The sequence below is a fragment of the Pan paniscus genome, chromosome 7 (assembly GCF_029289425.2).
Source record: "Pan paniscus chromosome 7, NHGRI_mPanPan1-v2.0_pri, whole genome shotgun sequence".
Lineage (NCBI taxonomy): Eukaryota > Metazoa > Chordata > Mammalia > Primates > Hominidae > Pan > Pan paniscus.
Window position 1 is genome coordinate 30,760,047 of NC_073256.2, and position 71,553 is coordinate 30,831,599.

General features: G+C 48.8%; 2 protein-coding genes and 3 pseudogenes across 2 annotated transcripts in view; all 5 read left to right on the forward strand.

The window, feature by feature from the left end:
• Positions 1-390: 390 nt before the first annotated feature.
• On the forward strand, positions 391-7,041 carry LOC117978522 (beta-defensin 131A). The gene is made up of 2 exons (XM_055116280.2): positions 391-813; positions 6,743-7,041. The coding sequence occupies exons 1-2, from the start codon at positions 756-758 to the stop codon at positions 6,895-6,897; spliced, it is 213 nt and encodes a 70-aa protein (XP_054972255.1). The 5' UTR covers positions 391-755; the 3' UTR covers positions 6,898-7,041.
• Positions 7,042-13,706: 6,665 nt separating this feature from the next.
• LOC129398589 (putative gustatory receptor clone PTE01) lies at positions 13,707-16,512 on the forward strand (annotated as a pseudogene).
• A 7,067-nt stretch (positions 16,513-23,579) lies between these two features.
• LOC117978180 (olfactory receptor 7E24-like) lies at positions 23,580-26,481 on the forward strand (annotated as a pseudogene).
• A 20,032-nt stretch (positions 26,482-46,513) lies between these two features.
• Positions 46,514-49,340, forward strand: LOC129398575 (putative gustatory receptor clone PTE01; annotated as a pseudogene).
• An 18,085-nt stretch (positions 49,341-67,425) lies between these two features.
• LOC117981327 (beta-defensin 134) overlaps positions 67,426-71,553 on the forward strand; it is a 9,558-nt gene continuing 5,430 nt past the window's right edge. Inside the window, exon 1 of the mRNA XM_034965605.3 lies at positions 67,426-71,355. Coding sequence (XP_034821496.1) covers positions 71,298-71,355 — 58 coding nt within the window. The 5' untranslated portion in view covers positions 67,426-71,297. The remainder of the gene's footprint in view (positions 71,356-71,553) is intronic.

The window sequence follows — 71,553 nt, forward strand, 5'->3', positions numbered from 1 at the left end:
TTCTGGTGTTTATGTTCATTTCCTTAGTGTCTAAGAAGTAATTTGTGCCTCTTTGTCAGAAATATGCTCGTGTTGCATTGCCATTTCTTTGTATATATTATTTTCTTTCCGAAGTGTATTATAGGTTCCCTAAGACCCACTCTTCTTTCTTTAATTTCTCTAAAATTACACATAACTGATGTGCAAACAATTTGTGTTAACTTAGATTTCAGTATAAAAATTAGATTATCTCATTTGATCGATTGGACAGAAAGATAATCAAATAAAAGTTTTTCTGTATCTCACTAGTCTGTTTATAATTTCATATTTAATTCCATAGCTTCAGCATGCTAACACACGGTGCCAAAATAGTAATAAATAGGCATGCTGTTGTATTACGTGCTTCTTCCTATTATCAGAAAAATAAAATGAATGCTTTTCCTCTATAACTGCTTCCTTAACTTTTACAGTTCCTCCAGAATGCATAAGACAATGCTGATATTTCAAGTCTCTCTCCTGCCTTTGCCATGGCTGTGCTTTCTACTACCTTTGCAGACATTCTGTTGACCTTTGATAAATGTACTTTAAATGACTGATAGTCGTGATGATTGCATGCTTTCTCCTGATATAAAATCTCCTTGAAACACAGAAATCTTCTTGCTCCTGAAAGGTTCAATAATCACTCAACAACTCACCTCTTCAGAGGACTGAATGTACACAGAAGTCCTCTTCATCTCAGCTACTGATTCCCTCTAACCTGCTTTACCTATTCAAACATGAGGGTCTTGTCTTTTGTCTTTGGAGTCCTTTCCTTGATGTTCACAGTTCCTCCAGGTAAGACAGAAACTTTTTTATTCCAAAGTTCTAAAAATATAAGTAAAAGAAAATGTAAGGTCTTTCAAGAGTCTGAAAATAAATTAGGCACAGGCAGATTTTACTGTACCATGAAGGCTGCTCAGAGGATTGAAGAGTTGATACTAAAGAAATAAATAAGGTGGTTCACTGCAGTGATTTAACCTATGATAAACTCACTTGAGGCCGGGCACAGTGGCTCATGTCTATAATCCCAGCATTTGGGGAGTTTGAGGTGGGTGAGCTCAGGAGTTCTAGACCAGCCCGGTGGGGGCAACAGGGTGAAACCCCATCTCTACAAAAAAAAAAAAATACAAAAACTTAGTCAGGTATAGTGGCGCATGCCTGTGGTTCTGGCTACTCAGGAAACGTAGGCAGGAGGATCGCTTGAGCCTGAGATGTCAAGGCTGCATTCAGCTTAGGTCATGCCACTGCACACCAGCCTGGGCAACAGAGTGAGACCCTGTTTCAAAAAATAATAATAATAAAAAATAAACTTACTTGAGAGTTGTGTTTGATCAAAAGATGGTGAGAGGATGCACACAGAACACAGGAAATTTAAAGAATTGGAAAAATGAAAAGCGAATGATGACTAGAAGAAGGGCTAGAGGTGACGAGGTGGATACTCCACCATAACCCTTGGTTCACAGGATAAATTCACCACTGATCCAGGCAAGGAGCTAGCTTCTGTGTTCCTTTAAAGTTGAAGAAAACTCATATGATATCATTTAATGTATATGGAAATTACTTTTTGTATGGTGAGAGTTAAGATTCCACCTTAATTTTTAACCACATAACTAGCCAATTATATATAAGCATATTTATTAAATAATCAATATGACTTTCCCAAATTAATTTTAAAATTCATCAATACCCCATAATAAAAACATATTAAACTGTGGTTTATACCCGAGATTTAGATTACTGGTTGACTTATTGATCATTTCTGAAGCACATTTTAATACTTCACGATTCAAGATTCCCTCATTTATATAATACTGCATGATTCAAGATTCCCTTATTTATATAATTATAAATAATTATGCCTTTCCTCCATGAATGTTAGTGGGTTTTTTTATATTTTTATTGATACACAATTTACCTAACATTCATTGCCTTAAAGTGTTCTATTCAGTGGTTATCAGTGTATTCTTAAAATTGTGCACCCCTCACCATTATCTAATTCCAGAATATGTTTATAAGCGCAAGAACAAATCTCTCCTCCTCCCAGTCCCTAGCAACCACTGATCTCATTTTTGTCTCTATGTATATTCCTATTCTGGACATTTACTATGAACAGAATAATAAATATGTGATCCTTCATGTCTGCCTTCTTTCATTTAGCATAATGTTTTCAAGATTAATCCATGTTGTGGCATATATTCGTACTTCATTCCTTCATTCATTGGTCATCAGTATATCCCACTTTAAGAATCCACTGATACTTACTAAATGGAACACTCTAAAGGAATGAATTTTATAGTAAATTCTATCTCAATAAAAATATAAAACACCAACATTCATGGAGGAAAAGTATCATTCTGTATAATTATGTAAATGATGGAATCTTGAAATACATTTTAAAATATGCTCTGAGGTAATATGCGCCTCAGAAAAGATAAATAAGTCAATTGATAATCTAAATCTCAGGTATAAACCACAGTTTAATATGTATTTATTATAAAGTATTGGTGGATTTTAAAATTAATTTGGGAAAGTTAGATTGATTATCGGTGTTGGTAAAAAAAAAATTTCATCGTATGGATTATTTAGCATATGGTTGCTTATAACAGACTCTAATGATCCATTGTGTTTCTTTTATATCAGTTGTAATGTCTCCTGTTTTATTTCTGATTTTATTTATTTGGCATTCTCTCTTTTGTTCTTGGTTAGTCTAGCTAGCAGTTTATAAAGTCTGTTTATCTCTTCCAAAAGTCAATTTTTTGTTTCATTAATTCTTTGCATTTTTTAAATCTCAAATTCACTTAGTTCTGCTCTGATTTTTATTATTTCTTTCCTTCTCCTAAGTTTGGATTTCATTTTATCTTGTTTTTCTTGTTCCTTGAGGTGCATAGTAGCTTGTTCATAATCTTACTATGTTCTTGCAGTAGGCATTTATTGCTATAAAATTCTCTATTAGCACTGTCTTTGTTGTATTCCATAGGTTTTGATATGTTGTGTTTCCATTTGCATTTATTTCAAGAACATTTGTTATTTTCTTCTTAATTTTCTCATTGACTCAATGGTTGTTCAGAAGCATGTTGTTTAATTTCCGTGTTATCTGTATAGTTTCCACAGTTCCTCCTAGTATTCATTTCTAGTTCTATTCTATTTTTGTCTAGAATATACTTGATATAATGTTGATTTTTCAAAATTTGTTGAAACTTGTTTTGTGTCTTAACATGTGGTCTAGCCTGGAGAATGTTCTATGTGATGAGGAGAAGAATGTGTACTCCACTGCTATTGCATGAAATATTCTGTAAATGTCTGTTAAGTCTATTTGGTCTGTGGTACAGATTAAATTCAATGATTATTTGTTAGCTTTCTACCTAGATGATCTGTTCAATGCTGAAAGTGGGGTATTGAAGCCCTCAGTTATCATGATGTTGAGGTGTATCTCTCTCTTTAGTTCTAATGACATTTTTAATATATCTAAGTATTCCACTAGTGGGTACATATATATACATATTTGGAATTTTTTGTATCCTCTTGTTGAATTGGCCCTTTTATCATTATATGATGGCCTTCTTTGTCCCTTTTTATGTTTTTTCACTTAAAGTCAATTTTGTCCAATATAAATATAGATGTATTAGGCCATTCTTGCATTGCTATAGGGTTATCATAAGAAAGTACCACAGAATGGGTGCCTTAAATAACAAAAGTTCATTTTCTCACAGTTCTGGAAGTTATAAATCTGAGATCAAGATGTCAGCACATTTGGTTTCTCCTGAGGCCTATCTTGGCTTGCAGCTGCTTGCCTTCTTGCCATGTCCTCTTATGGCATTTTTTCTGCGCACATGCATTCCTGGTGTCTCTTCCTCTTCTAATAAGGACATCAGCCATATTGCACGAGGGCCATACCCTGAGAGTCTCATTTTAGCTTTATCACTCCTTAAAAAAAAAAAAAAAACTTATCTTCAAATATGATTACATTCTGAGATACTGAAGATTGGGACTTCAACATACAAATTTTATTATTACTTGTTAGCCCATAATGATGAATTCATCAATAGACTGATATGATCAAGGAAAGAATCAGTGAGCTTAAAGAAGTTTAAATAGCAACTTCCAAAACTTAAAAGCAAAGAAAAAAGAATTAAAAAGAACAGAATATTTAATAAGCGTAGGCCAATTACAAAAGGAACAATATATGTGTAATGAAGTATCAGGAGGAGGAGAAAGAAAGGAATAGAAGAAATATTTGAAGAAATTCTGATTGAAATTTTCCCAGAATTGAAAATAAACAAAATGTACATATCTAGGAAGCTGAGAGAATACCATGCAAGATAAATACAAAAAATTTAAACATAGGCATATTATATTGAAACTGCCAAAAATCAAAGACAAAAAAAAATCTTAAAAGAAGCCAGGAGGGGAAAAAATCTTTTTCTATGGACAACCAAGGATAAGATTACATCAGACTTCTCTAAAACCACATAAGCAAAAAGAGAGGAAAGTGAAATATTTAAAATGTTAAAAAAGAGAAAAAAAACACTATCTTAAAACTCTCTACTTAGCAATATTATCTTTTTTTTTTTAGACAGAGTCTCACTTTGTCACCCAGGCTGGAGTGCAGTGACAGTGACCTTGGCTCACTGCAGCCTCTGCCTCCTGGGTCCAAGCAATCTCGTGCCTCAGCCAGCCACCACCACGCCTGGCTAATTTTGTAATTTTAGTAGAGACTGGGTTTCGCTAGGTTGGCCAGGCGGGTTTCGCTAGGTTGGCCAGGCTGGTCTCGAACTCCTGACCTCAGGTGATCCGCCCGCCTTGGCCTCCCAAAGTGCCAGGATTAAAGGTGCAGGCCATCGCACCCAACCTACCCTTTAAATTAAGGTAAAAATCCATAATTTCCTTAGGTAAACAAAAATAGAGTTTGTCACCAGTAGTCCTACCTTACAATAAAAGTAAAAAGAAATTCTTCACTCATACTCAATGGTGAAAAACTAAAACCTTTTCTTCTAAGATCAGGAACAAGGCAAAAGTGCCCCTTCTTGCCACATTTATTTAACATGATACTAAAAGTTCTAGCAAGAACAATTAGGCAAGAAAAGGAAATAAATGGCATCCAAACTGTTGAGGGGTGGGAATGAGTAAAATTATCTATTTCCAAATAACATATTTTTTTGTAAAAAACCCTAAACTTCACTCCCCCAAAATTATTACAACTAATAACAAATTCAGTAAAGTTGCAGGATAGAAAATCAAGATACAAATATCAGTTGTGTTTCTATAGCATTAACAACAAGCAACTGGAAAGCAAGTAAAGAAAATCCCATTCATAATAGCAAGAAAAAAGATAAGATACTTAAGAATAAACTTAACCAAAAAGATGAAAGACTAGTACATTAAAAATTGCAGACATTCATGAAAGAAATTAAAGAAGACACAAATCAGTGGAAAGATATCGTATGTTCATGAATTGGAAGACATAATAATATCAAAATATCCATATTATTCAAAGCAATTTATAGATTATATACAATCCCTATCAAAATCTTAATGGCACTCTTGACAGAAATAGGAAAAAGAATCTTAAAATTCATATAAAACCACAAAGGACCCAGAAGAGTCAAAACAATGAGCAAGAAAAACAAAGCTAGGGGCATCACATTTTCTAATTTCAAAATGTATTATAAAGATAGAGTAATCAAAACTGTGTGCTACTGGCATAAAGACAGACATATAGGCCACTGGAAGAGAATAGAGTGCCCAGAAATCAACCGACACTTTTACAGTCAACTGGCCTTCAACAAACATGCGAAGAATATATAATGGGGAAAAGACGGTTTCTTCAATACATGGTACTGAGAAAACTGAATATTCACATGCAAAAGAATAAAATTGGGCCTGTATCTTATACTACACACAAAAAGCAACTCAAAATGAACTACACATTTTAACATAAATACCTGAGACTGTAAAACTTGTAGAGGAAAACATAAGGAGAAACTTTCATGATGTTGTTCATGGCAATTATTTTAACTTATAAATTGTGACAAAAGGATTTGGGAAGGACTGGTAGGTTTAAAGGGAATATTTATGGGAGATTATGGGTTATAGGCTCCTGTGCATATCTCAGTAACTTCCTCAGTAAAGGAGACATGGCCTTGAGCCCGAATACGCTGGGAAGCTGGAACTAAGACTCAACTCCTTCTGACCCCTTCTCTCAATTAAGGATTCTTTTTTCTCATTTCACCAAGAACAGAGAAGCAACCAAAGATAGCTTTTCCACTTTCCCACCACCATATCTCTTCACATAATTTTATCTTTATCCATAATCTACCTTCTCTTCACTCTCTCATTCAAGGCCAACCCCTCCACTTACACTAGATTCCATCCCCAATGACTTTTTCAAGAATTTAACTCCAGAAGTTAAACATTATTTCCTGCATTATGAATCTCTACACCACCCCCAAGCAGGATAATTCATTTTAGGTAGAAATATGTGGTAATAGTTCTCATTGAAAATTCTGTACATTTCCAGCTACTGCCTCATTTACTACTCTCTTTACAGAAGAAAGCATCGTTTGTCTTGATTCAGCATCTCCACTTTTTCTCTTGCATTCTTTTGCTGTTGTTTTGTTTTTCTGGGAAAGTTCTTTAATGTTTTTAATTTATTATAAAACATTTCAGACTTTAAAAATAAAAAGTAAGTATATTGTGTCATATAATTTGTCTTCTCCTCTTAAAGCCGGAAGCTTCATTTCTAATGATGAATGTCCTTCAGAATATTATCATTGCAGACTGAAGTGCAATGCTGATGAACATGCAATTAGATACTGTACTGACTTCAGCATCTGCTGCAAACTGAAGATCATTGAAATTGACGGACAAAAGAAGTGGTGAAAATGCTAACTCCATCTTCTTCAGACTCCAGGAGCAAACACATGTCTTAAACTCTCTTATCTATGAATAATTAACATGATGGATGAAAATTATTATAATTGCATGTTTAGATGGTCAGGTGAAAATGAATATAAATTTTATAAATGCTTACACTCTATTTTCATTTGTGCATTTTAACATTTACTCCCTTAATTTACATCCACAGCCACATTGTTGTTTCACCCATAGTACTATATCTGATGTGGGGAGTAAGAGCCAGCCCCTTTTGCCCCCTGGCTCTGAGGAACCCCATCGCAGTTGGGTAAGGCACCCACGGCGATGCCGTGAGTAACAGCCAGCCCTTCTTGCGCCCCTGGCTCTTAGGACCCCCATCGCACGGGGGTGAGGCGCCCTCCGCGATGCGGGGAGTAAGAGCCAGTCCCTCTTGCACCCCTGGCTCTTAGGACCCCCATCGCACGGGGGTGAGGCGCCCACCGCGATGCGGGGAGTAAGAGCCAGTCCCTCTTGCCCCCCTGGTTTTTAGGATCCGCGGTGGCCTCACAGCCTGTTTATCATATTGTGAGTAATATCATCTCCGCTCTGGAGATTATGAACTGTTTCACAAACCGGTGTACACCCTGGGTATACAGAGATTGTACAACCCTCTGTATTGGGAGGCATATCATCTTCTTCCTCCCTGAATATTAAGAACAGTATCACAGGGGTGTTTCTACTCCCTGGTATATCGGGTGTCATATCCTCCTCTCCCATGTTGCAATTAGAAACAATATCATTGGGGGTGTGTCCACCTTCTGTGATATTGAAAGTAATATCATACTCTTCCCTCCAGGATCATGGGAACAATATCCTTGGTGGTGTCCATGTTCTGCCACATATGTAGTCCTATCACCCACTCCGCCTTGGAATGTTATTAAGGACCATCTCACACAGGGGTGTACACTTCCTGCGATGTTGGGAGTAATAGCATTGTCTTCTTCCGTGAATATTAGGAGCAAAATCACCAGGTGGATGCACACCCAGTGCTATATTGGGAGAAACATCATACTCCACCCCCTGGAGATTATATTCTGATCAATATCACCGGCTGGGTGTACACCTACTGCGATATTGAACGTAATATCATGCTCTCTCCCTCCCTGGACATTGGGAGCAATATCGCAGGTGGGTGTACACCCACTGAGGTATTAGGGCGTAATATTAGTATGAATTATACCTCATTTATTATTAACATCAATATGAATGACGGATATTAATATTAATATTAAGAAATAATTGCTAATAAAAAGTTTTCAGACTATTAATATTAATATGAATTATTAGAAGTTAATATTTCTGTTTTCTAATGAATAAGATCAATATCAGTTATTAATATCCGGCATCATTAATCATTAATATTAATCATGTATTGTTATGGTTAGTATAACTATTTAACATTAATTATCATTATTATCGGTATTGATTTTAAAAATTATATTATGGGTTATTAATATTGATAATTATTAATAATTGAGATTATTAATTGCGGTAAGTCGCATTGCGCCATTCCACCCCTCCCTCGGCAGCTCGTTTACGACCCAAAAAAGCTACACAAATGCCCCTGAGAGAGCAGCGGTAGACTGGGATAGATGAGGATGGGCACGTGGTGGAGAGGCGTGTTTTTGGGTACCAGCCCTTCACCTGCGTCGACCTTCTCAACTGGAAAAACAATACACTGCCCTATACCGAAAAGCCACAAGCCCTAATAGATTTGCTCCAACCTGTTATCCACACCCACAACCACACCTGGGCTGATTGGCACCAGTTGCTCATGTTCCTCTTTAACAGCGAAGAAAGGCGGAGAGTCCTCCAAGCAGCAACTAAGTGGCTAGAGGAACATGCACCAGCTGATTATCAAAACCCCCAAGAGTATGGAAGGACCCAGTTGCCAGGAACGGACCCCCACTTGGACCCACATGAAAGAGAGGATATGCAAAGGCTAAACCGAGACAGGGAAACTCTCTTGGAAGGATTAATGAGGGGAGCTCAGAAGGCCACAAACGTTAACAAGGTCTCTGAGGTCATTCAGGGAAAAGAAGAAAGTCCAGCACAATCCTATGAGAGAGAATTGTGGGAAGCCTATCGTATGTATACTCCCTTTGATCCCGATAGCCCTGAAAATCAGCGCATGATTCCCATGGCTTTAGTCCATCAAAGCGCAGAAGACATGAGAAGAAAACTGCAGAAGCAGGCTGGGCTTGCAGGGATGAATCCATCCCAATTACTAGAAATAGCTAGCCAGGTGTTTGTAAACAGGGATGCAGTAAGCTGTAAGGAAAACGGCAAAGAGAATGGAGGTCAAGCCCGGCGACACGCCGACCTGTGTGTCAGATGCAGCAATCAGAGGGCTCCCCTCCCAAAGAGGCAAGGGAAGGGGGCCCCTGGGAAAGAAACTCACCTTGGCTGTAAGAGTTTGCAGCGTAACCAGTGTGCTTATTGTAAAGAAATAGGACAGTAGAAGAACAAATACCCTCAGCTCAAAAGAAAACAAGGTGACTCAGAGCAGGAGACCCCAGACAAGGAGGAAGGGGCCCTGCTCAACCTGGCAGAAGGGTTCTTGGACTGAGGGAGACCGGGCTCAAGCCTCCCAAAGAGCCTCTGGTCAGAATGACGGTCGGGGGTGGAGACATTCACTTTCTTGTAGATAGCGGTGCCGAACATTCGCTAGTAACCGCCCCGGTCGCCCCCTTATCCAAAAAGACTATTGACATCATCGGAGCCACGGGGGTTTCAGCAAAGCAAGCTTTCTGCTTGCGTCGGACTTGTACTGTAGGAGGACATAAAGTCATTCATCAGTTTTGGTACATGCCTGACTGTCCCTTGACCTTTTCAGGAAGGGACTTGCTCAGCAAGCTGAAAGCCACTATCTCTTTGACAGAGCACGACTCTTCGCTGCTAAAGTTACCCTGAACGGGAGTCATTATGACCCTTATTGTCCCCCAAGATGAGGAATGGAGACTTTTCTTAACTGAGCCAGGCCAAGAGAGAAGAACAGCTCTGGCTAGCCAGTGGCCAAGAGTACGGGGAGAAGACAACCCTCCAGGACTGGCCAGTTAAGAATGGGGCCCTGCCAGTGAGGCAAAAACAGGAGCTGGTCCCCAGAGAAGCCCTTCAAGGTATCCAGGTCGGTCTCAAGCACGTAAGAACTTTTGGAATGATTGTTCCTTGTCTGTCTCCATGGAACACGCCCCTCCTGCCTGTTCCCAAGCCATGGACCAAGGACTACTGGCTGGTACAGGATTTGCGCTTGCTTCATCAAGCTACACTGATTTTACTTCCAACAGTACCTAAACCGTCCACATTGTTGTGGTTGCCGCCAGCTGAGGACAGCTGGTTCACCTGCTTGGACCTGAAAGACGCTTTCTTTCCTATCAGATTAGCCCCTGAGAGGCAGAAGCTGTTTGCCTTTCAGCGGGCAGATCCGGAGTCAGGTGTCACTACTCAGTACACTTGGACCGGGCTTCCCCAAGGGTTCAAGAACTCCCCCAACATCTTCGGGGAGGCGTGGGATCGAGGCCTCCAGAAGTTTTCCAGCAGAGACCTAGGCTGCGTGCTGCTCCAGTAGGTTGATGACCTTCTACTGGGACACCACACGGCAGTCGGGTGTGCCAAGGGAACAGATGCCCTACACCGGCACCTGGAGGACTGTGGGTAGAAGGTGTCCAAGAAGAAAGCTCAGATCTGCTGACAGCAGGTACGTTACTTGGGATTGACTATCCGCCAGGGGTCAGAACGCAGCCCGGGATCAGCCGGGATCAGAAAGAAAGCAGGTCATTTGCCATCTAGCGGAGCCTAAGATCTGAAGGCAGGTGAGAGAATTCTTAGGAGCTGTGGGGTTTTGTAGACTGTGGATCCCAAACTTTGCAGTATTAGCCAAGCCTTTGTATGCAGTCACAAAGGGGGTGGGGACAGGGAACCTTTGGAATGAGGATCCCAACAACAGCAAGTCTTTCATGAGTTAAAGGAAAAACTTCTGGCAGCCCCAGCCCTGGGGCTACCCGATCTGACAAAGCCTTTTCCATTATATGCATAAGAGAGAAAAGATGGCAGCTGGACTTTGAACCCAAACTGTGGGGCCCCGGCCGAGGCCGGTGGCCTACCTCTCTCAACAACTAGACGGGGTTTCTAAAGGATGACCCCCCTGTTGGAGGGCCTTGGCAGCAACTGCTCTGCTAGTACAAGAAGCAAATAAGCTGACTCTTGGGCAAAGCCTGAACATAAATGCCTCCCGTGCTGTGGTGACTTTAATGAGTACTAAAGGACATCATTGGCTAATGAATGCCAGACTCACCAAGTACCAAACTTTGCTCTGTAAAAATCCCCGTATAACCACTAAAGTTTGTAACACCCTACACCCCACCACATTGCTGCCGGTATCAGAGAGCTCTGTCGAGCCTGATTGTGTAGAAATGTTGTACTCAATTGACTCTAGCAGGCCTGACCTCCGGGACCAGGCTTGGGCATCAGTAGACTGGGAACCATACGTGGATGGGAGCAGCTTCTTCAACCCCCAAGGAGACAGAGGTGCAGGGTATGCAGTGATAACCCTGGAAACTGTTGTTGAAGCCAGATCACTGCCCCAGGCCACATCAGCCCAGAAAGCTGAACTCATTGCTTTCATTGGGGCCTTAGAACTCAATGAGGGTGAGACTGTCAACATTTACACTGATTCTCCGTATGTCTTTTTAACCCTTCAAGTGCATGGAGCGTGATAGAAAGAAAAGGACCTTTTGAACTCTGGGGGAAAAGACAGAAAATATCAACAAGAAATCTTTCAATGATTAGAAGCAGTATGGAAACCCCACAAGGTGGCAGTTATGCATTGCAGAGGACACCAGCGAGCTTCCATCTTGCTGGATTTGGGGAATTCCCGCGCTGACTCAGAGGCTTGAAAAGCAGCATCTGTCCCCGTCTGGGCATCAGTGCACTCTCAAGCACCTGATCTTGGATCTGCTTTTTCTAAAGAAGAAAAGGACTTTCTCCAGGTAGAGGGAAGGACAAGTGATGGAGGAAGGATGGATTCACGTACCAGTTGGGAGAGTAGCTGTGCCATAGCTGCTAGGAGCTGCAGTTATACTGGCTGTGCAAGAAACCACCCATCAAGGTCAGGAGTCACTGGAAAAGTTGTTAGGCCGGTATTGCTACATCTCGCCTTTGTCAGCCCTTGCCAAAACGGTGAGGCAGCAGTGTGTTACTTGCCGACAGCATGATGCGAGGCAAGGTCTAGCCGTTCCGCCCGGCATAGGAGCTTATGGAGCAGCCCCCTTTGAAGGTCTCCAGGTGGACTTCACAGAGATGTCAAAGTGTGGAGGTAACAAGGATGTACTAGTTCCTGGGCGTACCTACTCTGGGTGGGTGGAGGCCTATCCAACACGAACTGAGAAAGCTCATGAAGTAACCCCTGTGCTTCTTCATGATCTGATTCCTAGATTTCGACGGCCTTTAGGGATCGGCTCAGACAACGGGCCTGCGTTTTTGGCTGCCTTGATACAGAAGACGGCAAAGGTATTGGGGATCACACGGAAACTGCATGCTGCCTCCCGGCCTCAGAGTTCCGGAAAGGTGGAGCGGATGAATCGGACTATCAAAAATAGTACTATTGTCTTCCCCGCTGGATATTTAAAACAACACAGCAAGGGGCGTCAAACCAAATGCTAAATTTGAGGGAATGTTATCCTCTCCCCCACTCCCCCAGCCCTGGATATTAGAGACAATAACACAGGGGTGATGTACACCCACTGCTTTATTGGGAGTAATATCATCCTCTCCCTTCTTGGATATTAGGAACAATATCACACTGTGCGTGTAAGCCTGTCACGAAATTCAATGGAATGTCATCCTGCGCCTCCCTGGATATGACGAACAATATCACGGGGGATGTACAACTTCTGAGATATTGGGAGTGATATTATCCTCTCCCCTCTGGAAGTTAGGGACAATATCACAGGGGTAGTGTACACCCTCTGGGATGTTGGGACTAATATCATCCTCCCGCCCACTGGATATTAAAAACCATAGCACAAGGGGCGTGTACACACACTTCGATATCGGTATGAATACCATCCTCTCCCTCTTTGGATATGCGGTGCCATATTTCAGGTGGGGTTTACACCACCTGCAATATTGGAAGTAATATGATTTTCTCCCCCCCTGGATATCAGAAACAACATCACAGGGCGTTGTGAACAACCCCTGAGATATTTGGAGTAATATCATCGTCTCCCCTCACGATTATTAAGAACAATATCGTAGGGGTGGGGGATGTACACCCACTTTCATATTTGATATCATCCTCTTCCCCCCTGGATATTAGGAACAATATCAGGAAGGGTTGTACAGACCCTGCAACCTTTGCTGTCATGGAATTATCTCTCCCCTAGATAATAGGAAAAAATGTCCCTGGGGATGTGAACAGCCCTGGGATATTGAGAGTAGTATCATCCTCTGCCCCGTTGCATATTGGGAACAACATCACGGGTGGGGTGTCCTGCCTCTGTGATATTGGGAGTAAAATTTTCCTCTCTTCCCCTGGACATTAGGAAGGGTATCAGAGGGGGAGGGTGTACATTCCCTGCGATATTCAATGTAATTTTATCCTCTCCCTCCCAGGGTATTCAGAACAATATTACAGGAGGGGTGTACACCCTCTGCGATATTGAGAGTCATATCATCCTCTTTCGCTCTGGATGTTACGAACAATATGATAGGGTTGTGTACACCCCCTGCGATATTGGGAGTAAGATCATCCTCTCCCCCCAGGAAATGACTAACAAGGTCACGGGGGGGTGTACTCCCCCTGCGATATTGGGAGTAATGTCGTCCTCCCCAACCCTGGATGTTAGCAATGAGATCACAGAGGGGCTGTACACACCCTGCGACATTGGAAGTAACATGATCCTCTCCCCACCTGGATACTGGGAAAGATACCACAGCGCGGGTATACGTTTCCTACACTGGTGGGAGTAATATCATTCTTTTCCTTTCTGGATATTAGGAAGAATATCACAGGGGTGCTGTACAATTACTTCCATATTGGGAGTAATATCATCCTCTATTTTCCTGGATATTGGGCACAAAAACACAAAAGGGTGTACAACCCCTGCGATATTGGGAGTAATAGCATACTCTCCTTCCCTGCATGTTAGAAAACAATATCATCAGGGCTGAACACCCCCCGCGATAATGGGAGTCATGGTTACTCTTTCACAGGCCATTTGGAACCATATCACAGGGGGTGTTTACAAACAGGGGTGGTGTACACCCCCTGTGAAATTGGGAGTAACATCATTCTCTCCACCTCCAGATACTAAGAACAATATCCCGGCGGGAGGTGGTACAGCCCCAGTGATATTGCGAATAATGTCATCCTCTCCTTCCCTGGATATTAGGAACAATATCACAGGCGGGTGTACACCTTCTGTGATATTGGAAGCAATATCATCCTCTCACCCGCGGGATATTAGAAAAAAAATCACTCACGGTGTACACCCACTGTGATATGAGGAGTAATATCTTCCTAGGGTATTACGAATAATTTCACAGTCCGTACACACATGGTGTACACTCACTGTGATATTAGGAGTAATATCTACCTGCTAGATAACAAATAACATAGCAGGGTGTACACCCACTTTGATATTAGCTGTAATATTTTTCTAAGTTGTTACAAATAAGATCACATTGTGTACCAACATGGTGTACACTCACTGTGATATCAGGAGTCGTATCTCTGTGATATATTATGAATAATATCACAGGGTGCACACCCACTGTATTATTAGGAGTAAGATCTCTGTAGGATATTACAATTAAGATCACAGGGTGTAGAGCCACCGTGATATTAGGAGCAATATCTTTCTAGGATATTACAAATAATATCACAGGGTGTACGCCCAGTCTACTGTCAGGAGCAATATCACCCTAGGATATCAAAAATCCCATCACAGGGTGTCCAATTTCCGCCTTCCAGGTTCTAAGGGATTCTCCAGCTTCAGCATCCCGAGTAGCTAGGGTTACCCGCCACCACGCCCGGCTATTTTTTTTTTTTTTTTTTTTTCACTGGAGATGGGGTTTCACCACGTTGGCCAGGCTGGTCTGGAACTCCTAACCTCCGGTGATCCATCAGCCTCGGCCACCCAAAGTGCTGGGATTACAGGTGTGAGCCATGGTGCTGGGCCAAGAGTTATAGATTTTATTCATTTGGAAACACAGCTCCCATTTTTGAGTGTGCGTGTCCTTTTATGAAGAAATGATGTCAGAAAACCGAAAGATGATAATAAATATGAAAACTAACAGGCATGTGAAAAGGTCTTCCGATTGAGAATTATAAGGTTCGATTTCGTTTCCAGATAATGGGGTCCTAGCCCTTGTGTCATCCTTTTACATATTCTACATCAATGGAAGTTGTAGCACCGTGTCAGAATAAAGTAGAGTGTATTTCACGGTTTCTTAATTTCTTTCAATTAGACTGAGATCTTTTTCTGAAAGAGAGAAGGACATTGTCATTGCATTGTATTTTTTCTGAAAAGAGTAGGCCATATTTTACTGAGATCACGGATTTGTTATATATGACGTTTTGGTCTTCTAATATTCTCCAGTGGATATTCTCTAAAGTAGTATGTACAGAAAGCCTTGAATAGCAAAAACGTAAATCACGTAATAATTCTGAGATTTTGGAATTGTCACAACTGAGAATCATTGCTGGCGGTGTATGGCCCACAAATGTGAAGATGTTCCTTGTGAATTGCTTGCATCTAGCATTAAGGGCTCGTTTTTATCTTTTATTTTTCCAATCCTCTTTCCTTCTCAAGGTGTCCAAGACACACAGGGCCACGGAATCTCACAGGTGTCTGAGAATTCCTCCTCCTGGGACTCTCAGAGGATCCAGAACTGCAGCCAGTCCTCGCTTTGCTGTCCCTGTCCCTGTCCATGTATCTGGTCACGGTGCTGAGGAACCTGCTAAGCATCCCGACTGTCAGCTCTGACTCCCCCCTCCACACCCCCACGTAACTCTTCCTCTCCAACCTGTGCTGGGCTGACATGGGTTTCACCTCGGCCACGGTTCCCAAGATGATTGTGGACATGCAGTCACATAGCAAAGTCATCTCTCATGCGGGCTGCCTGACATAGATGTATTTCTTGGTCATTTTTGCATGTATAGAAGGCATGCTCCTGACTTTGATGGCCTATGACTGCTTTGTAGCCATCTGTCGCCCTCTGCACTATCCAGTCATCGTGAATCCTCACCTCTGTGTCTTCTTCATTTTGGTGTCCTTTTTCCTTAGCCTGTTGGATTCCCAGCTGCATAGTTGGATTGGGTTACAATTCACCATTATCAAGACTGTGGAAATCTCTCATTTTGTCTGTGACCCCTCTCAACTTCTCAAACTTGCTTGTTCTGACAGCGTCATCAATAGCATTTTCATATATTTCGATAGTACTATGTTTGGTTTTCTTCCCATTTCAGGGATCCTTTTGTCTTACTATAAAATTGTCCCCTCCATTCTAAGGATTTCATCGTCAGATGGGAAGTATAAAGCTTTCTTCACCTGTGGCTCTCACCTAGCAGTTGTTTGCTGATTTTATGGAACAGGCATTGGCGTGTACCTGGCTTCAGCTGTGTCACCACCCCCCAGGAATGGTGTGGTGGCGTCAGTGATGTAGGCTGTGGTCACCCCCATGCTGAACATTTTCATCTACAGCCTGAGAAACAGGGACATACAAACTGCCCTGCGGAGGCTGCGCAGCAGAATAGTGGAATCTCATGATCTGTTCCATCCTTTTTCTTGTGTGGGTGAGAAAGGGCAACCACATTAAATCTCTACATCTGCAAATCCTGCCCCTTAGTCACATTATTTTTGTGGCTTGATGGATTTTATTCCTTTCTGCATTTCCTTTGTGAATATTGCTTTCTTCGTTATGCCTTTAACTGGAATGGGTGAGGATTCTGGGATCCTTGGTTTAGCAGAAACCTCATGACAGAATCCTCTATACCTAGGCGGCCTCTATTACTTTCTGAGCAATAACACTGTCATCCAGGTGGAATCACTACCATCTTTTTATATACACGAAGTCCTCACTTCGTTTTGGAATTCCCTGAAAACTGACTTTATGGAAACAATGTACAGGAGGTCCTCCAACAGCATTGGCTGTTCAAAGTCGTGTAGTTATACAGTGGAAGAAACATAAGTGGTTTCACTATACATAATTTTGCTTCAAGGTGAAGTTTCCAAGAGACTTTCAAAGATGTTAAGTGAGGACATACTGTATATCAAATTCATGTCCTCTTCCACAGTTCATGTGGAATTTCTTTATAAACTGCTTCCAGAGAATCTATTTAGGCAGGTTCTGTGTAGAGATCCATGTCGCCGTTCCTCAATCTTGGCTTTGAGTCAGATCACCTGGGGAGCTTAGAAATGATGAGGCCTGGGTCTCAATACCTGAAATTCTCATTTCCTTGCATCTGTGTGAGTATGTGGATTTTTTTTTTTTTAAAGCACCAGAGGTGGTTCCAATGATGAAGTTTTTAGAGGCATCAAGCTCCAATGAGTAAGAACAGAAATTAATTGTAATATGATTTCTTCAATTATTATCTTCAAATGCATTGTCCATCAACACCATACAAATGTTTATTATGCGGTTTTTTCTTACCATTTCGCATTTTCAATTTATTTATTTTCCTTTTTTTTGAGTCAGAGTTTCACTCTTGTTGCCCAGGCTGAAGTTCAATGGCACGGTCTCGGCTCACTGCAACCTCTGCCTCCCGTATTCAAGAAATTCTCCTGACTCAGCCTTCCAAGGAGCGGGGATTACAGGCATGCGCTACCATGCCTAATTTTTTTTTTTTTTTTGTATTGTTAATAGAGACAGTTTTTCTCCATTTTGGTCAGACTGGTCCAGAACTCCCGACCTCAGATGATCCGCCAGCTTCCGCCTCCCAAAGTGCTGGGATTACAGGCATGAGTGACCGTGCCCAGCCACCACTTAGCATTTACATTTTACAATTGTTGAAGTTATAGATTTATACACACATTTATTGCTGCTTTGTATACACTTGCATATACATAAGATGGGAAATAGAAAAGAATAAAATGGGCACAGTATCCCTGAAGTTTCACATTCCGAGACATTTTAAAAATATTTGCTCTTCAGAAATTTGTTTCAATGAAGAAACTGTGGTATACACATGCAATGAAGTATTATTCAGCCTAAAGAGGAAGAAACTCCTCTCCGCTGCCAAAAAAATGGATGTAGGAAGAAAAAAGGAAACCTTGGCCAGGTGTGGTGGCTCAGGCCTGTAATCCCAGCACTCTGGGAGGCCGAGTCGCATGGATCACCTGAGTCCAGGAGTTCGAGACCCGCCTGGCCAACATGGTGAAACCCCATCTCTATGGAAAACACAAACAATGAGCCGGGCGTGGTGACGCTTGCCTCTAGTCTCAGCTACTCGGAGGGCTGAGGCCCAAGAAAAGCTTGAACTCGGGAGGCGGTGCTTGTAGTGAGCCCGGATTGTGCCTGTGTACTCCAACCTCGGCAACAGAAAGAGACTCCATCACACAACTACACACAAAAGGAATCTCAGGAGGGTGGAGAGTATAAAGGTGGCTAGCAGACGCTAGGAAGAAAAGGGGTGGGATGGGGAATGAAGATAAGTGGATAATTAGGTCCCGAAATACAGAAAGATGGAATAAGTGAGTTCTAGTGTTTGATAGTACTGTATGAAACTTTTAGTTCACAAGAATTGCTTGCATATTTCCAGATGCTTTGGTAAGAAACTTCCTAACTTTCTCATTATGATGGTTTTTAAGCTCTTCTCTTTCTGCTCTTGAAATCATGCTGGTTTTTTGTTTTTTGTTTTGAGATGGAGTTGCGCTCTTGTTGCCCAGGCTGGAGTGTCATGGTGCAATCTTGGCTCACCGCAATCTCTGCCTCCTGGGTTCAAGCGATTCTCCTGCCTCCACCTCCCGAGTAGCTGGGATTACAGGCATGCGCCAGCACGCCCAGCTAATGTTGTATTTCTAGTAGAGACGGGGGTTTCTCCCTGTCTGTCAGGCTGGTCTTCAACTCCTCACCTCAGGTGATTCGCCCGCCTCGGCCTCCCAAAGTGCTGGGATTACAAGCCTGAGCGACCGCGACCAGCCCATGCTGTATCCTTATCTGTTGTCTGTTGTTGTTTGTTTGTTTTGGAGCCCAGAAATAACTTCTCACCTATATGTTCACATGATTTTTCACATGAGTGCTAAGAAAGCTGATTGGTGGAAAAGCAGCCTTTTCAAGAAATGATGTTGGAGAAACTTGAGTTCTACATGCAGAAGAATGAAGGTGGACTCTATGTCACACCAGGTGCAAAAATTAACACAAACTGGAACAGAGACCTCACCCCAAGCGCTAAAAGTATGATACACCTAAAATAAAACACTGGCCACGCTTTCATGACAGCAGATTGGGCAATGTTCCCTGGGATATGACACCAAAAGCATAGGCAACAAAAGAAAATTAGATTCCTTGGATTACATCTAAATGACAGACACTTTTGTGCAGCAAAAAACACTGCAAACTAAGGGAAAAGATTACCCATGGATTAGGAAAAATATTTGCAAAGCATATATCTGAAAACAGGCTGATATCCATCATATGTAAAGAACAGCTAGAACTAAACAACAAGAAACCCAAAGCATCCCATCAACAATGGTCAGAAGACTCGAGTAGACGTGTCCCTAAAGAAGATATCGCAATGGCCAATAAGCATCTAAAATGATGTTCAAAATCACTCATCATAGGGAAGCACAAATCAAACCAAGAATGTGATACCACACATTAGGATGGATATGATAAACAAACAGGCATTGGTGAGACTAGAGGGAAGTAGGAATGCTCGAATCTGATCGGAGGGAATGTAAAACCATGAAGGAACGGGGAAAATAGTATGGCGTCTACTGGAAAAATTAGAAACAGAATGATCAGATGTTCCCACAGTTGCATTTGTGGGTACCTACTAAAAAGAATTAGAAGCCAGGAGTGGAAGACAGATTTGTGTACACCCATATTCATAGCAGCATTATTCACAACAGCCAAAATGTGGAAGCAACCCAAGGGTTCGTGGACAGATGAATGAAAAAGCACACTGCAGTTCCTTCATACAATGGAAGACTATTCAGCCTTCAAAAGGCAGGCATTTCTGGCCGGTGCGGTGGCTCACGCCTGTAATCGCAGCGTCTTGGAAGACCGAGATGGGCGGATCACCTGAGGTCGGGAATTCAAGACCAGCCTGGCCATCTTGGGGAAACCCTGTCTCTACTTACAATGCAAAAAATGAGACGAGCGTGGTGGCGTGTGCCTATATTCCCAACTACTCGGGAGGCTGAGGCACAAGAATAGCTGGAACCCGGGAGGCGGAGGTTGCAGTGAGCCCAGATTGTGCCACTGCACTCCAGCCTGTGCGACAGAGTGAGACTCCATGGAAACACAAAACAAAACAAGGTCAAACGAACAAACAAAAAACAACAAAAAAAAAAACAGACAGGCACTTCTGACGCAGGCCGCAACATGGATGAACCTTGAAGACATTATCGTCAGTGAAATAAATAAATCCCAAAAGGATAAACAGGTCCACGTTCAGTGGCTCATCCCTGTAACCCCAGCACTTTGGGAGGTTGAGCCAGGCGGATCACTTCAGGTCAGGAGTTCGAGACCAGCCTGGCCAATATGGTGAAAGCTCGTCTCTATTAAAAATCCAAAAATTAGCTGGGCGTGCTGGCGCATGCCTGTAATCCCAGCTACTCGGGAGACTGAGACACAAGAATCGCTTGAACCTACGATGTGGCGATTGCAGTGAGGTGACATCACGCCACTGCACTCCAGCCTGGGTGACAGAGAAAGACTCTGTCTCCAAAACAAAAAAAAATAAACACGGTATGATTCCACTTTTCTATGAAGTGTCTAAAGTAGTTAAACTCATAGAGTTGCAAACTAGAAAGGTGGCCCCCAGGGGTGACCGAGAGAGAGGAATGGAGAGGTTGGTGAATGGGTGGAATTTCCATTTTGAAAGATAAAACTGAGACGATGGCGGTGATGGTTGCTAAACAATGTGAATGTACTTAATGTCATTAAACTTTAAACTGAAAAAGAGTGGAAATTGTAAATGTTTATACTGGCCATTCTATATGAACTAATATATATTTATAATTTTTAATATTTTTACGTGGTATATTTTCCGATAATAAAAGATGAAAATTAAAGCAATTGGACCTTTAAAAAGAAAAGAAAGAAGCGAAGAATACACACCAGCTTTCTCCTGATTAGAGGAAGAGCCCCAATGCTTCTATGGACACTCACTTTCCTCTTCTCCTGCTTGCAATATTATGAGGAAATCCTTAGAGGTTGGGGAACTTGGGCGACTTTGGCTAATGAGGAGCTCTGTGCCTTGAGACCCCCATGCCACAGAATGGTAAATAGTCATTCTGTGCCTCCAGCCCTGCAGTGTGAGGTTCCAGTCCTGTGGGCTCCACTCCCGTCACCTGTATCAGGAGACTCACGTCTCACCGTGTCTTCTTGCCCACTTGAGGACGGAGTCTGAGCCTCCATGGTGCACCACACAGAGAGGACAGTGGACCTGTTCTCCGTGGTCATGGCCCAGCAGAGGGGAAGGGCAGTTCAGTGAGTGTAGGGAAAAGAAAGAGAGATCAGACTCTTACTATGTCTACGTAGAAAGGAAAGACATAAGAGACTCCATTTGGAGAAAGACCTGTACTTTCAACAATTGCTTTGCTGAGATGTTGTTAATCTGTAGCTTTGCCCCAGCCACTTTGACCCAACCTGAAGCTCACAAAAACATGTGTTGCATGAAATCAAGGTTTAAGGGATCTAGGGCTGTGCAGGACGTGCCTTGTTAACAAGCAGTACTCTTGGTAAAAGTCATCGCCATTCTCTAGTCTCAATAAACCAGGGGCGCGATACACTGTGGAAAGCCGCAAGGAGCCCTGCCCTTGAAAGCGGCATATTGTCCAAGGTTTCTCCCCATGTGATAGTCTGAAAAGTGGCCTCGTGGGAGGAGAAAGACCTGACTGTCCCCGAGCCCGAGCCCCGTAAAGGGTCTGTGCTGAGGTGGATTAGTCAAAGAGGAAAGCCTCTTGCAGTTGAGAGAGAGGAAGGCCACTGTCTCCCGCCTGCCCCTGGGAACTGAAAGTCTCGGTATAAAACCCGATTGTACATTTGTTCAATTCTGAGACGGGGGAAAAACCGCCCTATAGTGGGAGGTGAGACAGGTTTGCAGCAATGCTGCCTTGTTATTCTTTACTCCACTGAGATGTTTGGGTGGAGAGAAACATAAATCTGACTTACGTACACGTCCAGTCATAGTACCTTCCCGTGAACTTCATTATGACATAGATTCTATTGCTCACATGTTGGTTGCTGACCTTCTCCTTATTATCACCCTCCCCTCCTACTACATTCCTTTTTGCTAAAATAATAAAAATAATAATCAGTAAAAACTGAGGGAACTCAGAGGCCGGTGCAATTGCAGATCCTTGGTATGCTGAAGGCCAGTCCCCTGGGCTCACTGTTGTTTATACTTTGTCTCTGTGTCTTATTTCTTTCCTCAGTCTCTCATTCCACCCGACTAGAAATACTCACAGGTGTGGAGGCGCAGGCCACCCATTCAAGTGAGTGCTGAGGGACGGTCGGGAGCCTTGTTTGGTTTCCTCATCCTCAGGACAAACAGGAGAGTGCGGTGGGCAGATGGGAGGAGACCAATGTGCAAACTGTCCGCTCAGCAGACTGTGGAGTTTCTGTTCTTGGTTGTGCTGGGGGTCTCAGAAATCTTATACAAAATTTTGCTTTCCTCCCCCACTGGTTGTCCTTTTCATAGACATCTCACCCATGATAGCAGGGAATCAGTCCCTCTAAACCATTCCCTAACAACAACAAAAAGATTATGAAGGTGATGATGAGGATAAAGAGGATGATGACAGACACCATGGCATCATGAACCCTTACTGAGGGCTTCCTAAAGGCCAGGCTCTGAGCTCTGTGCTCTATGCAGCTTGTTTCATTTCATCTGCATAGTCTCCACATTATTGGTGCACATTTCAGGATGATTTTACAGACTAGAAAAGGAGCAACGCCTTTTCATATAACTCGTACTAGATCATGAAGTCAAAAAGGGTGAAGTCCAATTAGAACCAGGCAATCTAGGTCCAGACACATGGCATTTGGCCAGTCCTCTCCCTTCAACCAACCTGCCCTCTCAAATCCTCGTCACTCAGGCGGATGCCCCTGCTCACTGTGCCCTTCCCTTTGGGGGTTCCTTGGAGACCACAGCTAGACCAATGGGTGCCACAATCACTGTGTCAAGTGTGGAAAGGGCAGCTGAGATCACATCGACGATTCCAGAAAGAATTGGCACAGGATCATTCGGGACGCATCACTCCCTTGCCCCTGTTCCTGGCTTTCCGTACAGCTCTCGACTTCCTCAAAGGAGTCATCAGTTCGGAGTTTGGCTTCCATTCCTATTGAGGAAGCTGGAAAGCGTTTCAAAAATGCTCCTCCGATGTGCCTGTGGTTAAGACCTCTGAGCTCTGCTTAAAACTTATGGAAGCTGGGAGCGGTGGCTCACGCCTGTAATCCCAGCGCTTTGGGAGGCTGAGGCATGCGAATCACAAGGTCAGGAATTCGAGACCAGCCTGGCCAACATGGTGAAACTACGTCTCTACTCAAAATAGAAAAAAATGAGCCAGACGTAGTCGGGGGCGCCTGTCATCTCAGCTACTTGGCAGGCTGAGGCAGGAGAATAGCTTGAACCTGGGATGCAGAGGTTGCGGTGAGCCGAGATCACTCCACTGCACTCCAGCCTGGGCAACGGAACGAGACACCATCTCAAAACATCAAAAAGAAAAACAAAAGCCAAAAAAAACCACAACTTTTTGAAAGTTGGAAGACCAGGAAGTATAGTACCCGGGACTTCGAGTCTGGCCATGAATTTTGAATACCACCCTTTCTACTTCTCTGTATGGCAAAGGGTGAGATGTCCATCCTCTGAGACTCAGCACTCTCATCTGACTTGATTTCCAGTTGATCCGATGGAAGTGAGTGATGATTAAGCTGATCGTGGGTGCCCGCTACGTGATCCCTAGGTGACGGATGCGTAAAGTAAAGGCAAAGTGAATTTTAGATACATTCCTTAAGATTTTCAGCTTCAACTCCACACAATTCAACGGAAATATCCCGTGACCTGAAGTTCTGCTTTCCCTGCATTCCAGACATGACATTTTATTTTGTCCTTCTCTCAGTAAGGACTGAGTACTGGGAGAGGAACAAGTGATTCTCTTTGGTTTCTGATTTCCCAGAGCCTATATCGTGCTTGGCACACAGGAGACAGCAAAAGTCAAATATATGTGAAGGATTGAATTGACACTTCCTTGCTTCACCAAAATTGGCTGTCATCAGCGTCACTTTGACTTACTTCATTCTTTTTTTTTTTTTTTTTAACACGGAGTTTTGCTCTCGTTGCCCAGGCTGGCGTGCAGTGGTGTGATTTCGGCTCACCGTAGTCTCTGCCTCCCAGGTTCAAGCCATTCTCCCGCCTCAGTCTCCCGAGTAGCTGGGACTATAGGTGCGCGCCGCCATACCGGGCAACGTTTTTGTATTTTTAGTAGAAGCGGGGTTTCACCATGTTGGCCAGGATGGTCTTGATCTCCTGACCCCGTGATCCGCCCTCCTCGGCCTCCCAAAGTGCTTGGATTACCGGCGTGAGCCACCGCATCCGGCCAAACTTTCTGATGAAAACTCTAAGTCCACCGAAGCTAAGGACAGGAGTTAGAGCTTCCATGAATTTTAAAACAAGACCCACCGATTTGAGTAAGCAATTACTCTCTCCAAGGAGAAAAGTCCGAAAACACAATGATGAAATCACTAGGACCTAACTGGCATGTAGAACTATTTTCTGCTTATGAGCTATCAACTTTCATTTCATTTCCAGATGGCATGGTCTCAGCTGTTATACAGTGTTTACAAATGTTGTAAATCAAGGGAATTTGTATCAATCTAGTAGAATAAATAAAATATTTGAGTTCTTAATTTCCTTTAATTAGGATAACCTTTTTCTTAAAGTGAAGACAATGGTTTTATTACATCTTTTCCTTCGGAAAAGATAGGCTGTATTTTCTAGCAATTACGAATTTGTTATATATGATGATCTGGTTCTTGGAACGTTCTTGAAGCTAGTGTCTCTAAGGCAGGTGTTTATAGCAAGACGTGAATAACACAGCAATCGATGTTGAAAGCATTATAAGGCAATTGAGTTTGTCAGAACTACAAAATATTGCTGAGTGTGGATTGCTCTGAAATCTGAAAACATTACTTGTGAATTGCTTCTATCCAAAATGCAGACACAATGCTGGGTATTGGTTTACTTGTTTCCGATTTTTCAACCCTCTCTTCCAGGCAAAAGAGGGTTGTATCCAAACGATACAGACCCACAGAGTCGAACAGATGTCTCTATATTCCTCCTCCTCGAACTCTCAGAGGATACAGAACTGTAGCCGGTTGTCGCTGGGCTGTTCCTGTCCATGTGCCTGGTCACGGTGCTGGGGAACCTGCTCATCATCCTGGCCGTCAGCCCTGACTCCCACCTCCACACCCCCATGTACTTCTTCCTCTCCAACCTGTCCTTGCCTGACATCGGTTTCACCTCCACCACCGTCCCCAAGATGATAGTGGACATCCAGTCTCACAGCAGAGTCATCTCCTATGCAGGCTGCCTGACTCAGATGTCTCTCTTTGCCATTTTTGGAGGCATGGAAGAGAGACATGCTCCTGAGTGTGATGGCCTATGGCCGGTTTGTAGCCATCTGTCACCCTCCATATCGTTCAGCCATCTTGAACCCATGTTTCTGTGGCTTCGTAAATTTGTTGTCCTTGTTTTTTTTTCTTTTTTTTCCCCCTCAGGCTTTTAGACTCCCAGCTGCACAACTTGATTGCCTTACAAATGACCTGCTTCAAGGATGTGGAAATTCCTAATTTCTTCTGGGAACCTTCTCAACTCCCCCATCTTGCATGTTGTGACACCTTCACCAGGAACATCAACCTGTATTTCCCTGCTGCCGTATTTGGTTTTCTTCCCATCTCGGGGAGCCTTTTCTCTTACTGTAAAATTGTTTCCTCCATTCTGAGGGTTTCCTCATCAGGTGGGAAGTAGAAACCTTCTCCACCTGTGGGTCTCACCTGTCAGTTGTTTGCTGATTTTATGGAAGAGGCGTTGGAGGGTACCTCGGTTCAGATGTGTCATCTTCCCCGAGAAAAGGCGCAGTGGCCTCAGTGATGTACACGGTGGTCACTCCCATGCTGAACGCCTTCATCTACAGCCTGAGAAACAGGGATATTAAAAGTGTCCGGCGGCGGCAGCACGGCTGCACAGTCTCATCTCAATATCTTCTTATCTGTTCCATTCCTTTTGTAGGGTGGGTTAAAGAAGGCAGCAAGGTCAAATAAGAATGATATCACAGGGTGAATACCCACTGTGACATTACGAGTGATACCTCCCTAGGATGTAAAAAATACTGTCACAGAGTACACACACATGGGTTACACCCGCGGTGATATTAGAAGCACTATCTCCCTTAAATATAATGAAAAAATCACAGGGTGTGCACACTGTGTGATATGACGAGTCATATTTACCCTGGATATCACGACTCATATCAAGGGTGTACACACACCGGGTACACGCACTGTAATATCAGGAGTTGCATCTCCCTAGGATATTACGAAGAATATCACAGGGTATACACTATGTGTGAACATCCACTGTGATATTTGAAGTCATATCTCTCCATGAGATTACAAATAATATCAAAGTGTGTACACCCCTGTGACATATGAGGAGTAACATCCTTCTAGGGTATTGCAGATAACATCACAAGGTGTACACCTTCTGTGACCTTTTGCACACACTTTGTGCCATTCAAGGAAACATCTCCCTAGGATATTACGAATAATGACACAGGCAGTTGACACACATGCTGTACATCTCCTGTGCCATCAGGAGTAATATTCCCCTAGGATATTACGAATAATATCACAGCAGGTGTACACATATGGTGTTCACCCCATGTGACATTAGGAGGAAAATGCCCCTAGGATATTAGGAATAGTATCACAGGCGTTGAATACGCATGATATACACCCCCGGTGACATTGAAAGTAACATCCCTCTAGGATATTACGAATAATATCACAGGGAGTACACCCCGTGTGACATTAGGAGTAACATCCCCCGAGGATATAACGAATAATATCAGGGGGCATACATACATTGTCACCTTAGTGGTAACATCTCTTTAGGATATTACCAATAATATCACAGGATGTCCACTGACCGTGATATTAGGAGTCCCATTTTCCTAGGATGTTATGGATAATATCACAGGAGGTGTTCACACACAATATGTACACCATGTGTGTACACCCAATGTGATATGTGAAGTCATATGTCCCTAGGATCTTACGAATATTATCAAAGGGTGTACACCCCATGTGACATTTAAAGTAACATCCCTTTTGGATATTCCGAATGCTATCACAGGCTGTGATATTAGGAGTGTGATATTAGCAGTAACCTCTTCCTAGGATAACCCATGTGATATTAGGAGTAGCCCCTTCCTAGGATATTACGAATAACATCACAGGGTGTACAACCCTGTGACTTTAAAAGTAACACCCCCCTAGAATATTACAATAATATAACAGGGTGTACAACCCCTGTGACATTACGAGTAACATCTCCCTAGGATATTTCAAATGATGTCACTGGGGTCACACCCTCTGTGATATTAGCAGCAACATCTTTCTAGGAGGTTACGAATGATATCACAAGGTGTGCACTCACTGTGATATTAGAAAGAATATCTCCCTAGGATATAAGCTATCACATCACAGAGTGTACACACATAGTGTACACCCACTGTGTTATTAGAAGCAATATCTCCCTATGATAGTATGAAAAATAGCACAGGTTGTACCCTCTGTGGGATAGTAGAAGTAATGTTTACCATGGACATTACAAATAATATCACAGAATGTACACACATGGAGTACACCCACTGTGATATTAGGAGTTATATCTCTCTAAGATATTACAAATAATATCCCAGTGGGTGTAGCCCATGTGTGAACACCCACTGTGATCATTAAAGTAATATCTCTCTATAAGATTACAAATAATATCGAAGGCTCTACACCCCCTGTGACATTAGGAGTAACATCCCCCTACAATATTGGGAGCAATATCAAACGGTGTACACCCCTGTAACGTTAGGGGTAACATCCCTCCCAGAATATTACTCATAATATCACAAGGTGTACACACATTGTGACATTAGTAGTAATATCCAGCTAGCGTATTTTCAATAATATCACAGAAGGAACACACCTGTGACATTAAGAGTGACATCGCCCTAGAATAGTAAGAATACTATCACAGGGTGTACACCTCCTGTGATATTAGGAGAATCATCTCACCAGAATATTACGAATAATGTCACAGGGTGTTATCTTCTGTGACATTAGGAGTATAGACCCCTGGGAAATTATGAATACTATCACAGGGTGTACACCCCTGTGACATTAGGAGTAACACCCTTCTAGAATATCATGAATAATATCACAATGTGTACACCCCCTGTGTCATTAACAGTACAAATCCCCTAGGATATTATGAAATAGAACACAGGGAGCACACACCGAGTGACATTAGAAGTCACATCCCCCAAGGATATAACGAATAATATCAGAGAATGTACATGCATTGGGACATAAGTAGTCACATCTCTTTCGGATAATACGAACAGTATCAAAGGGTGTACACGCATGGTGAAATTAGTAGTGAACTCCCGCTGGGATATTACGAATTTTATGACAGGGTCTACACGCCCTGTGACAATAGTAGTCACGTATTACTAGAATATGACGAAGAATATTAAAGTGTGTACAGGACCTGTGATTTAGGAGGAATATTTCTATAGAAGATTACACGTAATATCACTGGGTGTACACCCCGTGTAACGTTAGGAGTCACATCACACAAAACTATAACGAATACTTTCACAAGATGAGCAACATCTGTGATAATAAAAGTAACATTTCCCTGGAGTATGAGGATAATATCACAGAGCGTACATCCTCGGTGATATGAGGAGTGACATCTTATGAGGGTAATACGTGTAATTTGACAAGGTGCAAAAACCCTGTGACATAAGGAGTGACATCCCTTCAGGATATTCCGAATCATGCCAAAGGGAAAATACTCCATGTGACAATAAAATCAACCTCCCGTTAGGAGATTAAGAATAATAGCACAATAGGTACACACATTGTGACATTATTATTAACGTTTCGCAAGGGTATTGCGAATAATATCAGAGTGTGTAGAGGCGTGTGACATCAGGATTCACATTTGGCTACAATATCACGAATAATCTCACAGGGTGTATACCCACTGGGACTTAAACAGCGGCATCGTCCTAGAATATGGAAAATAATGTCCCAGGGTGTTAACCAAGTGTGTCAGTAGAGGAAATACAGGGGCAGAAAGGGAGGAATATCACCCCCTCTCCCCACCCTGGATATTAGGAGCCAAATCGAAGTGGGGCGAGGGCGCCACCCGGCGGTGGCGGAGTAAAATCACCCGCCTTTCCACCCGGATATGACGTTCCACATCACAGGCAGAAGAGCTCCACCCTCGATGCGGGGAGCAATATCACCCCGCTCTCGCCCCTGCATATGATGACCCACCTCGGATGGGGGCGGACGCCCCCGCGATCCGGGGAGTAACATCAGTCCCCACTCCCCCCATGGATATGACGATACACATTGCAGGGGGGCGGGCGACCATCCCAAGCCGGGAGTAATATCACCACCCTCTCCCAACCTCGATATGACGATCCAGTTCGAAGGGGGGCGAGGCGCCCCCCGCGATGCGGGGAGTAAAGAGCCAGCCCCTCTCGCCCCCCTGGCTCTTAGGACCCCCATCGCAGGGGGGCGAGGCGCCCCCCGCGATGCGGGGAGTAAAGAGCCAGCCCCTCTCGCCCCCCTGGCTCTTAGGACCCCCATCGCAGGGGGGCGAGGCGCCCCCCGCGATGCGGGGAGTAAAGAGCCAGCCCCTCTCGCCCCCCTGGCTCTTAGGACCCCCATCGCAGGGGGGCGAGGCGCCCCCCGCGATGCGGGGAGTAAAGAGCCAGCCCCTCTCGCCCCCCTGGCTCTTAGGACCCCCATCGCAGGGGGGCGAGGCGCCCCCCGCGATGCGGGGAGTAAAGAGCCAGCCCCTCTCGCCCCCCTGGCTCTTAGGACCCCCATCGCAGGGGGGCGAGGCGCCCCCCGCGATGCGGGGAGTAAAGAGCCAGCCCCTCTCGCCCCCCTGGCTCTTAGGACCCCCATCGCAGGGGGGCGAGGCGCCCCCCGCGATGCGGGGAGTAAAGAGCCAGCCCCTCTCGCCCCCCTGGCTCTTAGGACCCCCATCGCAGGGGGGCGAGGCGCCCCCCGCGATGCGGGGAGTAAAGAGCCAGCCCCTCTCGCCCCCCTGGCTCTTAGGACCCCCATCGCAGGGGGGCGAGGCGCCCCCCGCGATGCGGGGAGTAAAGAGCCAGCCCCTCTCGCCCCCCTGGCTCTTAGGACCCCCATCGCAGGGGGGCGAGGCGCCCCCCGCGATGCGGGGAGTAAAGAGCCAGCCCCTCTCGCCCCCCTGGCTCTTAGGACCCCCATCGCAGGGGGGCGAGGCGCCCCCCGCGATGCGGGGAGTAAAGAGCCAGCCCCTCTCGCCCCCCTGGCTCTTAGGACCCCCATCGCAGGGGGGCGAGGCGCCCCCCGCGATGCGGGGAGTAAAGAGCCAGCCCCTCTCGCCCCCCTGGCTCTTAGGACCCCCATCGCAGGGGGGCGAGGCGCCCCCCGCGATGCGGGGAGTAAAGAGCCAGCCCCTCTCGCCCCCCTGGCTCTTAGGACCCCCATCGCAGGGGGGCGAGGCGCCCCCCGCGATGCGGGGAGTAAAGAGCCAGCCCCTCTCGCCCCCCTGGCTCTTAGGACCCCCATCGCAGGGGGGCGAGGCGCCCCCCGCGATGCGGGGAGTAAAGAGCCAGCCCCTCTCGCCCCCCTGGCTCTTAGGACCCCCATCGCAGGGGGGGCGAGGCGCCCCCCGCGATGCGGGGAGTAAAGAGCCAGCCCCTCTCGCCCCCCTGGCTCTTAGGACCCCCATCGCAGGGGGGCGAGGCGCCCCCCGCGATGCGGGGAGTAAAGAGCCAGCCCCTCTCGCCCCCCTGGCTCTTAGGACCCCCATCGCAGGGGGGCGAGGCGCCCCCGCGATGCGGGGAGTAAAGAGCCAGCCCCTCTCGCCCCCCTGGCTCTTAGGACCCCCATCGCAGGGGGGCGAGGCGCCCCCCGCGATGCGGGGAGTAAAGAGCCAGCCCCTCTCGCCCCCCTGGCTCTTAGGACCCCCATCGCAGGGGGGCGAGGCGCCCCCCGCGATGCGGGGAGTAAAGAGCCAGCCCCTCTCGCCCCCCTGGCTCTTAGGACCCCCATCGCAGGGGGGCGAGGCGCCCCCCGCGATGCGGGGAGTAAAGAGCCAGCCCCTCTCGCCCCCCTGGCTCTTAGGACCCCCATCGCAGGGGGGCGAGGCGCCCCCCGCGATGCGGGGAGTAAAGAGCCAGCCCCTCTCGCCCCCCTGGCTCTTAGGACCCCCATCGCAGGGGGGCGAGGCGCCCCCCGCGATGCGGGGAGTAAAGAGCCAGCCCCTCTCGCCCCCCTGGCTCTTAGGACCCCCATCGCAGGGGGGCGAGGCGCCCCCCGCGATGCGGGGAGTAAAGAGCCAGCCCCTCTCGCCCCCCTGGCTCTTAGGACCCCCATCGCAGGGGGGCGAGGGCGCCCCCCGCGATGCGGGGAGTAAAGAGCCAGCCCCTCTCGCCCCCCTGGCTCTTAGGACCCCCATCGCAGGGGGGCGAGGCGCCCCCCGCGATGCGGGGAGTAAAGAGCCAGCCCCTCTCGCCCCCCTGGCTCTTAGGACCCCCATCGCAGGGGGGCGAGGCGCCCCGCGATGCGGGGAGTAAAGAGCCAGCCCCTCTCGCCCCCTGGCTCTTAGGACCCCCATCGCAGGGGGGCGAGGCGCCCGCGATGCGGGGAGTAAAGAGCCAGCCCCTCTCGCCCCCCTGGCTCTTAGGACCCCCATCGCAGGGGGGCGAGGCGCCCCCCGCGATGCGGGGAGTAAAGAGCCAGCCCCTCTCGCCCCCCTGGCTCTTAGGACCCCCATCGCAGGGGGGCGAGGCGCCCCCCGCGATGCGGGGAGTAAAGAGCCAGCCCCTCTCGCCCCCTGGCTCTTAGGACCCCCATCGCAGGGGGGCGAGGCGCCCCCCGCGATGCGGGGAGTAAAGAGCCAGCCCCTCTCGCCCCCCTGGCTCTTAGGACCCCCATCGCAGGGGCGAGGCGCCCCCCGCGATGGGGAGTAAAGAGCCAGCCCCTCTCGCCCCCTGGCTTAGGACCCCCATCGCAGGGGGCGAGGCGCCCCCGCGATGCGGGGAGTAAAGAGCCAGCCCTCTCGCCCCCTGGCTCTTAGGACCCCCATCGCAGGGGGGCGAGGCGCCCCCCGCGATGCGGGGAGTAAAGAGCCAGCCCCTCTCGCCCCCTGGCTCTTAGGACCCCCATCGCAGGGGGGCGAGGCGCCCCCCGCGATGCGGGGAGTAAAGAGCCAGCCCCTCTCGCCCCCCTGGCTCTTAGGACCCCCATCGCAGGGGGGCGAGGCGCCCCCCGCGATGCGGGGAGTAAAGAGCCAGCCCCTCTCGCCCCCCTGGCTCTTAGGACCCCCATCGCAGGGGGCGAGGCGCCCCCCGCGATGCGGGGAGTAAAGAGCCAGCCCCTCTCCCCCCTGGCTCTTAGGACCCCCATCGCAGGGGGGCGAGGCGCCCCCCGCGATGCGGGGAGTAAAGAGCCAGCCCCTCTCGCCCCCCTGGCTCTTAGGACCCCCATCGCAGGGGGGCGAGGCGCCCCCCGCGATGCGGGGAGTAAAGAGCCAGCCCCTCTCGCCCCCTGGCTCTTAGGACCCCCATCGCAGGGGGCGAGGCGCCCCCCGCGATGCGGGGAGTAAAGAGCCAGCCCCTCTCGCCCCCCTGGCTCTTAGGACCCCCATCGCAGGGGGGCGAGGCGCCCCCCGCGATGCGGGGAGTAAAGAGCCAGCCCCTCTCGCCCCCCTGGCTCTTAGGACCCCCATCGCAGGGGGGCGAGGCGCCCCCCGCGATGCGGGGAGTAAAGAGCCAGCCCCTCTCGCCCCCTGGCTCTTAGGACCCCCATCGCAGGGGGGCGAGGCGCCCCCCGCGATGCGGGGAGTAAAGAGCCAGCCCCTCTCGCCCCCCTGGCTCTTAGGACCCCCATCGCAGGGGGGCGAGGCGCCCCCCGCGATGCGGGGAGTAAAGAGCCAGCCCCTCTCGCCCCCCTGGCTCTTAGGACCCCCATCGCAGGGGGGCGAGGCGCCCCCCGCGATGCGGGGAGTAAAGAGCCAGCCCCTCTCGCCCCCCTGGCTCTTAGGACCCCCATCGCAGGGGGGCGAGGGGCGCCCCCGCGATGCGGGGAGTAAAGAGCCAGCCCCTCTCGCCCCCCTGGCTCTTAGGACCCCCATCGCAGGGGGGCGAGGCGCCCGCGATGCGGGGAGTAAAGAGCCAGCCCCTCTCGCCCCCTGGCTCTTAGGACCCCCATCGCAGGGGGGCGAGGCGCCCCCCGCGATGCGGGGAGTAAAGAGCCAGCCCCTCTCGCCCCCCTGGCTCTTAGGACCCCCATCGCAGGGGGGCGAGGCGCCCCCCGCGATGCGGGGAGTAAAGAGCCAGCCCCTCTCGCCCCCTGGCTCTTAGGACCCCCATCGCAGGGGGGCGAGGCGCCCCCCGCGATGCGGGGAGTAAAGAGCCAGCCCCTCTCGCCCCCCTGGCTCTTAGGACCCCCATCGCAGGGGGCGAGGCGCCCCCGCGATGCGGGGAGTAAAGAGCCAGCCCCTCTCGCCCCCTGGCTCTTAGGACCCCCATCGCAGGGGGGCGAGGCGCCCCCGCGATGCGGGGAGTAAAGAGCCAGCCCCTCTCGCCCCCTGGCTCTTAGGACCCCCATCGCAGGGGGGCGAGGCGCCCCCCGCGATGCGGGGAGTAAAGAGCCAGCCCCTCTCGCCCCCTGGCTCTTAGGACCCCCATCGCAGGGGGGCGAGGCGCCCCCGCGATGCGGGGAGTAAAGAGCCAGCCCCTCTCGCCCCCTGGCTCTTAGGACCCCCATCGCAGGGGGCGAGGCGCCCCCGCGATGCGGGGAGTAAAGAGCCAGCCCCTCTCGCCCCTGGCTCTTGGGACCCCCCATCGCAGGGGGCGAGGCGCCCCCGCGATGCGGGGAGTAAAGAGCCAGCCCCCTCTCGCCCCCTGGCTCTTAGGACCCCCATCGCAGGGGGGCGAGGCGCCCCCCGCGATGCGGGGAGTAAAGAGCCAGCCCCTCTCGCCCCCTGGCTCTTAGGACCCCCATCGCAGGGGGCGAGGCGCCCCCCGCGATGCGGGAGTAAAGAGCCAGCCCCTCTCGCCCCCTGGCTCTTAGGACCCCATCGCAGGGGGCGAGGCGCCCCCGCGATGCGGGAGTAAAGAGCCAGCCCCTCTCGCCTGGCTCTTGGACCCCCATCGCAGGGGGGCGAGGCGCCCCCGCGATGCGGGGAGTAAAGAGCCAGCCCTCTCGCCCCTGGCTCTTAGGACCCCCATCGCAGGGGGGCGAGGCGCCCCCCGCGATGCGGGGAGTAAAGAGCCAGCCCCTCTCGCCCCCTGGCTCTTAGGACCCCCATCGCAGGGGGGCGAGGCGCCCCCGCGATGCGGGGAGTAAAGAGCCAGCCCCTCTCGCCCCCTGGCTCTTAGGACCCCCATCGCAGGGGGCGAGGCGCCCCCCGCGATGCGGGGAGTAAAGAGCCAGCCCCTCTCGCCCCCTGGCTCTTAGGACCCCCATCGCAGGGGGGCGAGGCGCCCCCGCGATGCGGGGAGTAAAGAGCCAGCCCCTCTCGCCCCCTGGCTCTTAGGACCCCCATCGCAGGGGGCGAGGCGCCCCCGCGATGCGGGGAGCGCCAGCCCCTCTCGCCCCTGGCTCTTAGGGACCCCCATCGCAGGGGGGCGAGGCGCCCCCCGCGATGCGGGGAGTAAAGAGCCAGCCCCTCTCGCCCCCTGGCTCTTAGGACCCCCATCGCAGGGGGGCGAGGCGCCCCGCGATGCGGGGAGTAAAGAGCCAGCCCCTCTCGCCCCCTGGCTCTAGACCCCCATCGCAGGGGGGCGAGGCGCCCCCGCGATGCGGGGAGTAAAGAGCCAGCCCCTCTCGCCCCCTGGCTCTTAGGACCCCCATCGCAGGGGGCGAGGCGCCCCCGCGATGCGGGGAGTAAAGAGCCAGCCCCTCTCGCCCCCGGCTCTTAGGACCCCCATCGCAGGGGGCGAGGCGCCCCCGCGATGCGGGGAGTAAAGAGCCAGCCCCTCTCGCCCCCCTGGCTCTTAGGACCCCCATCGCAGGGGGCGAGCCCCCCGCGATGCGGGGAGTAAAGAGCCAGCCCCTCTCGCCCCTGGCTCTTAGGACCCCCATCGCAGGGGGCGAGGCGCCCCCGCGATGCGGGGAGTAAAGAGCCAGCCCCTCTCGCCCCCTGGCTCTTAGGACCCCCATCGCAGGGGGGCGAGGCGCCCCCCGCGATGCGGGGAGTAAAGAGCCAGCCCCTCTCGCCCCCTGGCTCTTAGGACCCCCATCGCAGGGGGGCGAGGCGCCCCGCGATGCGGGGAGTAAAGAGCCAGCCCCTCTCGCCCCCTGGCTCTTAGGACCCCCATCGCAGGGGGCGCCCCCGCGATGCGGGGAGTAAAGAGCCAGCCCCTCTCGCCCCCCGCTCTTAGGACCCCCCATCGCAGGGGGGCGAGGCGCCCCCCGCGATGCGGGGAGTAAAGAGCCAGCCCCTCTCGCCCCCTGGCTCTTAGGGACCCCCATCGCAGGGGGGCGAGGCGCCCCCCGCGATGCGGGGAGTAAAGAGCCAGCCCCTCTCGCCCCCTGGCTCTTAGGACCCCCATCGCAGGGGGGCGAGGCGCCCCCCGCGATGCGGGGAGTAAAGAGCCAGCCCCTCTCGCCCCCTGGCTCTTAGGACCCCCCATCGCAGGGGGCGAGGCGCCCCCGCGATGCGGGGAGTAAAGAGCCAGCCCCTCTCGCCCCCTGGCTCTTAGGACCCCCATCGCAGGGGGGCGAGGCGCCCCCGCGATGCGGGGAGTAAAGAGCCAGCCCCTCTCGCCCCCGGCTTCTAGGACCCCCATCGCAGGGGGCGAGGCGCCCCGCGATGCGGGGAGTAAAGAGCCAGCCCCTCTCGCCCCCCGGCTCTAGGGACCCCCATCGCAGGGGGGCGAGGCCCCCCGCGATGCGGGGAGTAAAGAGCCAGCCCCTCTCGCCCCTGGCTCTAGGACCCCCATCGCAGGGGGGAGGCGCCCCCGCGATGCGGGGAGTAAAGAGCCAGCCCCTCTCGCCCCCTGGCTCTTAGGACCCCATCGCAGGGGGGCGAGGCGCCCCCGCGATGCGGGGAGTAAAGAGCCAGCCCCTCTCGCCCCCTGGCTCTAGGACCCCCATCGCAGGGGGCGAGGCGCCCCCGCGATGCGGGGAGTAAAGAGCCAGCCCCTCTCGCCCCCTGGCTCTTAGGACCCCCATCGCAGGGGGCGAGGCGCCCCCCGCGATGCGGGCAAAGAGCCAGCCCCTCTCGCCCCCTGGCTCTTAGGACCCCCATCGCAGGGGGGCGAGGCGCCCCCCGCGATGCGGGGAGCAAAGAGCCAGCCCCTCTCGCCCCCTGGCTCTTAGGACCCCCATCGCAGGGGGCGAGGGCGCCCCCCGCGATGCGGGGAGTAAAGAGCCAGCCCCTCTCGCCCCCCTGGCTCTTAGGACCCCCATCGCAGGGGGGCGAGGCGCCCCCCGCGATGCGGGGAGTAAAGAGCCAGCCCCTCTCGCCCCCTGGCTCTTAGGACCCCCATCGCAGGGGGCGAGGCGCCCCCGCGATGCGGGGAGTAAAGAGCCAGCCCCTCTCGCCCCCTGGCTCTTAGGACCCCCATCGCAGGGGGGCGAGGCGCCCCCCGCGATGCGGGGAGTAAAGAGCCAGCCCCTCTCGCCCCCCTGGCTCTTAGGACCCCCATCGCAGGGGGGCGAGGCGCCCCCCGCGATGCGGGGAGTAAAGAGCCAGCCCCTCTCGCCCCCCTGGCTCTTAGGACCCCCATCGCAGGGGGGCGAGGCGCCCCCGCGATGCGGGGAGTAAAGAGCCAGCCCCTCTCGCCCCCCTGGCTCTTAGGACCCCCATCGCAGGGGGCGAGGCGCCCCCGCGATGCGGGGAGTAAAGAGCCAGCCCTCTCGCCCCCTGGCTAGGGACCCCCATCGCAGGGGGGCGAGGCGCCCCCCGCGATGCGGGGAGTAAAGAGCCAGCCCCCTCCCCCCTGGCTCTTGGGACCCCCATCGCAGGGGGGCGAGGCGCCCCCGCGATGCGGGAGTAAAGAGCCAGCCCCTCTCGCCCCCTGGCTCTTAGGACCCCCATCGCAGGGGGCGAGGCGCCCCGCGATGCGGGGAGTAAAGAGCCAGCCCCTCTCGCCCCCTGGCTCTTAGGACCCCCATCGCAGGGGGCGAGGCGCCCCGCGATGCGGGGAGTAAAGAGCCAGCCCCTCTCGCCCCCTGGCTTAGGACCCCCATCGCAGGGGGCGAGGCGCCCCCCGCGATGCGGGGAGTAAAGAGCCAGCCCCTCTCGCCCCCGGCTCTTAGGACCCCCATCGCAGGGGGCGAGGCGCCCCCGCGATGCGGGGAGTAAAGAGCCAGCCCTCTCGCCCCCCGGCTCTGGGACCCCCCATCGCAGGGGGCGAGGCGCCCCCGCGATGCGGGGAGTAAAGAGCCAGCCCCTCTCGCCCCCCCTGGCTCTAGGACCCCCATCGCAGGGGGGCGAGGCGCCCCCCGCGATGCGGGGAGTAAAGAGCCAGCCCCTCTCGCCCCCCTGGCTCTTAGGACCCCCATCGCAGGGGGGCGAGGCGCCCCCCGCGATGCGGGGAGTAAAGAGCCAGCCCCTCTCGCCCCCCTGGCTCTTAGGACCCCCATCGCAGGGGGGCGAGGCGCCCCCCGCGATGCGGGGAGTAAAGAGCCAGCCCCTCTCGCCCCCCTGGCTCTTAGGACCCCCATCGCAGGGGGGCGAGGCGCCCCCGCGATGCGGGGAGTAAAGAGCCAGCCCCTCTCGCCCCCCTGGCTCTTAGGACCCCCATCGCAGGGGGGCGAGGCGCCCCCCGCGATGCGGGGAGTAAAGAGCCAGCCCCTCTCGCCCCCCTGGCTCTTAGGACCCCCATCGCAGGGGGCGAGGCGCCCCCCGCGATGCGGGGAGTAAAGAGCCAGCCCCTCTCGCCCCCCTGGCTCTTAGGACCCCCATCGCAGGGGGGCGAGGCGCCCCCCGCGATGCGGGGAGTAAAGAGCCAGCCCCTCTCGCCCCCCTGGCTCTTAGGACCCCCATCGCAGGGGGGCGAGGCGCCCCCCGCGATGCGGGGAGTAAAGAGCCAGCCCCTCTCGCCCCCCTGGCTCTTAGGACCCCCATCGCAGGGGGGCGAGGCGCCCCCCGCGATGCGGGGAGTAAAGAGCCAGCCCCTCTCGCCCCCTGGCTCTTAGGACCCCCATCGCAGGGGGGCGAGGGCGCCCCGCGATGCGGGGAGTAAAGAGCCAGCCCCTCTCGCCCCCCTGGCTCTTAGGACCCCCATCGCAGGGGGGCGAGGCGCCCCCCGCGATGCGGGGAGTAAAGAGCCAGCCCCTCTCGCCCCCCTGGCTCTTAGGACCCCCATCGCAGGGGGGCGAGGCGCCCCCCGCGATGCGGGGAGTAAAGAGCCAGCCCCTCTCGCCCCCCTGGCTCTTAGGACCCCCATCGCAGGGGGGCGAGGCGCCCCCGCGATGCGGGGAGTAAAGAGCCAGCCCCTCTCGCCCCCCTGGCTCTTAGGACCCCCATCGCAGGGGGGCGAGGCGCCCCCCGCGATGCGGGGAGTAAAGAGCCAGCCCCTCTCGCCCCCTGGCTCTTAGGACCCCCATCGCAGGGGGGCGAGGCGCCCCCCGCGATGCGGGGAGTAAAGAGCCAGCCCCTCTCGCCCCCTGGCTCTTAGGACCCCCATCGCAGGGGGGCGAGGCGCCCCCCGCGATGCGGGGAGTAAAGAGCCAGCCCCTCTCGCCCCCTGGCTCTTAGGACCCCCATCGCAGGGGGGCGAGGCGCCCCCCGCGATGCGGGGAGTAAAGAGCCAGCCCCTCTCGCCCCCCTGGCTCTTAGGACCCCCATCGCAGGGGGGCGAGGCGCCCCCCGCGATGCGGGGAGTAAAGAGCCAGCCCCTCTCGCCCCCCGGCTCTTAGGACCCCCATCGCAGGGGGGCGAGGCGCCCCCCGCGATGCGGGGAGTAAAGAGCCAGCCCCTCTCGCCCCCCTGGCTCTTAGGACCCCCATCGCAGGGGGGCGAGGCGCCCCCCGCGATGCGGGGAGTAAAGAGCCAGCCCCTCTCGCCCCCCTGGCTCTTAGGACCCCCATCGCAGGGGGGCGAGGCGCCCCCCGCGATGCGGGGAGTAAAGAGCCAGCCCCTCTCGCCCCCCTGGCTCTTAGGACCCCCATCGCAGGGGGGCGAGGCGCCCCCCGCGATGCGGGGAGTAAAGAGCCAGCCCCTCTCGCCCCCCTGGCTCTTAGGACCCCCATCGCAGGGGGGCGAGGCGCCCCCCGCGATGCGGGGAGTAAAGAGCCAGCCCCTCTCGCCCCCCTGGCTCTTAGGACCCCCATCGCAGGGGGGCGAGGCGCCCCCCGCGATGCGGGGAGTAAAGAGCCAGCCCCTCTCGCCCCCTGGCTCTTAGGACCCCCATCGCAGGGGGGCGAGGCGCCCCCCGCGATGCGGGGAGTAAAGAGCCAGCCCCTCTCGCCCCCCTGGCTCTTAGGACCCCCATCGCAGGGGGGCGAGGCGCCCCCCGCGATGCGGGGAGTAAAGAGCCAGCCCCTCTCGCCCCCCTGGCTCTTAGGACCCCCATCGCAGGGGGGCGAGGCGCCCCCCGCGATGCGGGGAGTAAAGAGCCAGCCCCTCTCGCCCCCCTGGCTCTTAGGACCCCCATCGCAGGGGGGCGAGGCGCCCCCCGCGATGCGGGGAGTAAAGAGCCAGCCCCTCTCGCCCCCCCTGGCTCTTAGGATCCGCGGTGGACTCACTGCCTGTTTGTCTTATTGTGGTTAATATCATCTCCCCCTCTGCAGATTATGAGCTGTTTCACAGACCTATGTACACCCTCGGTGTACAGAAGTTGTACACCCGTCTGTTTTGGGAGTCATATCATCCTCTTCCTCCCTGAATATTAGGAACAGTATCACAGGGGTGTTTCTACTCCCTGGAATATCGGGTGTCATGTTCTCGTCTCCCACGTTGCAGTTAGAATCAGTGTCATCGACGGCGTGTCCAACTTCTGTGATATTGCAAGTAATATTATCCTCTTCCCTCCGGGATTATGGGAACAATATCCTTGGGGGTTTCCACTGTCTGACACGTATGTGGTCAAGTCAATCCCTCCGCCTTGGAATATTTTTAAGGACCATCTCACACGGGGGTGTACAATTCCTGCGATGTTGGTTGTAATGGCATTGTCTTCTTCCGTGAATCCTAGGAGCAAAATCATCGGGTGGATGCACGCCCAGTGCTATATTGGGAGTAACATTATAGTCCACCCCCTGGAGATTATATTCCGATCAATATCACCGGCTCTGTGTACACCTACTGCGATATTGAACTTAATATCATGCTCTCTCCCTCCCTGGACATTGGGAGCAATATCGCAGGTGGGTGTACACCCACTGAGGTATTAGGGCGTAATATTAGTATGAATTATTCCTCACTTATTATTATCATGAATATGAATGACTGATATTAATATTAATATTAAGAAATAGTTGCTAATAAAAAGTTTTCAGAATATTAATATTAATATTAATTATTAGGATCTAATATTACTGTTTTCTAATGAATAAGTCATTATCAGTTATTAATATCAGGCGTCATTAATCATTAATAGTAATCATGTATTGTTATCATTAGTATAACTATTTAACATTAGTAATTATCGCTATTGATTTCAAAAATTATATTATGGGTTATTAATATTGATAATTATTAGTGTCAATTAATAACTGAGATTATTAATTGCGGTAAGTCGCCTTGCACCATTGCACTCCTCCCTCGGCAGCTCGTTTATGACCCTAAATGGGGACACAAATGCCCCTGAGAGAGCAGCGGTAGACTGAGATAGATAAGGATGGTCACTTGGTGGAGAGGCGTGTTTTTGCGTACCAGCTCTTCACCTGCGTCGACCTTCTCAACTGGAGAAACAATACACCGCCCTATACCGAAAAGCCACAAGCTCTAATTGATTTGCTCCAACCTGTTATCCACACCCACAACCCCACCTGGGCTGATTGGCACCAGTTGCTCATGTTCCTCTTTAACAGCGAAGAAAAGCGGAGAGTCCTCCAAGCAGCAACTAAGTGGCTACAGGAACATGCACCAGCTGATTATCAAAACCCCCAAGAGTATGGAAGGACCCAGTTGCCAGGAACCGACCCCCAGTTGGACCCACATGAAAGACAGGATATGCAAAGGATAAACCGAGACCGGGAAGCTCTCTTGGAAGGATTAATGAGGGGAGCTCAGAAGGCCACAAACGTTAACAAGCTCTCTGAGGTTATTCAGGGAAAAGTAGAAATTCCAGCCCAATTGTACGAGAGAGAATTGTGGGAGGCCTATTGTATGTATACTCCCTTTGATCCCGATAGCCCTGAAAATCAGCGCGTGATTCCCATGGCTTTAGGCCGTCAAAGAGCAGAAGACATGAGAAGAAAACTGTAGACACAGGCTGGGCTTGCAGGGATGAATCCATCCCAATTACTAGAAATAGCTAGCCAGGTGTTTGTAAACAGGGATGCAGTAAGCCGTAAGGAAAATGGCAAAGAGAATGGAGGTCAGGCCCGGCGATACGCCGACCTGTTTGTCAGCTGCAGCAATCAGAGGGGACACCCAAAGAGGCAAGGGAAGGGGGCCCTGGGAAAGAAACTCAGCTTGGCTGTCAGAGTTTGCAGCGTATCCAGTGTGCTGATTGTAAAGAAATAGGACAGTGGAAGAACAAATGCCCTGAGCTCAAAAGAAAACAAGGTGACTCAGAGCAGGAGGCCCCGGAGAAGGAGGAGAGGGCCCTGTGCAACCTGGCAGAAGGGTTCTTGGACTGAGGGAGACCGGGTTCAAGCGTCCCCATTGAGCCTCTGGTCAGAATGACAGTCGGGGGTTGAGACATTGACTTTCTTGTAGATAGCGGTGCTGAACATTCGCTAGTAACCGCCCCGGTCGCCCCGTTATCCAAGAAGACTACTGACGTCATCGGAGCCATGGGGGTTTCAGCAAAGCAAGCTTTCTGCTTGCCTCGGACTTGTACTGTAGGAGGACATAAAGTCATTCATCAGTTTTGGTACACGCCTGACTGTACCTTGATCTTTTCGGGAAGCGACTTGCTCAGCAAGCTGAGAGCCATTATCTCTCTGACAGAGCACGGCTCTTCGCTGCTAATGTTACCCGGAACGGGAGTTACTATGACCCTTATTGTCCCCCGAGATGAGGAATGGAGACTTTTCTTAACTGAGCCAGGCCAAGAGAGAAGACCAGCTCTGGCTAAGCGGTGGCCAAGAGTGCGGCAGAAGACAACCCTCCGGGATTGGCCAGTTAAGACTGGGGCCCAGCCGGTGAGGCAGAAATCAGGAGCCGGTCCCCAGAGAAGCCCTTCAATGTATCCAGGTCCGTCTCAAGCACCTAAGAACTTTTGGAACGATTGTTCCTTGTCTGTCTCCATGAACACTCCCCTCCGGCCTGTTCCCAAGCCACGGACCAAGGACTACCGGCCGGTACAGGATTTGCGCTTGCTTCATCAAGGTACACTGACTTTACATACAACAGTACCTAACCCATCCACATAGTTTGGGTTGCTGCCAGCTGAGGACAGCTGGTTCACGTGCTTGGACCTGAAAGACACTTTATTTCCTATCAGATTAGCCCCTGAGAGGCAGAAGCTGTTTGCCTTTCAGTGGGCAGATCCGGAGTCAGGTGTCACTACTCAGTACACTTGGACCGGGCTTCCCCAAGAGTTCAAGAACTCCCCCCACCATCTTCGGGGAGGCGTGGACTCGAGACCTCCAGAAGTTTCCCAGCAGAGACCTAGGCTGCGTGCTGCTCCAGTAGGTTGACGACCTTCTGCTGGGACACCACACGGCAGTCGGGTGTGCCAAGGGAACAGATGCCCTACACCGGCACCTGGAGTACTGTGGGTAGAAGGTGTCCAGGAAGAAAGTTCAGATCTGCTGACAGCAGGTACGTTACTTGGCATTGACTATCCGACAGGGGTCGGAACGCAGCCCGGGATCAGAAAGAAAGCAGGTCATTTGCCATCTAGCGGAGCCTAAGATCTGAAGGCAGGTGAGAGAATTCTTAGCAGCTGTGGGGTTTTGTAGACTGTGGATCCCAAACTTTGCAGTATTAGCCAAGCCTTTGTATGAGGTCACAAAGGGGGCGGGGACCGGGAACCTTTGGAATGCGGATCCCAACAACAGCAAGTCTTTCATGAGTTAAAGAAAAAACTTCTGGCAGCGCCAGCCCTGGGGCTAGCCGATCTGACAAAGCCTTTTCCATTGTATGCATCAGAGAAAGAAAAGATGGCAGCTGGGCTTGAACCCAAACTGGCCGAGGCCGGTGGCCTACCTCTCTAAACAACTAGACGGGGTTTCTGAAGGATGGCCCCCCTGTTGGAAGGCCTTGGCAGGAACTGCCCTGCCAGTACAAGAAGCAAATAAGCTGACTCTTGGGCAAAGCCTGAACATAAAGGCCTCCCGTGCTGTGGTGACTTTAATGAACACTAAAGGACATCACTGGCTAACGAATGCCAGACTCACCAAGTACCAAACTGCTCTGCGAAAATCCCCGTACAACCATTGAAGTTTGCAACACCCTACACCCCACCACCTTGCTCCCGGTATCAGAGAGCCCTGTCGAGCCTGATTGTGTAGAAGTGTTGGACTCAATTGACTCTAGCAGACCTGACCTCCGGGACCAGGCTTGGGCATCAGTAGACTGGGAACTATACGTGGATGGGAGCAGCTTCTTCAACCCCCAAGGAGAGAGAGGCGCAGGGTATGCAGTGATAACCCTGGACACTGTTGTTGAAGCCAGATCGTTGCCCCAGGCCACATCAGCCCAGAAAGCTGAACTCATTGCTTTCATTGGGGCCTTAGAACTCAGTGAGGGTGAGACTGTCAACATTTACACTGATTCTCGGTTTGTCTTTTTAACCCTTCAAGTGCATGGAGCATGATAGAAAGAAAAGGACCTATTGAACCCTGGGGGAAAAGACAGAAAATACCAGCAAGAAATCTTGCAATGATTAGGAGCAGTATGGAAACCCCACAAGGTGGCAGTTATGCATTGCAGAGGACACCAGCGAGCTTCCCTCTTGCTGGGTTTGGGGAATTCCCGCGCTGACTCAGAGGCTCGAAAAGCAGCATCTGCCCCCTTCTGGGCATCAGTGCTCCCTCAAGCACCTGATCTTGGACCTGCTTCTTCTAAAGAAGAAAAGGACTTTCTCCAGGCTGAGAGAGCACAAGTGATGGAGGAAGGATGGATTCGGTTACCAGATGGTAGAGTAGCTGTGCCACAGCTGCTAGGAGCTGCAGTTGTACTGGCTGTGCCAGAAACCACCCATCGAGGTCAGGATTCACTGGAAAAGTTGTTAGGCCGGTATTTTTACATCTCGCCTTTGTCAGCCCTTGCCAAAACGGTGAGGCAGCGGTGTGTTACCTGCCGACAGCATGATGCGAGGCAAGGTCCAGCCGTTCCGCCCGCCATACGAGCTTGTGGAGCAGCCCCCTTTGAAGGTCTCCAGGTGGACTTCACAGAGATGTCAAAGTGTGGAGGTAACAAGGATGTATTAGTTCCTGGGCGTACCTACTCTGGGTGGGTGGAGGCTTATCCAACACGAACTGAGAAATCTCGTGAAGTAACCCCTGTGCTTCTTCGTGATGTGATTCCTAGATTTCGACGGTCTTTAGGGACCGGCCCAGACAACGGGCCTCCGCTTTTGGCTGCCTTGGTACAGAAGACGGCAAAGGTATTGGGGATAACACGGAAACTGCATGCGGCCTCCCGGCCTCAGAGTTCCGGAAAGGTGGAGCGGATGAATCGGACGATCAAAAATACTACTATTGTCTTCCCCGCTGGATATTTAAAACAAAACCACATGGGGCGTCAAACCACCTGCTAAATTTGAGGGAATGTTATCCTCTCCCCTGCTCCCTTGGCCCCGGATATTAGAGACAATAACACAGGGGTGATGTACACCCACTGCTTTATTGGGAGTAATATCATCCTCTCCCTTCTTGGATATTAGGAACAATATCACACTGTGAGTGTACGCCTGTCGCGAAATTCAATGGAATGTCATCCTGTGCCTCCCTGGATATGACGAACAATATCACGGGGGATGTACAACTTCTGAGATATTTGGAGTGATATTATCCTCTCCCCTCTGGAAGTTAGGGACAATATCACAGGGCTAGTGTACACCCTCTGGGATGTTGGGACTAATATCATCCTCCCGCCCACTGGATACTAAAAACCATATCACAAGGGGCCTGTACACACACTTCGATATTGGTATGAATACCAACCTCTCCCTCTTTGGATATTCGGTGCCATATTTCAGGTGGGGTATACACCACCTGCAATATTGGCAGGAATATGATTTTCTCCCCCCCGCCCCGGATATCAGAAACAATATCACAGGCGTTGTGAACAACCCCTGCGATATTTGGAGTAATATCACCGTCTCCCCTCACGATTATTAAGAACAATATCGTAGGGGTGGGAGATGTACACCCCCTTTCATATTTGATATCATCCTCTTCCCCCCTGGATATTAGGAACAATATCAGGAAGGGATGTACAGACCCTGCGACCTTTGTTGTCATATATTTGTCTCTCCCCTAGATATTAGGAAAAAATGTCACTGGGGATGTGAACAGCCCTGCGATATTGAGAGTAGTATCATCCTGTCCCCCCTTGCATATTGGGAGCAACATCACGGGTGGGCTGTACTGCCTCTGTGATATTGGGAGTGAAATTTTCCTCTCTTCCCCTGGACATTAGGAAGGGTATCAGAGGGGGAGGGTGTACATTCCCTGCGATATTCAACGTAACCTTATCCTCTCCCTCCCAGGGTATTCAGAACAATATTACAGGAGGGGAGTACACCCTCTGCGATATTGAGAGTCATGTCATCCTCTCTCCCTGTGGATAATAGGAAGAGTGTCACAGGGCTCTGGAAACCCCCTGTGGTACTGGGAGTAATGTCATCCTCTCTCTCTCTGAATACAGGAAGATTTTCACAGGGGTGTGTACACCCCCTGCGATATTGGGAGTAAGATCATCCTCTCCACCCAGGAAATGACTAACAAGGTCACGGGGGGGTGTACTCCCCCTGCGATATTGGGAGTAATGTCGTCGTCCCCAAACCTGGATGTTAGCAACGAGATCACAGAGGGACTGTACACACCCTGCCACATTGGATGTAATATGATCCTCTCCCCACCTGGATACTGAGAAAGATACCACAGCGCGGGTATACGTTTCCTACACAGTTGTGAGTAATATCATTCTTTTCCTTTCTGGATATTAGGAAGAATATCACAGGGGTGCTGTACAATTACTTCCATATTGGGATTAATATCCTCTATTTTGCTGGACATTGGGCACAAAAACACAAAAGGGTGTACAACCCCTACCATATTGGGAATAATAGTATACTCTCCATCCTTGGATGTTAGGAAACAATATCATCAGGGCTGAACACCCCCCGCGATAATGGGAGTCATGTTTACTCTTTCACAGGCCATTTGGAACAATATCACAGGGGGTGTTTACAAACAGGGGTGGTGTACATCCCCTGTGATATTGGGAGTAACATCATTCTCTCCACCTCCAGATATTAAGAACAATATCCCGGCGGGAGGTGGTACACCCCCAGTGATATTGCGAATAATGCCATCCTCTCATTCCCTGGATATTAGGAACAATATCACAGGCGGGTGTACACCTTCTGTGATATTGGAAGCAATATCATCCTCTTCCCCCCGGATATTAGAAAAAAATAGCACTCACGGTGTACACCCACTATGGTATGAGGATTAATACATTCCTAGGGTATTACGAATAATTTCACAGTCTGTACACACTTGATGTACACTCACTGTGATATTAGGAGTAATATCTACCTAGGAGATAACAAATAACATCTCAGGGTGTACACCCACTTTGATATTAGCTGTAGTATTTTTCTAAGTTGTTACAAATAAGATCACAGGGTGTACCAACATGGTGTACAGTCGCTATGATATCAGGAGTTGTATCTCTGTAATATATTATGAATAATATCACAGGGTGCACACCCACTGTATTATTAGGAGTAAGATCTCTGTAGGATATTACAATTAAGATCACAGGGTGTAGAGCCACCGTGATATTAGGAGCAATATCTTTCTAGGATATTACAAATAATATCACAGGGTGTACGTCCACTCTGCTGTCATAGCTAGGGTTACCCGCCACCACGGCCGGCTAATTTTTTTTTTTTTTTTTCACTGGAGATGGGGTTTCACCACGTTGGCCAGGCTGGTCTGGAACTCCTGACCTCAGGTGATCCATCAGCCTCGGCCGGCCAAAGTGCTGGGATTACAGGTGTGGGCCATGGTGCTGGGCCAGGAGTTATAGATTCAATTCATTTGGAAACCCAGCTCCCATCTTTGAGTGTGCATGTACTTTTATGAATAAATAATGTCAGAAAACCGAAGGATGATAATAAATATGAAAAGTAACAGGCATGTGAGAAGGTCTTCCGATTGAGAACTATAAGTTTCGATTTCGTTTTCAGATAATGGGGTCCTAGCTCTTGTGTCATCCTTTTACATATTCTACATCAATGGAAGTTGTAGCACCATGTCAGAATAAAGTAGAGAGTATTTCAAGTCTTCTTAATTTCTTTCAATTAGACTGAGATATTTTTCTAAAAGAGAGAAGGACATTTTCATTGCATTGTATTTTTTCTGAAAAGAGTAGGCCATGTTTTACTGAGATCACGGATTTGTTATATCTAACCTTTTGGTCTTCTAATATTCTTCCGTGGATTTTCTCTAAACTAGTATGTACAGAAAGCCTCGTATAGCAAAAAAGTAAATCACGTAATAATTCTGAGATTTTTGGAATTGTCACAACTGAGAAACATTGCTGGCGGTGTATGGTCCACAAGTGTGAAGATGTTCCTTGTGAATTGCTTGCATCCAGCATTAAGGGCTGGTTTTTATCTTTTATGTTTCCAATCCTCTTTCCTTCTCAAGGTGTCCAAGACACACAGAGCCACGGAATCTCACAGGTGTCTGAGAATTCCTCCTCCTGCGGCTCTCAGAGGATCCAGAACTGCAGCCCGTCCTCGCTTTGCTGTCCCTGTCCCTGTCCATGTATCTGGTGATGGTGCTGAGGAACCTGCTCAGCATCCTGGCTGTCAGCTCTGACTCCCCCCTCCACACCCCCATGTACTTCTTCCTCTCCAACCTGTGCTGGGCTGACATCGGTTTCACCTCGGCCACGGTTCCCAAGGTGATTCTGGACATGCAGTCGCATAGCAGAGTCACCTGTCATGCGGGCTGCCTGACGCACATGTCTTTCTTGGTCCTTTTTGCATGTATAGCAGGCATGCTCCTGACTTTGATGGCCTATGACTGCTTTGTAGCCATCTGTCGCCCTCTGCACTACCCAGTCATCGTGAATCCTCACCTCTGTGTCTTCTTCGTTTTGGTGTCCTTTTTCCTTAGCCTGTTGGATTCCCAGCTGCACAGTTGGATTGTGTTACAATTCACCATCATCAAGAATGTGGAAATCTCTCATTTTGTCTGTGACCCCTCTCAACTTCTCAACCTTGCCTGTTCTGACAGCGTCATCAATAGCATATTTATATATTTTGATAATACTATGTTTGGTTTTCTTCCCATTTCAGGGATCCTTTTGTCTTACTATAAAATTGGCCCCTCCATTCTAAGGATTTCATCGTCAGATGGGAAGTATAAAGACTTTTTCACCTGTGGCTCTCACCTAGCAACTGTTTGCTGGTTTTATGGAACAGGCATTGGTGTGTACCTGACTTCAGCTGTGTCACCACCCCCCAGGAATGGTGTGGTGGCATCAGTGATGTAGGCTGTGGTCACCCCCATGCTGAACATTTTCATATACAGCCTGAGAAACAGGGACATACAAAGTGCCCTGCGGAGGCTGCGCAGCAGAACAGTCGAATCTCATGATCTGTTCCACCCTTTTTCTTGTGTGGGTGAGAAAGGGCAAACACATTAAATCTCTACATCTGCAAATCCTGCCCCTTAGTCACATTATTTTTGGGGCTTGATGGCTTTTATTCCGTTCCGCATTTCCTTTGTGAATATTGCTTTCTTCATTATGCCTTTAACTGGAATGGGTGAGGATTCTGGGGTCCTTGGTTTAGCAGAAACCTCATGACAGAATCCTCTATACCTAGGCGGCCTCTTTTAGTTTCTGAGCAATAACCCTGTCATCCAGGTGGGATCACTACCATCTTTTTATATACACGAAGTTTTCATTTCGTTTTGGAATTCCCTGAAAACGGACTTTATGGAAACAATGTACAGGAGGTCCTCCAACAGCATTGGCTGTTTAAAGTTGTGTAGTTATACTGTTGATGAAAAATAAGTGGTTTCACTATACATAATTTTGCTTCAAGGTGAAGTTTCCAAGAGACTTTCAAAGATGTTAAGTGAAGACATACTCTATATCAAATTCATATCCTCTTCCACAGTTCATGTGGAATTTCTTTATAAACTGCTTCTAGAGAATCTATTTAGGCAGGTTCTGTGTAGAGATCCATGTCGCCGTTCCTCAATCTTGGCTTTGAGTCAAATCACCTGGGGAGCTTAGAAATGGTGAGGCCTGGGTCTCAATATCTGAGATTCTCATTTCCTTGCACCTGTGTGAGTGTGTGGATTTTTTTTTTTTTTCTTTTAAAGCACCAGAGGTGGTTCCAATGACGAAGTTCTTAGAGGCATCAAGCTGCAATAAGTAAGAACAGAAATTAAATGTAATATGATTTCTTCCAATATTATCTTCAAATGCATTGTCCATCAACACCATACAAATGTTTATTATGCTGTTTTTTCTTACCATTTTGCATTTTCTATTTCTTTCTTTTCCTTTTTTTTTTTGAGTCAGAGTTTCACTCTTGTTGCCCAGGCTGGAGTTCAATGGCACGGTCTCGGTTCACTGCAACATCTGCCCCCCGTATTAAAACAATTCTCTTGTCTCAGCCTTCCAAGTAGCTGGGATTACAGGCATGCGCTACCATGCCTGGCTATTTTTTTTTTTTTTTTTGTATTGTTAATAGAGACAGTGTTTCTCCATTTTGGTCAGGCTGGTCTTGAACTCCCGACCTCAGGTTATCCGCCCGCTTCTGCCTCCCAAAGTGCTGGGATTACAGGCGTGAGCGACCGTGCCCGGCCCGTGCTGTATCCTTATCTTTTGTCTGTTGTTTTCTTTGCTATGGACCCCAGAAATAACTTCTCACCTATATGTTCACATGATTTTTCATATGAGTGCTAAGAAAGCTGATTGGTGGAAAAGCAGCCTTTTCAAGAAATGGTGTTGGAGAAACTTGATTTCCACATGCAGAAGAATGAAGGTGGACCCTATGTCACACCAGGTGCAAAAATTAACACAAACTGGATCAGAGACCTCACCCCAAGCGCTAAAAGTATGATACACCTAAAAGAAAACATTGGCCACACTTTCATGACATCAGATTGGGCAATGTTCTCTGGGATATGACACCAAAAGCATAGGCAACAAAAGAAAATTAGATTCCTTGGATTACATCTGAGTGACAGACACTTTTGTGCAGCAAAAAACACTGTGAACTGAATGAAAAGATAACCCATGGATTAGGAAAAATATTTGCAAAGCATGTATCTGAAATGAGGCTGATAGCCATCATATATAAAGAATAGCTAGAACTAAACAACAAGGAACCCAAAGCATCCCATCAACAATGGTCAGAAGACTCGAGTAGATGTGTCCCTAAAGAAGACATCGCAATGGCCAATAAGCATCTAAAATGATGTTCAAAATCACTCATCATAGGAAAGCGCAAATCAAACCAGGAATGTGATACCACACATTAGGATGGATATGATAAACAAACAGGGATTGGTGAGACTAGAGGGAAGTAGGAATGCTCAAATCTGATCGGAGGGAATGTAAAATCGTGAAGGAATGGGGAAAATAGTATGGCGTGTACTGGAAAAATTAGAATGATCAGATGTTCCCGCAGTTGCATTTGTGGGTACCTACCAAAAAGAATTAGAAGCCAGGAGTGGAAGACAGATTTGTGTACACCCATATTCATAGCAGCATTATTCACAGCAGCCAAAATGTGGAAGCAACCCAAGAGTTCGTGGACAGATGAATGAAAAAGCACACTGCAGTTCCTTCATACAATGGAAGACTATTCAGCCTTCAAAAGGCAGGCATTTCTGGCCGGTGCGGTGGCTCACGCCTGTAATCGCAGCGTCTTGGAAGACCGAGGTGGGCGGATCACCTGAGGTCAGGAATTCAAGACCAGCCTGGCCATCTTGGTGAAACCCTGTCTCTACTGAAAATGCAAAAAATGAGACAAGCTTGGTGGCGTGTGCCTATATTCCCAACTACTCGGGAGGCTGAGGCACAAGAATAGCTGGAACCTGGGAGGCGGAGGTTGCAGTGAGCCCAGATTGTGCCACTGCACTCCAGCCTGTGTGACAGAGTGAGACTCCATGGAAACACAAAACAAAACAAAGTCAAACGAACAAACAAAAAACAACAAAAAAAAACCAGACAGGCAGTTCTGACGCAGGCCGCAACATGGATGAACCTTGAGGACATTATCGTCAGTGAAATAAATAAATCCCAAAAGGATAAACAGGCCCAGGCTCAGTGGCTCGCACCTGTAACCCCAGCACTTAGGGAGGCTGAGCCAGGCGGATCACTTCAGGTCAGGAGATCGAGACCAGCCTGGCCAATATGGTGAAAGCTCGTCTCTATTAAAAATATAAAAATTAGCTGGGCGTGGTGGCGCACGCCTGTAATCCCAGCTACTCAGGAGACTGAGACACAGGAATCGCTTGAACCCGCGATGTGGAGGTTGTAGTCAGCCCAGACCACGCCACTGCACTCCAGCCTGGGTGACAGAGAAAGACTCTGTCTCCAAAACAAAAAAATTAAACACGGTATGATTCCACTTATCTATCAATTGTCAAGAGTAGTTAAACTCATAGAGTTGCAAACTAGAAAGGTGGCCCCCAGGGGTGGGTGAGAGACAGGAATGGAGAGCTTGGTGAATGGATGGAATTTCCATTTTGAAAGATAAAACTGTTCCGGAGACGATGGCAGTGATGGTTGCTAAACAATGTGAACATGCTTAATGTCATTAAACTGTGAACTGAAAAAGAGTGGAAATTGTAAATGTTTATACTGGCCGTTCTCTATGAACTAATATGTATTTATAATTTTTAATATTTATACGTGGTATATTTTCCCATAATACAAGATGGAAATTGAAGCAGTTGGATGTTTAAAAAGAAAAGAAAGAAGCGAAGAATACCCACCAGCTTTCTCCTGATTAGAGGAAGAGCCCCAAAGCTTCTATAGACACTCACTTTTCTTCTTTTTGCAATATTATGAGGAAATCCTTAGAGGTTGGGGAACTTGGGCAACTTTGGCTAATGAGGAGCTCTGTGCCTTGAGCCCCCCAGGCCACAGAATAGTCAATAGTAGGTCTGTGCCTCCAGCCCTGCAGTGTGAGGTTGCAGTCCTGTGGACTGCACTCCCGTCACCTTTATCAGAGGTCTGATGTCTCACCCTGTCTTCTTGCCAGCCTTGAGGATGGAGTCTGAGCCTCCATGGTGCACCACGCAGGGAGGACAGTGGACCTGTTCTCTGCGGTCATGCCCCAGCAGAGGGGAGGGACAGTTCAGTGAATGTAGGCAAAAGAAAGTGAGATCAGACACTTACTGTGTCTATGTAGAAAGGAAAGACATAAGAGACTCCATTTTGAAAAAGACCTGTACTTTCAATAATTGCTTTGCTGAGATGTTGTTAATCCATAGCTTTGCCCCAGTCACTTTGAACCAACCACTTTGACCCAACCTGAAGCTCACAAAAGCATGTGTTGTATGAAATCAATGTTTAAGGGATCTAGGGCTGTGCAGGACGTGCCTTGCTAACAAGATGGTTCCAAGCAGTATACTTGGTAAAAGTCATCGCCATTCTCTAGTCTCAATAAACCAGGAGCAAGATACACTGTGGAAAACCCCAGGGACCTCTGCCCTTGAAAGAGGCTTATTGTCCAAGGTTTCTCCCCATGTGATAGTCTGAAAAGTGGCCTCATGGGATTAGAAAGACCTGACCATCCCCAAGCCCGACCCCCGTGAAGGGTCTGTGCTGAGGGGGATTAGTCAAATAGGAAAGCCTCTTGCAATTGAGAGAGAGGAAGGCCTCTGTCTCCTGCCTGCCGCTGGGAACTGAATGTATCGATATAAAACCCAATTGTACATTTGTTCAATTCTGAGATGGGAGAAAAACGGCCCTATGTTGAGAGGTGAGACGTGTTTACAGCAATGCTGCCTTTTTATTCTTACTCCACTGAGATGTTTGGGTGGAGAGAAACAGAAATCTGGCTTAAGTACAGGTCCAGTCATAGTACCTTCCCTTGAACTTCATTATGACATAGATTCTATTGCTCACATGTTCGTTGCTGACCTTCCCCTTATTATCACCCTGCTCTCCTACTACATTCCTTTTTGCTAAAATAATAAAAATAATAATCAATAAAAACTGAGGGAACTCAGAGGCCGGTGCCGGTGCAGATCCTTGGTATGCTGAGCGCCAGTCCCCTGGGCTCACTGTTGTTTTTCTATACTTTGTCTCTGTGTCTTATTTCTTTTCTCAGTCTCTCATCCCGCCCAACTAGAAATACTCACAGGTGTGGAGGGGCAGGCCACTCCTTCAAGTGAGTGCTGAGGGACGGTCGGGAGCCTTGTTTGTTTCCTCATCCTCAGGACAAACAAGAGAGTGCGGTGGGCAGATGGGAGGAGACCAATATGCAACTCTCTGCTCAGCAGACTGTGGAGTTTCTGTTCTTTGTTGCACTGGGGGTCTCAGAAATCTTATTAAAAATTTTGCTTTCCTCCCCCACTAGTTGTCCTTCTCATAGACATCTCACCCATGATAGCAGGGAATCAGTCCCTCTAAACTATTCCCTAAGAACAACAAAGAGATTATGAAGGCGATGATGAGGATAAAGAGGATGACAACAGACACCATGGCATCATGAACCCTTACTGAGGGCTTCCTAAAGGCCAGGCTCTGAGCTCTGTGCTCTATGCAGCTTGTTTCATTTCAACTGTGTAGTCTCCACGTTATTAGTGCACATTTCAGAATGATTTTACAGACTAGAAAAGGTGCAATGGATTTTCATGTAGCTTGTACCAGATCACGAAGTCAAAAAAGGCGAAGTCCAATTTGAACCAGGCAGTGTAAGTCCAGACACATGGCATTTGGCCAGTCCTCTCCCTGTATCCAACCTGCCCTCTCAAATCCTTGTCACTCAGGCCGATGCCCCTGCTCACTGTGCCCTTCCCTTTGGGGGTTCCTTGGAGACCACAGCTAGACCAGTGGGTGCCACAATCACTGTGTCATGTATAGAAAGAGCAGCTGAGATCACATCAAGGATTCCAGAAAGAATTGGCACAGGATCATTCGGGACACATCTCTCCCTTGCCCCTGTTCCTGGCTTTCCTTACAGCTCTCGACTTCCTCAAAGGAGTCATCAATTGGAGTTTGGCTTCCATTCCTACTAAGGAAGCTGAAAAATATTTCAAAAATGCTCCTCCGATGTGCCTGTGGTTAAGACCTCTGAGCTCTGCTTAAAACTTTTTGAAGCTGGGCGCGTGGCTCACGCCTGTAATCCCAGCCCTTTGGGAGGCTTAGGCAGGCGAATCACAAGGTCAGGAATTCGAGACCAGCCTGGCCAACATGGTGAAACCCTGTCTTTACTAAAAATACATCAACAACAAAAAAAATTGCCAGGCATGGTGGCCTATGCCTGTAATCCCAGCTACTTGGCAGGCTGAGGCAGAAGACTCCTTTAAAGCCGAGAGACAGAGGTTGCAGTGAACCGAGATCACGTCACTGCACTCCAGCCTGGGCAACAGAGCAAGACTCTGTCACAAAAAAATAAGTAAATAAAAATTACGAAAAAAAGTGCTTGGATGGGCTTGGCAAACTTTAGCCATTAGCTCACGTACCACTTTGGAAGGGCATACCTGCAGTCACTTCACCCTTTAATCTCTTTGCTCAAGACTAAAGTTCTGAGAGGAAGTCTAATCGGCTGAGTTGTGTCCATGTGGGCAGTGCAGGAAAGGATGCAGTGGGAGGCGGCTCCAGGGAAGTCTTTGTCCTCCATCACGGGGGAGCAGGCGCCTGGATTATCCACCCTAAGAAATCTGGACAAAGGAAAACGAGGTTCTCTGAGGAAGGAGACATAGAGCCCAAGGAGCTAACCAAGAGACAAATAGTCATCCTGTCTTGTCATTTTCTTTTACACTGTGTGTACATTATCTTACACTTATCACTTTGTTTTCTTTCTCTCCTTTAATTGCACCCTGCTGCCAAAAGTTAAAATAAAATGAAAGTGTTGAGATAGCTCAGTAACTGACTTTTGGTCAATTGCCTTTTCCTATAGTGAACAGCTGCCCAAACGATTGTCTCTGTCACTGTACAGATTTGCAACCGTTTGCAGGATCACTCCCAATCCCCCATCACAGGGCTGTGTTACAGCACAATTTAGTTCAGTGTTTTGCTCTCTGCAACAGGGAGGTTCTCATCCATTACAGGATGCAGTAAAAACAGGGGTACCATAAGCAACCACCTCTTTCCTCAACGGTGTGATGAAAGCAAAAGCCAAGTAGCTCCATGTATCCAACTTAAAAATATAAAAATTACACCTGTGGGCTGCAGTTGGAGCTATGGCGGCGGCAGCTGTCACTGGGCCTAGCCCGAGGTGTGGACCTGGGGACTCCCCAGAAGGGCTGGAGGGGGAGGCTCACGGAGCGTTGGTGGAAGGCGCACAGGATGCTAAAGCTTTACAACAGCCTCTCGGAAGGGGAGGCGGTGGGACTTCCTGCGGGGCCTGACCCGCTGGACCCTACCGATCTGAACGGGGCGCACTTCGACCCAGAAGTTTACCTAGACAAGCTGCCTAGAGAGTGCCCTCTTGCCCAGCTGATGGACAGTGAGGCCGACATGGTGCAGCAGATCCGGGCTCTAGACAGCGATATGCAAACCCTGGTCTATGAGAACTACTATAAGTTCATCCCAGCCACAGAAATTGACAAACAGCATAAGACTGTATGAGGAATTGCAGGAAACCCAGAATTTCCCAGATAACCTTGTAAAAGAAGAACGAAGTTGGAAGACTCACAAAAAAATATATATTATGTATATATATATATGTATAAAGTTGTATTTTCATTCTGTTGTAAATGTTTAGTAATTTCTATTGTGATTTTTCATTTAACTCCTGAAAGGATATTTTTAATTTTCCAAATGTGTGCTTGTGTTTAGCTATCTTCTTGCTGTTGACTTCTAATTTTGTTTCATTATGGTCGGGAAAATGTGGTCTGGACAATGTCAATCGTATAGTGGATTTTGTTGAGACTTCTTTATGGCCTAATATGTGGCCAGTTTTTTTGTTTTTGTTTTTTGTTTTTTTTTTGGCAAATTTGCCACATGTGGTTAAAAGGAATGTGGATTATTTGTTTTTTTAGGAGAGTTTTTATTTCTCAATAGATAAGGTTCTCAGTGTAATTAAAATCTAGCTTCAATTAACAATATGCTAGATCTCTCAAACCTTAGGATGTTAGTCAGTGTAACAATAGACTGCTGCTGAGACGAATAAACCCTGAACTCTCAGTGGGTTGGCACCCATAGCATAGTCTGGTGCAGGGCAGGGGTTCTCCTTGGGGGCCCTTGTCCAACAGTGATTCAGAGATTCTGGAGGTTTCCATCTTTTAATTTTGCCATCTCAGAGATTATCACTTGTAGCCATATGGATAGGGAGAGAGGGAACATAGCTCACACTTGCCTTTGATAACTTTGGCCCAGAAGTGATTTCTTACATTCCTATTGGTGGAAATGCAGTCACATGGTTCCAAACTAACTGCAAGTGAGGCTGGGAAATGTAGTCTTTCTGCATGTCCAGGAAGAGGAATGGTGTGAATACAGCATTGTCTTTGACACACTAAGCACGTGCTGAAGAGTTCTTACTCTCATAGGAGGTTTGTCTGTCCTGTGTAACTTTCTCAGTTTTTGCTTAGATAGTTTCAGGCAATGTTGTTTGGTACATTCAGCTTGATGATTATGTCCTCTTGGCAAAGTAGTCAAAATTCCCATCAGTTTGAATGAAAGTGTTTTACAGATAGGTCAGGAAATGTTAATACTTTAAAAGGCCCTTCTATTCCTCCACTGTACAGATAAGAACAACAGAGTCCTAGACAGAGGAGGTCATGGGTCTCACTCATGAGTGGCAGAATTGAAACCAACATGGCAGTAACTTTGCCTTTCCCCCATCATGTTGTTCTCCCTCTATCTTCACTCTGCTGATTTCTTCACTTGCTCCATACAGACCTCCCAGTGCCAAGTGTATAAGTGTGTCCGAAATTGGTGTGTTCTTGGTCTCACTGACTTCAAGAATGAAGCCGCAGACCCTCCTGGTGAGTGTTACAGTTCTTAAAGGTGGAGTGTCTGGAGTTTGTTCCTTCTGATGTTCGCATGTGTTCGAAGTTTCTTCCTTCTGGTGGGGTTCGTGGTCTCGCTGGCTCAGGAGTGAAGCTGCAGACCTTCTCAGTGAGTGTTACAGCTCATAAAGGCAGTGTGGACCCAAAGAGTGAGCAGCAACAAGATTTATTGCAAAGAGCAAAAGAACAAAGCTTCCACAGTGTGGAAGGGGACCCCAGCGGGTTGCCACTGCTGGCTCTGGCAGCCTGTTTTTATTCTCTTACTTGGCCCCACCCACATCCTGCTGATTGGTCCATTTTACAGAGAGCCTGAGTGGTCTCTTTTGACAGAGTGTTGATTGGTGCGTTTACAATCCCTGAGCTAGACACAAAGACACCCCACGTCCCCACTAGATTAGCTAGATACAGAGTGTCCACACAAAGGTTCTCCAAGTCCCCACCCTAGTAGCTAGATACAGAGTGTCGATTGGTGCATTCACAAACCCTGAGCTAGACACAGGGTGCTGATTGGTGTGTTTACAAACCTTGAGCTAGATACAGAGTGCCGATTGGTGTATTTACAATCCCTTAGCTAGACATAAAGGTTCTACAAGTCCCCACCAGACTCAGGAGCCCAGCTGGCTTCACCCAGTGGATCACACACAAGAGCCGCAGGTGTAGCTGCCTGCCAGTCCCTCTCCATGCGCCCAACCTCTTCAGCCCTTGGGTGGTCGATGGGACTGGGCGCCGTGGAGCAGGGGGTGGTGCTCATCGGGGATGCTCGTGCTGCACAGAAGTCCACAGAGGGGGGAAGGCTAAGGAATGGTGGGCTGCAGGTCCTGAGCCCTGCCCTGTGGGGAGGCAGCTAAGGCCCGGCGAGAAGTCGAGCACAGCAGCTGCTGGCCCAGGTGCTAAGCCCCTCACTGCCTGGGCCGGCAAGGCCGGCCGGCAGCTCCTAGTGCAGGGCCGCCAAGCCCATGCCCACCTGGAACTTCAGCCAGCAGGCAAGCAGCATGCATAGCCCCAGTTCTGGCTCACGCCTCTCCCTCCACACCTCCCTGCAAGCTGAGGGAGCCAGCTCCAACCTTGGCCAGCCAAGACAGGGGCTCCCACCGTGCAGCCGCGGGCTGAAGGGCTCCTCAAGTGCCGCCAAAGTGGGAGCCCAGGCAGAGGAGGCACACAGAGCGAGCGAGGGCTGTGAGGGCTGCCAGCATGCTCTCACCTCTCATAAGGAGTGATTAATCTGAGCTTCTCCAGAAAGTCCATTCCTGGTAGGCACTGGGAATAAGAAATCTCAGAGTATAAAAAGAAAATCAAGTGGTAGCACTTTTGTGAATGGCTCCAAAATTAGATCCTTTATCTTTTTTTTTTTCATGAAGCACAGTTGCCCAAAACACGCTTAGCCTGAGATGAAGCACATATTAGAGAAAGGTTCTCTCTATAGCATTATGTATTACTCGAGTGAGCATTAAAAAGAGGAGACGGGACAGGCTGTCTCTAGCTATTATTACCTCCACTATAGAGTTGACATACACAAGCTCATTATTCCATTATGTTTTATTCAACAAAATAACTTTAATGTTGAAGCTTAAATTGAATTCGTTAAAACATCTTTGTCTCCAGCATAATGTTCCCCAAGTGTCTCCTTGGTGCCTGAATTTTCTCCAGAATTATAGTGCTGAAGCTATGGAAATGGTGAAATTATATGCAATCTGCAAAACAATGTGGCTATAATGTGGTAATTGGCCTTCCACATAATTAAAGGAACATTTCCTCATCAGAGCTGTTCCATCAGAGACCCCAAGGCTATCGTTGTACAAATCACCCACTTAGGAAAACCTTTATTCCCAGTAGCCTCTAAAAATCTGGTTATGCAAACAGATTTGCTTATTCAGTAACATTAATGGCTTCTCATAGTTAAAAAGTCATCAATGTGTTTGACCTAAAATCTGTTTCCTCCGTGACCAAGTACCATTTTTATTTTGACAGTTAGGAGCCTTTTGACTCTTTCACAGCTGGCATGAAGGCACAGGGAGGGAAATCTCATAAACCAACAACCTGTGTATTCCCAGACTGTTAATCAATAGAAAATCACTTCAACTGGATTAGGGTCTTGTACCTGGCAGAAAGGCTCTTATGGACATTGGAATTGGATTTCTACACTTGATATGACACCTCCTTGAGTCAGATCAGATTCGTGTTTGATAGACTCTTGACAAAAAATTGCTCCAGGATCTGTGCGGTAGCTAAAGCCTTTTTGTTGTTGTTGTTGTTTTAAGAGCAGCATTAAATGTTTTCATGAAGACCTTCCCACCAGTGATTTTATTGGGAATATGGTCTTTAGCTCTGGTCCTGAATAACTCACACTGAGGAAACCTCTAACAAGTGTTTTATTGGAAGATGTCTGATGGATGGTTGGTTTTAATAACAAATCTCTTCCCTTTTTCTGTCCCCTGTGTTCTATTCTCCTTTCTCTACACATTATTCTGGGAGGATTCACCTATTCCCAAAGTCCTTTCCTCTTTATTTCCATTCCAGAGCTCTCTGTATAACTCCAGGCTGATGAATCCAACGGCCCAGTTGTTATCTCCACTTGGCTGTCTTTCTTGCATTGACCTCATCTTACCTTGCCTCTCCTGATTTCCTCTTCTGCCTGGGCTCACCACGTCAGATTCACACCACCATCCACCCAGCTTCCAAAACACCTGGGCCTCCTCCTTCATTCCTCCCTCTTTCTCAGTCAAGTTAGTCTACTGTCTCCTCTCCATCCTCACTGCCACAGCCTTGGTCCGCCAACCATCTTGTCTCACTTGGCGTATTGCAGCCTCCTACCTGGTCTACTCACCTCCCACTCTCCTCCAGCCAGACTGCTCTTTTTATAGCACAAAGTGGATCATTACTCCCCTGCTTAAAAACATCTACTGTCTCCCTTTGTCTACAGGATAAACACGACAAAGAGCCTTTAAGATTTGGCTCCAACTTACCTCTATATTGGTCACTTTTTATAATTATATGAACATCTCTCAGCTCCTCACCCTCTCACGTCTCGATTTTTGCACATGCTCTTCCCTCTGCTGGGAATGATCTTCCACACCTCTCCTATCGACCTGGCTAGTTCCTACCATTTTCTAGTCTTCAACTGAGGAGTCCTGTGGTGGAGAAGGATTTCTCACCACCTGATAGAGATTGCATGCCCACCCACCTCCGGACTTTTATTTATTTATTTATTTATTTTGACGGAGTCTCGCTCTGACCATGCAGGCTGGAGTGCAGTGGCATGATCTTGGCTCACTGCAATCTCCGCCTCCTGGGTTCAAGCAATTCTCCCACCTCAGCCATCTGAGTATCTGGAATTACAGGTGCCTGCCACCACATCGGGCGAATTTTTTTTGTATTTTTGGTAAAGACAGGATTTCACCATGTTGGCCAGGCTGTTTTCAAACTCCTGGCCTCAAGTGATCCACCCACCTTGGCCTCCCAAAGTGCTGGGATTACAGGCAAGAACAACTGCACCTAGCCAATCGGGTGCCCCTTCTATTTGCTCCCATTGCCCCAGGCATACTGTCACCATAACTCTTACCATTCTGAGTTGAAAATGTTTTTTTTTTTTTTGCTTTTTATTTCTCTCATTAAATGCAAAGCTCATTGAAAAGAGGACAGTGGTTGTTCACTGTTGTACTCCTAACCTTTGACTCAGTGTCCTGAGGTTGGCTCTAGAGCTGTGCACACATGTTCAGACATTGGAGCACATCTTGTCTAGCACCTCTTTTGAGGTGGCTTAGAGAAAAGTCAGTAGGTACTTCCCCAAGGATGAAACAGAAGCTTCACCTAAACCAGTTCTTCAACTTCAGCCTGCATTAGAATCCTCTGAGAGCTTGTTAAAAATACAGTCTCCTAGAGCCCACTCTTCAAGAGTCGGTGAGTTGCTTCATCATCAAAATATATACAGAATTCAGGCAGTCTTCAGTGCCAGCCTGGTCTGAGCCTCCGTGGACTCCCACCTGCAGAATCTCCCTGCTGGTCTCCTTGCTTCTGCTCTTACCTTCTTATTACCCATTCAAGTAGCCAGAGTGATCCTTTTTAAAATTTTTGTTAAATTTTTTTGTGATGAAGTCTCACTCTGTTCCCCAGGCTGGGGTGCAGTGGTGCTATCTCAGCTCGCTGCAGCTCTACCTCCTGGGCTCAAGCCATCCTCCCACCTCAGCCTCCTGGGTAACTGGGACCACAGACATACACCACCACACCCGGCTAATTTTTGTATTTTTTGTAAAGACACAGTCTTGCTATGCTGCCCAGGCTAGTCTTGAACTTCTGTGTGCACCCACCTCAGCCTCCTGCATTTTTAGGAGGCCCTTCTTGTACGGATTTTGATGCAGAGGCCTGGGTACCTCATGTCTCCTCCCATCTCTCTCTGTCTTTCTGTCTCCGTCTCTCTCTCTCTTTCTCTTTGCGTTATAGCTGCCTTGGGGACTAGACTCTGCCTTAGGCATCCCTCTGACTCTTGTTTGCTTTTACACTGAGGCTGCTTTAAGTTGCACCTTGATCTGAAGCCTTGGGCTTCTCTTCCTATTCCTTGCTTTTGTTGGAAGGGCCGTGCAGCTTCTTGACAAATTGCAAAGGTTCCCACGAGTTTCCAAGTCCCCAAGAACCAAACCAGATGACAAACAAAGATGCAGCCCACAGCTGGGGAGACAGATTTCATGTCCACACTGAGACTCCAAGATGCTGAACTGAAATCCACCCTGAAACCTGTTATCTCTCATTTAAGTTCAATGTCACCTGGGGGCTTGCAGGGCAGGGCTGGTGACCATTCACAGGGAAAGATGCTTTGAAATGGCAACTGAGAATGGTGTGGTGGTTGACAGATGGCACGTCAGAGCATAGATTAACATGGGAAGAGAAACTCAGCGCTTGGGGGAAGTGTGTGAGGCTGGCAGCCACACAGAGGGCTTTTCCTGCGAGCTCTTGCATAGATGCAAACAGCCAGGAGGTTTTGCTTTCTGAGCCTGAGTGGAAGCATGTTCCTGCCTGCACATTGCCGCTCTGCAGCAAATGTTTATTCCTGTTGCATTGATTAAAAGTGCTTACCAGGCCGGGCGCGGTGGCTCACGCCTGTAATCCCAGCACTTTGGGAGGCCGAGGCAGGCAGATCACAAGGTCAGGAGATTGAGACCATCCTGGCTAACACGGTGAAACCCCGTCTCTACTAAAAATACAAAAAATTAGCCGGACATGGTGGCGGGCGCCTGTAGTCCCAGCTACTTGTGAGGCTGAGGCAGGAGAATGGCATGAACCCAGGAGGCAGGGCTTGCAGTGATCCGAGATTGTGCCACTGCACTCCAGCCTGGATGACAGAGCAAGACTCCGTCTCAAAAATACAAAGTGCTTACCGAAGGGGTTTGAGGGCAGTGGTGACACTGTGAGTTATGGCTCTGTCGGCTGCCAGTGGAGCCAGCCGCTCTGCACAGCCGTGCAAGGGTGTTTTGAAAAGTGGCTCAGCCGGCCAGGAGTGACTGGCTGTAAATATTGCTGCCACAACATCTTGTAGCCTGATTGGGGCAGTGTTTGCAGAACCCTTAAACCACTACACTTGTTCAGGCTTAAAAATAAGCTTACATTTTTGTTTGTTTTGTTTTGTTTTATGAGATGGAGTCTTGTTCTGTCACCGGGTTGGAATGCAGAGGCATGATCTCGGCACACTGCAACCTCTGCCTCCTGCGTTCAAGTCATTCTCCTGCCTCAGGCTCCCGAGTAGCTGGGACTACAGGCGTGTGCCGTCATGTCCAGCTAATTTTTGAATTTTTAGTACAGACGGGGCTTCACCATGTTGGCCAGGATGGTGCGATTTCTTGACCTCGTGATCTGCCCTCCTTGGCTTCCCAAAGTGCTAGGATTACAGGCGTGAGCCACCATGCCTGGTCAAACATATTGCTTCTTTTCTCAACTTCTGCTGAACTCTATTTTGCTTCTTTTTCCTGGATAAAGCTCTTCTTTATCCAGAAGAGCTTTTAGCAGCAAAGTTACCCAACGCCCTTCCCTAGTCTCTCCTTGCAACTGGCTCTCAGCGGGGGGGGGGGTGCGGGGGGTGGAGGGGCGGTGGGTAGGAGGAAATCCTTGACAGAACCAATTTACATGACTGTTTGGAGGACTCTCGCTAGCCCCAGGAGGTGTTTGCATTTTTAAATTGGTTAGTAGTGTCAGAATGTTTCATGAGTAAGAGCACAGCCTCTAAGTTGGATACCCTGAATTTAAATCTCAACATGGCCATTTTGTATATAACCAGAGGATGGATTTGGGGACCCAATGGATCTACCATGACATGAACTTGCACCAACATTCACGTGATCTCCAAAATGCCTATTCTGACTGGTAGACCCTAGTCTCAGCCTAGTGCCAGTTCAGAGCCTGTGTCCAGTGATCCTGCACATGTCTCATTACTTCCTTTTCTCCTGTTCAGTCATCCTGGTAAAAGGCTGTGTATTCCCTTGGGGGCAGGCTGGGAGACAGATTGACAGTATAAATTTTTGGCAGTGGAGCAGAGTCCTTTCTGGAGGGGACCTGGCTTCCCATTCAGACAAGGGACTCCGGGTCTGTGAACTGGCTTATGTCTGGAAATTCACGGGGGACTGTGACTCTGTTTTTATGATTCAGATTAGACTTCTGCTCACCTGACCTAGAACACTTCTGCAAACACAGATCCAGTAAAAATGTGGCAGGCTTCTTATCTGTTTCACCTCTAGGAATGCCACAATCAGCTGGCACCATAGGTCTCTGCGAGTCAGGCTATTCTGGTTGCAGCTTTGAGTCTGCTGTCTTTTATGGTAACTGCATCCACCTTGCCTTTGGGGATTGAGTGCTCTGATCACTTGGCCCCAGCCCCTGTAGTGTGCCTATGTCACTTACCCTCTTTATACCTCAGTTTCCTCCTCTATAAAACGGGCATCCTCATTGCACCCACCCCGAGGGCTGCTGTGAGGTATAGATGGATTAACATATGGAAAGTAATAGAAGAGGGTCTCAAAGCCCATGTGTCGTTATCAGAATTATTTCGTGACAGGGAAGAGCTGGAGGAGAGAGGAAGGTGCTGAGCAGATCCATGTGCTCTCCCACCAGTGTTTCCTGAGCACCTACTATGTGCTGCCCACTGTGAGAGCTGTTAGGGTTGAAATAGGGAGCACAGCAGGGTAGGCACTGCCATCAGGAGCTTAGTGGGGAGACCATTGTGCAACATGGTTCCAGCACTTGGGGTGGGGAAGCTCAGGGAGTACAGGGGCCTAGGATCCTGGGCAGAATCATGGAAAGGACACAGCCGTCCCAGCCTCTCCTGCCTACTCTGCCTCCCTGGCCTCCTCTGCTTCCCTGGCCTCTCCTGCCTTCCTGGCTTCCCCTTCCGCCGTGGCCTCCCCAGTCTCCCCTGTCTCTCCTGCTTTTGAGATGGGCCAGGAGCTGCTGGTGCTCACTTAGCCTGTCCTGGACTCTGGGTGTAGCACTTCAATGTCCAGAAAATACCCCCGGGTTCAGCTCATCACACAACCTAGGAAGGAGCTCCACACTGACACTAAGGCTGCATCCTGGACTCATTCATCAGGGCATGCCTCCAAAATATTTCTCCACGTCTCCTCCCTTTGACCACCTGCATTGTCTCTGTGCCTCAGCCCCAGCTGGGGGCCTGCAAGGATCCCCTATCTCCTCTGCCCCTGCACGGCTCGGTCCCAGGCAATCTGTCCGCCCACCACACCTCTCTCACCTTGCCCACCGTGCTCCAGACCCACAGTCCTCTTTCTGCTTCTTTCCCAGCCTCTGGGCTTTTGCACACGCTGTTCCCTCTGCCTGAACACCCTCCACTGGGCTGAGAACAACTTTCTGAGGCCTCTCTCAGCTGTTGTTTCCTTTGGAACAGCCGCTGCTGCTGTCCCTCTCCCAGCTCCAAGACCTGCTGAGCCTCCTGTCTTTCTCAGTTCCCATGCCCCCAGCACTTCTTCTTGGCCTCCTTTTGCCCAACTGACAATGTCCATTCTCAATGCCTTCTCAGCCAGCGCTGAGCCCCACTGGGTGAAGGCAATGCCTGTCATGTTCACCACAATATCCCCTCCCCCATCACCACTCCTGGTCCACAGTGATGCTCAAAAAAGATCTGTTGGTAGGCAATGCGAAGGTGCATTCATGTCATCCTGCAGGAGGAATTCTCCACGAGTTTTGAGCAGCCTCGGTTTTCCCACCACCTCCAAATCATGGAAGACACAGGGTAACAGCAAAGACAAGGTGGCTGTGGCCGATGTCCACCCTCTCGGGGCGTCCCTTCTCTTCTCTCCTCCTTAGTCAGGGAGACCATCGGGGTGCAACCTGCCTGGGGCGGTGAGGAGGTGCAGGGCCTGGCCAGAGCGGGCCTGGCGACGGGCAAAGGACAGAGACCTCCTGGGCCAGGACAGGTGAGAGCAGCGCAGGCCCGGGACCGGCGTGGCGGCGGTGCGCGTGAGCGGCCAGCAGAGGGCGCCAGAGAGCCAGGAGTGGCCCGCAGAAGAGCCCGCGCCGGCACTGGTGCCCATCTCCGCGCCGCGCGGACTCACCGAGCCCGCGCTCAGACGCCCCAGCTCCGCCGAGAGGCCGCTTGCTCCGGGTCCTTCTTCTTCCCAGTGCAGGCAGAGCCCCCGGAGTCATGGCCAGGCCTTCCGGCAGCTCCGAAGCCACTGGCAAGTCCCGAGGCAGGGATGGCCGGCCCAGGAGGGAGGAGGACGACGTCCCTCCCGAAGAGAAGAGGCTGCGGCTGTTGCTGGAGGGGGAAGCGCACAGCCCCAGGACTGCGAGGACGGGGAGGACGCGCCGCGGCCGGGCAGGGAGGAGACCGGCACCCAGACAGGTGGCGACGGCAGAGGAGTAAGTGACGCGGGCGCGGGGGTCCGGGGGTGCAGCGGGCGCGGGGGTGCCGGCGACGCGGGGTAGGGGCGGCGGGAGGCTCCGTGGCCTGCCCCGGGTTGAAGTTGGGAGGGCGGCCTTCATTCTGAACCCATTTAGGCAGCACGGGCGGCCCTCCTCGCCGTGGGCGGCATCAGAGCCCCCCCTGCCCAGTCTTGGGGTTGCTCCCGGATGTTGTCTGGGAGTCTTGCTCATGGCTTATGTCTGGGAATTGACTGGGGACTGTGACTCTGTTTTTATGATTCAGATTAGACTTCTGCCCACCTGACCTAGAACTCTTCTGCAAACAAAGATCCAGTAAAAATGTATAAACCTAATATCTAGAGTTCATTTATTTATTCAACAAATATACCTTTGGCACTGATGGCCTGCTAGACTTTCAGCCCAATACTGGTGTAAAATGATAAATAAGACAGTCAAGGAATCTGTACTCGGATCTCACTGTCTAATCATAGAGACACAAATAATTTATACAGTAACAATTGTGACAAGTGCTATGAAAAAAAAGGAATGGGGGCTCTAAAATTTGTAATGGGAAAGAGGACCATCTCTTCACAGAGGATACAGAAGCTGCTTCCTTCTGCATCTCCCACTGTTGGCTAGAATACATTTCTGTTTATTAGGATCGTCATTTGCAAAGGCTGCATATTGAATCTGTATGGCTCAGGGTCAGACAGGGACATTTCAATTGCAGCTGAGAGTATGGCAGTTGCAGAACAACCACAGATCAGGAAGATGAGAAGAGTAGCATGATGACCCTAAAGAAATACCAAACCCAGGAGGTAGAAGAAAGAGCCATCTAGTCCTAGCATGGAGCATACTGTACTTCTCCATTTTCTAATCCCAGAGCACCATGTGGCCTTAGGGGAATATATGGATGAAAAGAAAAAGCTGGTGTGCGGGTAAGCCACGTACTTGTTTTTCAAATGATGCGCACATCTCCCTTCTTTATCTCTAAAGTCTATGAACTAGGTCAGCTCCCAACTCGTGGCACCTACAGTGAACCAGACGCTGAGCCAGGGGAGGTCTAGATAACAAGAGACAATCTCTGACAGTTGTTGAAATTCTTCTTTACCTCTTAGAGCAAAACTCAGAGGCTGTCCTGTTCTGATATTTAAGTAAAATCACGAATTGCTGGGAGTTGGTGACCTAGTCAGTGAACGAGCTCCTTATCAATAGTGGGAGAATAATAGTAATAGTCCGTTCTGGGGAAAAGAATATGGCACTGTAATGGTCTTGGGGTTTTTTAACTTTGGCTTTGTAAGCAACATTATTTTTGCTTGGGTTAAAGCCTCTTCCAGCTGTTTATCAACATAGATAAAAGTATATTGCTTTATTATTTCTCCTTGAGTCATATTCAACGCTTTCTTTGCATGGGCAATGCCAGTATCCCACTGAGCATGTCCTCTCTGAGGTTGAGGTTTCCAGGTCTTTTTTTCTCAGAGTGATTGCTGGCTTCTTTGGGAGCCTCAGCCAGTAATTCTTTATACTCTTTATGACCTTTATACTCCCATACCTGCTTTTCATTAACCCATGCCCTCACTGGCTGGTTGCTAAGAAATTGGACATGATATGACAAGGCACCCCTTGTGTCAGTTTTAGTATGAACTTCCAGCTGGGGCTCACTTGAGACCAAGGTAGGAACCTAAGGTAGAAATGATAGGTTCCTGCCTTGGGCTTTTTCTGTTTGGTAGGTTTTTTACTACTGATTCTATTTCAGATCTCATTATTGGTTTGTTCAGGCATTCAATTTCTTTCTAGTTCAACCTTGGGAGGTTGTACTTTTCCAGGCATTTATCAGTTTCTTCTAGGCTTTGTAGCATGTGTGCATGCAGATGCTCCTAATAGTCTCTGAGGGTTTTTTGCATTTCTTTGGGGTCAGTGTTAATATCCTCTTTCTCGTTTCTGATTGTGTTTTTTTGGATCTTCTTTTTTTAGTCTAGCTAGCAGTCTAAATAAGCAGACTTATTTATTCTTTTAAAGAGCCAACTTTTGGTTTCATTAATCTTTTGTGTGGGTTCATGTCTCTATTTCATTCAGTTCAGCTCTGATTTTGGTTATTTCTTTCCTCTGCTAGCTGTGGGTTGATTTGCTCTTGTTTTTTTAGTTCTTCTAAGTGTGATGTTAGGTTCTTAATTTGAGATCTCTCTAACTTTTTGGTGTAGGCATTTTCATGCTATAAATGTTCCTCTTAACACTGCTTTGGCTGTGTCTCAGGGATTCTGGTATTGTACCTTTGTTTGAATCAGTTTCAATGAACGTCTCTTTTTTTTTTATTATTATTTTTTAAGACAGTGTCTCACTCTATCACCCAGGCTTGGGTGGAGCAGGACAACCACAGCTTACTGTAGTCCCAACCCCTTAGGCTCAAGCAATTCTCCCACCTCGACCTCCCAAGTAGTTGGGACTACAGTCGTGCACCATCACACCTGGCTAATTTTTTTTTTAATCTTGTAGAGACAGGGTCCCACCATGTTGCACAAGGTGGCCTTAAACTCCCGGACTCAAGTGATCCACCTTCCTTAACCTTGCAAAGTGCTAGCATTACAGGTGTGAGCCACTGCACCTGGCCCAGTTTCAAAGAATTTCTTGATTTCTGCCTTAATTTTATCCTTTACCCAAAAGTCTTTAAGGAGCATATTGTTTAATTTCCATGTACTTGTATAGTTTTGAGAGATCTTCTTGGTATTGATTTCTATTTTTATTGCATTGCGGTCTGAGAATGTTACTGATATGCATTCTTTTTAATTTGTTAAGGATTGCTTTATGGCCAAGCATGTGGTTGATCTTAGAGTATGTGCCATGTACAGATGACAAGGATGTGTATTCTGTTGGTGTGTGGTGGAATGTTCCATAGATGTCTGTTAAGTCCATTTGGTCAAGTGTTGAGTTTAGGTCCTCAATATCTTTATTTGTTTTCTGCCTCAATGATCTGCTTAACACTGTCAGTGGGGTGTCAATGTCTTTCGTTATTATTGTGTGGTTATCTAAGTCTCTTCATAGGTCTCTAAGAACTTGTTTTATAAATCTCAGTGCTCCAATATTGGGTGCATATATATTTAGGATTATTAAGTCTTCTTTTTGAATTGAACACTTTATCATTTTGTAATGCCTTTCTTTGTCCTTTTTGATCATTGTTGCTTTTAGTCTGTTTTGTCTGAAATAAGAATAGCAACCACTGTTCTTTTTCTTTTCCATTTGCTTGCTAGATCTTTATCCATCCCTTTCCTTTGAGGCTATGAATGTCATTGCGTGTGAGATGTCTTGATGACAACATACAGCTGTGGCCCAGCCTTTCTACTCCTGAATATTTGCAAAAGAAAAATGAAAGCATATATCCATACCATGACTTGTACATGAATGTCCATAGCAGCTTTATTTTCAATAGCCAAAAACTGGAAATAATCAAACATCAATCAATACGTGACTGGATAAACACATAGATGTATAGCCATGCAATGGTGCTCAGCAATGAAAAGGAATGAACAACTAATTCATATTATAGCAAGGACGAATCTCAAATAATTATGCTGAGTAAAAGAAACCCAACAAGAAAGAGTATAGAATATATTATTCTATTCACATGAAATTCCAAGAAAATACAAAGTAATCTATAGTGTCAGCAGAAAAGTTTTGGCCTTTAGACTGAGAGGTGAAAGAGAATCAGGAGGGGAATATTACAAAAGGCATGAAAAAATGTTAGGGGGAATGGATATGTTCATTATTTTGAATGTGACAATGGTCTCACAAACGTATAGATATGGCAAAACTTATCCGATTATACACTTTACTGTTTGAAGTTTATTGTATGTCACTTATACTTCAATAAAAAATGTTTTTTTAAATAGTAACAATTATTTTAAATGACCTTGACAAAATATTGTGCAACACTTAAAAATACTATTTATGAAGTTTATAGTGACACTGATATATAGTATATATCAAGTTACAAAAGCAGGATACCTAATTATAAGAATATTGTTTATAGCTATGTAAAACAAAATATTAAACAACAAACTAGGCATAAATGAAACTTTCTTTAGAATGACAGTTTGTCTCTGAGAAGAGCAGTTCATCTGTAACTTGTCCATCCTTGTCATGTTTAATATTTTACCAATTTTCTAAAATTAGCAATTACATTTTTATTGTAACAAAAGCCTATCAAATTTTAATTTTATTCATTTAAAAGAGTAAGAGCACATAGTTCTCAGGCCTCCATGTACTTTTGGAAAACCTGGGTGGAAGAACAGTGTCTTTGTCAATAGGAAAAGCTGTCAAACAAGAAAGGGCTGTCCATTTTTTTTCCTCAGATGAGCATTGCCAACACAGCTGCCTCAGGGGTGTTCAGTGTAGCATATCTACCTGAAGCGAGGCATACCCCAGCCCTGAGAGGTTTGTATAGGACTGTGTGCTCAACCTCTTCTCTCTATTCCCTGACAGCCGATGTCAGACCCTGCCACTAGCCTCCTTAACAGAAGTTCCCAGCCATGAAGCCTCTCCTTGTTGTGTTTGTCTTTCTTTTCCTTTGGGATCCAGTGCTGGCAGGTAAAACTGGCATATTTTGGGGGGTAGGGGTGCTTCATATAGAAGAACAATGCCACTAAACAACCCAATAAACATACTCCACCCATGGGCCCTTTAATTTTCAAGCTAGAAAAAAGCATCAACTAGTTTTGATGTCAGCAAGACCTGGGCTTGAATCTGGCTGTCCAACTTGTTAACTATATAACTTTGGACAAAGGT

What these genes read in the sequence shown, in the direction of transcription:
- LOC117978522 (XM_055116280.2), top strand. Translation starts at nt 756, where the DNA reads ATGAGGGTCTTGTCTTTTGTCTTTGGAGTCCTTTCCTTGATGTTCACA. An exon ending in GATGTTCACAGTTCCTCCAG is followed by an intron (nt 814 to 6,742) that starts GTAAGACAGAAA and finishes CTCCTCTTAAAG; the next exon opens with CCGGAAGCTTCATTTCTAAT.